Source organism: Phodopus roborovskii, unplaced genomic scaffold (genome assembly GCF_943737965.1).
Source record: "Phodopus roborovskii unplaced genomic scaffold, PHOROB, whole genome shotgun sequence".
Lineage (NCBI taxonomy): Eukaryota > Metazoa > Chordata > Mammalia > Rodentia > Cricetidae > Phodopus > Phodopus roborovskii.
The window spans coordinates 18,080,853-18,150,304 of record NW_026126485.1 but is presented as its reverse complement, the minus strand read 5'-3'; the positions used below and the strand labels follow the sequence as shown (position 1 = coordinate 18,150,304).

At 48.2% G+C, this 69,452-nt stretch overlaps 3 protein-coding genes across 10 annotated transcripts; 1 reads left to right on the top strand and 2 right to left on the bottom strand.

The window, feature by feature from the left end:
* Nucleotides 1-17,890: 17,890 nt before the first annotated feature.
* Dnajb1 (DnaJ heat shock protein family (Hsp40) member B1) lies at nucleotides 17,891-21,586 on the bottom strand. The gene is made up of 3 exons (XM_051194907.1): nucleotides 21,244-21,586; nucleotides 19,408-19,988; nucleotides 17,891-19,221 (listed from the first exon to the last, which is right to left on the bottom strand). The coding sequence occupies exons 1-3, from the start codon at nucleotides 21,452-21,454 to the stop codon at nucleotides 18,991-18,993; spliced, it is 1,023 nt and encodes a 340-aa protein (XP_051050864.1). The 5' UTR covers nucleotides 21,455-21,586; the 3' UTR covers nucleotides 17,891-18,990.
* A 14,828-nt stretch (nucleotides 21,587-36,414) lies between these two features.
* Nucleotides 36,415-63,771, top strand: Tecr (trans-2,3-enoyl-CoA reductase). 8 transcript variants are annotated; one of them, XM_051194902.1, is made up of 13 exons: nucleotides 36,415-36,580; nucleotides 61,134-61,184; nucleotides 61,695-61,746; nucleotides 62,048-62,092; nucleotides 62,169-62,272; nucleotides 62,347-62,462; nucleotides 62,536-62,641; nucleotides 62,719-62,791; nucleotides 62,878-62,921; nucleotides 63,017-63,074; nucleotides 63,148-63,236; nucleotides 63,413-63,458; nucleotides 63,536-63,771. In XM_051194902.1, exons 1-13 carry the CDS (start codon nucleotides 36,566-36,568, stop codon nucleotides 63,661-63,663), a joined length of 927 nt encoding a protein of 308 aa, XP_051050859.1. In that variant the 5' UTR covers nucleotides 36,415-36,565; the 3' UTR covers nucleotides 63,664-63,771. The 8 variants fall into 8 exon arrangements, with proteins under 8 accessions (XP_051050859.1, XP_051050858.1, XP_051050860.1 ...); XM_051194901.1 differs by having other exon boundaries at nucleotides 62,045-62,092; XM_051194903.1 differs by lacking the exon at nucleotides 62,048-62,092.
* Nucleotides 63,772-63,839: 68 nt separating this feature from the next.
* Ndufb7 (NADH:ubiquinone oxidoreductase subunit B7) lies at nucleotides 63,840-69,112 on the bottom strand. The gene is made up of 3 exons (XM_051194914.1): nucleotides 68,916-69,112; nucleotides 64,196-64,364; nucleotides 63,840-64,035 (listed from the first exon to the last, which is right to left on the bottom strand). The coding sequence occupies exons 1-3, from the start codon at nucleotides 69,025-69,027 to the stop codon at nucleotides 63,903-63,905; spliced, it is 414 nt and encodes a 137-aa protein (XP_051050871.1). The 5' UTR covers nucleotides 69,028-69,112; the 3' UTR covers nucleotides 63,840-63,902.
* Nucleotides 69,113-69,452: the final 340 nt, after the last annotated feature.

Genomic DNA, 69,452 nt, shown 5'->3' with positions numbered 1-69,452 from the left:
GGCATGGTGTGCATGTGGGCCTCAAAGAACAACTTTATAGGATCCACTCTCCCCTGTGGCCTTAACTAATGGGGTCTGAGGAAGGAACTTCAGCTCCAGGCTTGCACAGGAAGCACCTTTACCTTTACTTTCTCCACATGTGTGAGAAGAAACATGGTTTCAGTGCAGTACAACTCATGGATTCCCTGGTTTGTGCCACTGGGGTTGTAAGAATGTTTATGACAGGGGCTGGAGAGATGACTCAGTGGTTGAGAGCACTGACTGCTCTTTCAGAGGACCTGGGTTCAACTGCCAGCATCCACATTGGCAGCTCACAGCCCATCTGTAACTCCAGGTCCAGGAGACCTGACACTCTTGGCAAAGCACCGATGCATATAAAATAAAAATTAATTTAAAAAAGAATGCTTATGACTAGAGGGGCTAAGGGGCAGGCTTGAGCAGCAAAGCGCTCACCCTGTTAGCATGAGGTCATCAGTTTCATCCCTAGGACCCACATTAAAAATCCAGGCTTGATAGTGAGAGCTTGCAATCCCAGCACTGGGGCGGAAAAGGCAGGCAAAGCCCTGAGGCTTTCTGACCAGGTAGCTGATGAGGTGAGTTCCTAGCCAAAAAGAGCATGTCTCAACAAAACAAGGTGGATAAAGCGAGGGAAACAAATAACATAGACTTTAGAGTGGTTAAAAACAAAATGAATCTCAGCTGGGCATTGGTGGCACTCGGGAGGCAGAGGCAGGCAGATCTCTTGATGAACCAAAAATTAAAATTAATAAAAGTTTAAAAACTTGAGCCCTAAATCTATACAGAGAAAGGTAACTTCTAATGGTAAAGGAAACTTTAACCCCTTAAATCAGGAGTGCTATGGCTGGTGCCTGAGCCCCCTGTCAGAGAAAGGGAGGTGACTATGTCAAACATTCCTATGCTTGCTAATTGCTGGTCACAAAGGTCCCCTGATGGTTGTAAAGATCCCTCAGCCCAGGGGATAACTGACAGACTTTGTGACCCTGTAACCCTGCAACCCCATGCCCTGCCTTATCTTTCTCAAATGTATCTTGCTTAAAATATATAGTTAGTGCTTTTCTCTGTACTTTGTATGACCTTAAGTAACCACGGAAACTCTGGAATTTGTGGCCTTCAACCTAATGGTCTTCCCCTTTAAAAATTTCCCTTTATGGCTGGTTGGCATCTCATTCCCCTGTCATGGAGTGGGATCCAAGCTGGCCAGCTTGAATAAAGAGAAAGCTTTCATTTGCATCACAGTTTTCTGGCTCCTTGGGTTGGTCTGGGGCTCTATGAACCTGGCACAACACTCTGTGAGTTCAAGACCAGCCTGGTCTACAGAGTGAGTTGTAAGACAACCAGAACTACATGGTAAGACCCTGCCTCACACAAAAATAAAAGCAAAACCCAAACAAACAAACAGTGAAAGATCTGTTGCTCTTTTCTTGCCTCCTCAGACATCAGACAAGAAAGTAGCACACAGACATATGCAGCTAAAACATTCATATGTACAACACAAAAACACATACATTCATTTTCCTTTTGAAACAGGGTCTTACTATGTGGCTTGACTGACTTGAAGTTCACTCTGTAGACCAGGCTGGCTTCAGACTCACAGAGATTTGCCTGCCTCTGCTTCCTGACTGCCAGGATTAAAGGTGTGAGCCACCACACACCCAGAATAAATAAATCTTTAAAAAGTAAATAAAAAATGAACTGGGAGCCCTGCTCATGGCTCAATTGGTAGAGTGCTTGCCTAGTCTTCAGTCCCATCCTCAACACTGTGCAAAACAAATATAATAATGGTGCATGCCTATAATTCCCACCCTTGAGAGGTGGAGATAGGAGGATCAGAAACTCAAAGTCGTCATCAGCTATACAGTCAGTTCAAAGACGGCCTGGACTACGGCAGATCTTACGTGAAACACAGAGTGCATGCATGGCGTGCAGGAAGCCCAGAACTGCAACAATACTAGAAAAGCTCCAGCACCAGCATGGCCTAGTCTGTGTCTTGCCTGGCTATGATGCTGTCCTGGAGTCACTCATGGAAGAGTCCTGTCCTCTACCTCCAGCTCATCGATAGCAATGCTTTCCTTCCGTGGTTCAGGCCTCCAGCTTGAGCCTCCACATCTGGTTTCCTGCCACTCTAAATCTAATGCCACCAGCACATTCTGTCAACTCTTCATGGCTGTTTTGCAGGGCCAGGGACAGAGTGTGGCACTTTTCCATGCTACGCAAATGCTCTGACACTGAACCACAACTCCAGCCCTCTGCTTGCTTTCAAATTTTTTTGTGATTTTTAAATTTATTCTTTGGTAATTTAATACATATAGCCAAGTGGTGCATACCTTTAATGCCAGAGCTTGGGAGGCAGAGGTAGGCAAGAGTTCAAGGCCAGCCTGTTCTACAGAGCAAGTTACAGGACAGCACGCAAGAGAGAGAGAATTTCCACTCCTCACCCCCATTTCAACTCCTCCCAGGACTCCCCAGCACACATCCTCCTCAACTTCATGTCTCCTCCTCCAGCTTCTTCTTCTCAACTCATTGAGCAAAGTTGGCTGCAGGGTGGGGGGGTGGGGTGGGGGGAAGCAAGCTGAAAGGCACCAGACGGGACACCTACACCCCAGGGCCTGTGGATAAGGGCTGGGGTTTATAACCTGCCAAAGCCTCTTCAGCTAGGATTGGGGACTCGGGGGGCCCTCTTCTGTTCACTCCCAACTACTCAACAAGACTTAACGCATCCTTTCTTAGTCCTTAGTGCCCCCTCTATCCCTGCTGGACCATCGAGGTCACCTCCTCAGTGTCTTCCCGGCATCTATCTCCACCTAGGTCCTTCCCAGCTCGCACCCATCCAGAGCAGGTCTCTACCTGCCACCTTCTGCTCCTGCATGTCCCTGATGTAGCGGCGATCTTCCCGAGGTCAGAGCACCCAGTCCTAGCGCTGCCCATGCGGCAGTCACCAGCTCGGCAGGTAGCTGTGAGTCTCGTCCTTTGTCCAGGCCTGGCCATCCACCCACCTGTCAAAGACGCACCTCTTTGCTGCCTCTGTGCTCTTTATGTTCACAAGCCCTGAGGACTCTGCCTCTCTGCCTGAACACCTAGGCCTTTTCTCTCTAAGAAAGGGCTGAGGGGTCAGGCTTCTCATCAAAATAAAGGTGTGCCCACATCCCAAGGCCTGTGGGAAAGTTCTACACCAGTTCAAACCAGTTTAGACCGGTTCGATCCAGTTTAGAGCTGCTCAGACCGGTTTGATCCGGTCCAAACCAGTTTAGACCGATTCAAACCAGTTCAGACCGGTTCGATCCAGATCAAACCAGTTCGATACTGCTTAGACCAGTTCAGACCGGTTCAGACAGGTTTCATCCAGTTCAGACAAGTTTAGACTGGTTCAAACCATCTCAAACCAGTTCAGACCGGTTCAGACCAGTTTGATCCAGTTCAGACCGGTTCAGACCGATCCGATCCGGTTCAAACCAGTTTAGCCCAGACCGATCCGATCCGGTTCAAACCAGTTTAGCCCGGTTCGATCCAGTTTAGACCAGTTTAGACCAGTTCAAATTGGTTTAGACTGGTTCAAACCGGTTTAGACCGGGTTCGATCTGGTTCGAGCCTGTTCAGTCTGGGTCAGACCAGTTTGATCCAGTTCAAACCGGTTCGATACTGTTTAGACCGATTCAAACCAGTTCAGCCCGGTTCGATCCAGTTTAGACCAGTTCAAACTGGTTTAGACCGGCTCAAACCGGTTTAGACCAGTTCTATCTGGTTCAGACCGGTCCGATCCGGTTCTAGCCCAGTTCGATACCAGTTCAAACTGGTTCAGACCGGCTTAGACCAGATTCAAACCGGTTTAGACCGGTTCAAACCAGTTTAGACTGCCTCAAACCGGTTTAACCAGTTCTATCCAGTTCAGACCGGTCCAATCCGGTTCAAACCAGTTTAGACCAGTTCAAACCGGTTTAGACCTGGTTCAATCTGGTTCGAACCTGTTCAGTCTGGTTCAGACCAGTTTGATCCGGTTCAAACCGGTTCCGGCTCAAACCGGTTCTATCTGGTTCGGACGAGTCTGATCCGGTTCAAACCAGTTTAGCCCGGTTCGATCCAGTTTAGACCAGTTCAAACCGGTTTCGACCAGTTCTATCTGGTTCAGACCGGTCCGATCCGGTTCAAACCAGTTTAGCCCAGTTCGATCCAGTTTAGACCAGTTCAAACTGGTTCAGACTGGTTTAGACCAGATTCGAACCGGTTTAGACCGGTTCAAAACATTTTAGACTGGCTCAAACTGGTTTAGACCAATTCTATCCAGTTCAGACCGGTCCGATCCAGTTCAAACCAGTTTAGACCAGTTTAGCCGGTTCAGACCTGTTCGCTCCGGTTTAGACCGGCTTAAACCAGTTTAGACCAGTTTGATCCAGTTCTATCCAGTTTAGACCAGTATTATCCTGTTCAAGCCAGTTCAATCAGGTTCATACAGGTTTAATCACTATAGATTTGCTTACTGTTGAATTAACATCATGTTCAGATGGATACACTGACATATTTCAAATTATATGACACAATAATTCATTTTACAAATCAACAAATTAAGCCAGAGAAATAAATGATATACTGAGGCTCACATACAAATCAGTAAAGCACTGAAATATCAAATGTATTTCCCAGATGCCTGCATTTCCTTAAGCACACCATTTTTCTTTACTAAGTTATTCCACATGTTATTCCACATGTCGCATCCACAGGTTAAAAAACCAAAATCTCTTTAAAATAATAAGCTCCCTTTTCATGCTAATCTATTAACATACAATAGTCTTAACTCCTTTTTAGGGGTAAAGTAGAATAGACGTAGATAAAAATTAATGCAATTACAGGTAGAGAATATTTGAATATTAGTCTAAAGGTCTTTAGTCTAGAAGTCAGTGTCTCATATAGAGCAGCCTGGGAAGAATAGTTTCACCCACAGCAAGTGGACACCAGTGTCACAATGAGTCATGCCATGCCTACTACTGTTGGGGACCATCACCATCCTCACAACCTCAGGTCTCTCAGGCAGAAAATGACTGCCTCTTAAGGAAATAAACAGAATGCTCAGCAGAATATTCCAATGTACAGGCTTGTGGTCTCACAGCCAGTTAAAGAATAGCTCAGGGCTTTCTCTCCTACTGCAGTTTAACAGCCAGCTAAAGAGTAGCTAACCAGCTCAGGGCTACCTCTCCTGCTGCAATTTAACAGTTATAGGTTAGCTAAACAATTCAGGGCATTCCTTCTACTGACCTTCTCACTCTGCCTACGTGCCAGAGCCCATGCCCTGGCTACATGCAAACCCACATCCTGCCCACGGTCCTATATAAGCCTCCCCTGAGAAAATAAAATTTGTCAGCTTGATCAGAATACTGTCTTTCTTTCCTTCTTGGTATCCTTTGTTCCCCCATTCCCTCCTAGTTGTTCACCGGTTCATCGTTGACTGCCCTGCAGGTCAGGGCATAGTATATACAGCCAGGATGACAGGAGTATGTCCCCATATGTAGACAGCATGTTGCTCTGGGAGAACCCTGGAAATTTCTCCTATGGAGGCTGGCGGGGAGGGATGGGGTTAGTGTCTAAGCTGGAACATCCTGGGAGCTAGCTCAGGGACTTTGATGTTAAAGGCTTATTTGACTTCTTTGGAAAGTATATGCCCACTGATGGACTCAGTTGGCTGTCGGGGGCAGACAAGAGCAGTAAAGGTTTTCCCTCACAAACAGAATCATGCTTCACAAGGTTTCCGAGGAATGCTGAGTTTAGACTTTCATTTATCTGCTAGCAATCTTATTGTTTACGTGGCCAGAGTCTAGCCTGAGCTGAGCCCAGACTGTCACTAGGACACTGCCAGCAGCACAGCCATTTGGAGGGCTTGCTTTGGACCTAGCAACCGTGTCTCCATTATCAGAAGAGCCCTGTCTTTCCAACTCAAACCAAGGAATCTAACAAATCTCCTTTGTTTTTTCGTAAGAATGGGGAGCACTGAGTGAAGTAGTCATCGTGCATCCCCTACTCTCAGGTAATCAATGGAGCCCCATCACGAGCAGATTGCCACAGCTTCTGTCTCGGTGAGGACACAGGCATCAGCCCAAGGGGAAGTCTTCAGGGCACTAAATATGAGTTAAGACTTCACACAGAAACTTCGTGGCTTCCTTTCCTCACCTATATCCAGTGCTGAGGACTGAAGCCTTGTCCCCCTTGCAAATGCTAGAAAAGCACTCTACCCCTGAGTCATAGGGACAAAGGGTTCCCTCAGTGTTTTCACCCTCTTGCCTGAATGCTAGAATTACAGGTGTGTACCACCAAGACCTACTCTTTATAGAGGAGGCATTTACCAGGAGTTGGTTTCAAGATCTCTAGTGGGTTTGGGTTTTCTCTTTCTTTTGTTCATTCTTTCTTTCTTTCTTTTTTTAAGATTTATTTATATGTATGAGTGTTTTTTGTTTTGTTTTGAGACAGGGTATCTCTGTCTGTCAGCCTTGGCTGTCCTCGAACTCACTTGCAGACCAGGCTGGCCTCAAACTCACAGGGTGCTGGGTGCTGGGATTAAAAGCACATGCTGTCACCACCTCACCACTTGCTACTTCTTGCTGCCTTTAATATTGCATGTGTATCGCAAATGCTCAAGATAATATCATAGCTAACCCTCTTTTAACAACATGTTGACATTCAAAACAGTATGAAAATGCTGGCCTAAATGATAAACTGCTGTATCCATGAAGGCTCTCCCCTTTTTTTTTTTTTTTTTTTTTTTTTTTTTTTTTGACTTTATCTCTCCATGGGTTTCCAGAACCCCAGAACACCTACGACTGCCTCTCTTTCTGCCAAGTCTTTCCCCTCAACTCCACCCAATGAAACTGCCCAGCCCTGAAGCCTGTGTTCAAACTGCTTCTGGCTGGTTTATTTCTTCTTCCTCTAGCCCCTAGGGCTACATTTCAAACACCCATTAGTGTTTCTATATGCAATTTCCCGAAGACAGGATTTCCAAAACAGTGAGTAAAAATGCCTCCCATCCTCTTGTCCACTCAGTGACAATGTATTTCCTACAGACTGCCTGCCTAGACTAGACCAGCCACCATGACCCACCCCTCCCTGGCCCACCCCCTCCCCCCACTTCTCCACGCTGGACACATCCCCAGTTTGGTGAGATCAATGTCTCCAGCTCCAGGTGGACTTTTCTTTCCAGCCTGCCAGTTCACAAATAACTGACAAGGAGATTTAATATCAATTATGAATGCTCAGCCTATAGCTTACAACTTAACTCTTACAACTTAAATTAAGCCGTATTTCTTATCTGCCCTCTGCCACATGGTAGCACCTTCTTTCAGCACATGTTCATCTTGCTTCTCTCTGCATCTCCTCATGATTCCTCTGACTCTGCCCTTCTTCCCAGCATTCTCTCTGCCCCAAAAATCCTGCTTACCAATCAGCCAATAAGCTTTTTATTAATAATGAGAGCAACACATTTTAACAGTGAACAGAAGGATTATTTCACAGCATTTCCCCCTTCTTGTCTAATTACAAAAGGGTGTAACTTTAATATATTAAAATTACATACAATGAAAGCAGTTATCAAGTAAGAATTATAGTTACATATCCAGTCCATTTGTATTTGGCAAAATTAGAGAAAATATTATCTCTCTTATCTTTGTGAGTCTAAAGTTTTATGCCGAATTTACTTTTTATTATAACGAAGGAAAACTGAAAGTTTAATTATTTAGTCTTTAACTCCATCAAAAATTCAGAAGAGTGAAATGTTACATAATGACAAAGGCAGCTGGCTTCCTAGACAGTCACCTTAGGTTCTTCTGTAATGTTAGGTCATCTGACTTTAGCCTACGGCCTGGTATATCTGACAGACATTTTTGAGAAGCAGGGAATTTTGAATGATTGTCCTACCCTGTCTTGGCGAAATTTGACAATCTATTTCTTTTGCATCCTGCTGGTCCATTTTGGACTGAATACTGTCAGCACTTGAGGCAAGGGCAGTTTCTTTGCCCAAAATGACTATGTGTTGTACACAATTTAACGAAAGATGATATTTTTATTTTATGTTTGAGCAGGTAAAATATACATTATGAGCTTTGCATGCTTTTGGTTTTTTTTGTTTGTTTGTTTTTTAGATTTATTTCTTTATATTTATAGTCAGGATTTTCAGAGGGTCTTCCCTGATCAAACCTGTTTCATATCAATCTGGAATGAATCCACAGCCTCTCATTTCCTGTGGAAATAAGAACATAACCTCTCCCCCAAAGCAATATAACTTTTGACTTACATTTTGAAGTTAAGATATTTTTAAAATATATAGGTTGGTTTAATCTAACAATTTTTATAATCCAAAAAATTTAAATACAACACAATAACATACAGTATTCAGATTCTCTGTGTATTTCCCATCTTTATGTAACTTTTTTCTTTTATATTACTTTACTTTCTTTTTAAAGACTTTATTATTTTAAAACTATGTATTTCTTTTTATGACTGTTTATACCTTTTTTCTTTTTTCTCCCAAGTCTTGGTACATTTTTAAACACACTGTAACTCATCTAGAGTTGTGTTTTTGGTTTTGTTTGGTTTGTTGTTGTTGTTGTTTTTCCCAATCTGGATCTGTCTTTACTGTTTATCTATAATCTTTCTCTGACCCCATGAGCCTTCTGACCTCCACCTCTGCTTTGGTGGCTACTTGGTTCCCTAAGAGCTAGCTTTATGGCAAAGGTACCATCAAGAGCCATGTTCACCACCCCAACTCTGGGGAATTTTTGGGTCCATGCTGTCACTGAATAGTATGTCACCTGCTGCTCATAAACCCCATTTAAGTGTTAGGTAGCAGGGCCTCTTTAAAAAAAGCCACACCCATTCTTTGCTGCTTGCACTAAGCCAGCTGTCTCTTAAAGGAGCTGTGCCTCTGCTTGCCATTAGCCTACAGAGTCTCCCCCGAGAAAAGATGGTTACCAAGAAGCCACATTAACACCATTTATGTGTGTTTAGAATCCTTTTTAAAGCTTTGGCAGGTCTTATGTAGAAATTCCAGCCCCACATTGGAACACCATTTGTAGGCAGACTTTTCTTTTCTGCCCACCAGTTCCCCAGAGACTGACAAGGACATTTAATATTAATTATGAATGCTCAGCCTATAGCTTAGGCGTGTTACTAACTCTTACAACTTAAATTAAGCCACATTTCTTACCTACCCCTACAACATGGTGGCACCTTCTTTCAGTACATGTCCACCTTGCTTCTCTCTGTATCTCCTCATAACTCTTCTGACTCTGCCCTTCTCCTTCCCAGCATTCTCTCTGCCCCAAAAGTCCTGCTTAGCAATCAGCCAATCAGCTTTTTGTTAATAATGAGAGCACATATTTTCACAATGTACAGAAGGATTATTCCACAGCAAACTGTAACAAGGATGAGCCCCTGGGGAAATCAGCAATATGCTCTCCTTCTGCTCAGCTTTATAATTTGTAATTTAATTACCAAAATTCATTAGGAAATGTTCCCTTAAAACTTTATGGGAAGGCTGTTTGACATATTTAAGGACAACACTTTCCTGGGAGAGTATTTTTCATGTGAAACCTCTATAACCAACCTGTCAAGGACATAAATGACCACTCTAATCACTGGCTATGTATTAGAAGTGACTCATATTTCAATACATGTTTTTATTGGCTATCAGTGGATGGAACAAGATAGAAATGCAGTTCCCTACTTACTACAAGGGCAAGAGAAGAAAATCGAGAGGGAGTGAATTAATGTATATTGTAAACAGCTTGAAAGTCTTTCTTAGGGGCCATGACTGAACCTGGAATGAGAATTCTCACAGTAAGAATTTGAACACCTGGTCCAAACACAAGAAGCATTATGTTTATTGTCTTTTCTAAATCAATTTCTAAGAACAATGCTTCAAAGAAGCCTTACATATAGTACAAATTAAAAAGATTATAGAAATGTCCACATTATCCACACAATAAAGGAAGAGAGGGAGATGGAGAGAGAGAGGATTGCAAAGGTTCGCCACAGAAAAGAAGGAGGCTTGCTGATTTGGTTAACCTGGCTGGCCAGAGAGCCCTCAGGACCCTGTTGTCTCTGCCATTTTGGTGTTAGGATTCTAAGTGTGCCACAATGCACAAAAACCGTCATTAAACACTTTTTACTTGTAATTTACATATTTAAAAATAAATTTTAATTTTTTGTTTGTTTGTTTTGTGTTTTTCTTTGTAGCTTTGGAGCCTTTCCTGGAACTCACTTTGTAGACCAGGCTGGCCTTGAACTCACAGACATCCACCTACCTCTGCCTCCTGAGTGCTGGGATTAAAGGTGTTTTCCACCAATACCCAGCAAATTTTAACATTTATTCTGTTTTTTTTTTCTTTTATTTTTGAGACAGGGTCTCACTATGTAGTACTGGCTGGCTGGCCAAGAACTCATTCTAGACCAGGTTGGCCTTGAACTCAGAGATACGCCTGTTTCCGACTTGAGATGACTGAGATTAAGGGTGTTCAACCATACCTCTTTTTTTTTCTAACTTCCCTTTTTTATTTATTCTTTGCATTTTTCACATCATGCATCCTAACCCAACCATCTCCTGTCCCCTCCCATCTGCCCTTTGCCCCTGCAACCTCCTCCCCACAAAACAAAATTTAAGACTAAAAAAAGGGGGGGGGGGGCAGAAGGAAGAAAGGGAAAAATCTCATCATGTAGACTGCAGTGTGACACAGTGAGTCATGCAATAAACCCCTTTATCCATACATCTTTACACGCAGGAGGTCTTTGCAAAGAATTAATGGTTTGGTTTGAGGTCCCTGGTCTCTGCTACACTATTGACGCTGGGCCCTCACTGTGACTTCCTGGACATCCGCTTGCTGCCTTGTTTCATGGAGATCCTGTAGCCCTGGATCTGGAGGATCCCCTCGCCCCACTCCTCCTCCACACACCAGCAAATCACAGATGGAGTGGATGTTGGGGTGTGGCAACACTTAAACCTGGTTCTGGGCCTGGGTAGTTGCAGGGTTGGTCAGCCTGCCAGCTCTCCCCTATCTTTACCACCAGGGGGCACTCTCCAGCACTGCCTTGGCTAGTTCACCCCTTGACCAGATGAGCAAGGGTGGGAGAGCATTTCTCCCACATTCACACCCACAGGGAGGGTTCACCCACACCTATACCTTCAGGATCAGCTCCGCTGTGCTGTCCAGTCAAAGTGTAGGGGCCACTCCCCCAAGTGCTGCAGCTGATGAGAGGCAGGGACAGCTCTCCCACCTGAGGCCGGGGTGGGGGTGGGATTGGGGAGGGTCTCTCCCTGCCCTGCTGACACGTGACAGATGAGTAATGGGGACAGCCCTCTCTCCTGCTGAAGGTGTTGATGCGGGAGGCTCTCTCACCCATCCATGCCACTGCATGACAGTTAGTACTGGGGTATTAGCCTGGTTTTTAAATAAATTTTAAAAATTACATTTTATGAGGGCACGCAGATCTTAAGGGTCCCTTTTTTCCTTCTACCACATGGGTTCTGGGGATTGAACTCAGGCTGTCAGGCTTGGAAGCAATCACCTTTATGAACTGAGCCATTGTGATGGGTTGAATGAGTGGCTCCCATAGCTAGGTGGTGTGGCATGCACCTTTAATCCCAGCACTCAGGAGGCAGAGGCAGGTGGATCTCTGTGAGTTCAAGGCCAGCCTAGTCTACAGAGTGAGTTCCAGGATAGCCAGGGATACACAGAGAAACCCTGTCTGAAACAAACTAACAGAACCGTTCTTTAGGCTCATACATTTTAATTCTTGGTCCCTAATTGGTGAAACTGTTTGGGAAGGATTAGGAAGCACACCTTGATGGAGGAAGTATGGCCTTATTGGAGGACTGTGTCACTGGGGGTGAGCTTTGAGGTTTCAAAATCCCACACCAGGCCCAGTTTCTCTCTGCCTCCTACTTCTGTCTCAAGATGTGAGCTCACAGCTCCTGCTTCAACCTCATGCCCCTGACTGCTGCCATGCTTCCTGCCATGATGGACTCTAACCCTTGGGAACCATAAGCCCTAAATAAACTCTTCTACTAGTTGCCTTGGTCAAAGTGTCTCATCACGGCAGTAGGACAGTGACTAAGGGCTCTCTCTCCTAGCTGTTGTCATCTTTAGATTTACTTATTTTATGTGTATGACTGTCTTGCCTGCATGCATACGGGTACATGCATGCCTGGTGCCTGTGGAAGTCAGAAGAGGATTTTGGATCCCCTGAAACTGGAGTTATAGTTGTGAACCAACAGGAATTGAACTCAGGTCCTCCAGCAGCAAATGCTCTTAACTGCTGGCCCATCTCTCCATGAAGCATGGAATTGGTTGGTTCAGCCTCAGAAGTGTGGGCCTCAGGCTTGCCACACCTGGAAGCCTGGAAGCTAAGAAAACTGGTGGTACTTACTAATCCGCACTCTGCTATCTTGTGATTTCAAGGTTCTGATGACTTGTTTCAAGGGCCTGAAGTTAACGCTGCAATGAAACCGACAACCAATCAGACAGGCAGGGTGGCTCAGTGGGTAAAGGCGCCTTTGGCCAAGCATGAAGACCTGAGACCTATGTGCTGAGAAAGATAGAACTGGTTCCCAGAAGTTGTTCTCTGACCTTCACACGTATTTTAGCCATGCATCCCTTTAGCCCCGGCCACAAGCAAGGGGAACCTAAAACAATTCCAAACCTTAACCCAGTGAGCTACCTCCTCACGGGGCAAGCCTGAAGTTGTCCTGCGGCCCACTGGACTGTGCCATTTGCCTGCACCCTGTAAGCATCCCTCTTCTGTGCTCCCTCCCCATCCTCCTGCTTCAAGGCCTTTGCACAACTGGTCCCTCTGCCTGGGCGCTCTTCTCTATTCACAAAGCTCCTCTGCTCATCTCTGGTCTTTGCTTAAATGCCACCTTCTTGGCAAGGGATGTGCTGTTATTTAAAAATGTCCCCAACACCCTCCACCCACTGCTCCTCTAGCACCTTGGCTCTCGTTGATATCTGGCATATTGGATGCTTTATTTATATGTTCTTGCTGTCATCCACTCCCACCTGGCCATCAGCCCCACAAGGGTAGGGATTATTAATTTATTTTAGTGCTGGGAGTAGAACCTAGCGTCTCATGCATGCTAGAATGAGTTGTTCTCTCCCTTCCTTCCTTCCTTTCCCTGATGAGTCCGAAGCCCAGAGCTTCCTAGGTGCTAGGCAGACACTTCAGCGCCAGGGCCCAGCCCAAAGACAGAAGCTTACAAATTTCATCTTTAAATATTTTTTATTTACTTATTGTGCATTTATGTGCATGCCATGACACTCTGGTGGAGGCCCCATCGAACCCTCTACCATGAGGGTTATGGGTGTCAGACTCATGTTGACAGGCATGGACACAAGCAGTTTGACAAGGCTAACCATCTCACCATCTCAAAGACAGGTATCCCTGACAGTTTTGTTCACTCCTATTCCCAGCACCTAGCTCAGGACTGGAACACTGTGAGTGCTCAATAAACACTTACCAAAGGATGAGTGCTAACTGTGTGACAGTGACAGTCCTTAGCAACAGTGAGAACAGAAAACAACCTTCTGCTTAACCTTAGCAAATACCTCCTTTTTTCCTCTCACTGCCTGCGGGGACCATTGCCTCTTGTGTGCTAAGCACATGGCCCTTATTGACATTCAACTTGACCTAGGAGTCAGGTTATGTTTCATTTGGCAATGTAACAGACCCCCAGACCTTAGTACAACTGACTCAACGATAAAAATACCATTCAGATCATGGAACCAGCATGTAGGTGGCATGAGCTGCCAAAATGAGAACAAAGACCTAATCTGTCAAAGTCCATAGTCCTGGGAAAGTCTCTATATGGACTAACCTTGCCTTTTGGCTTCTGTAGTTCTGTTTCTGGCTAACTGCTCTTGTTAAGTGAGACATGTCAACCTAGGATGTGACTTTTGTGCTTAAAAGCTCATCCCAAGAAAGGTTCAGGGCTGCATCATGGTCTCAAACATCCAGTGTCGTTGCCAGGCAGCTAATAAAGACTGCCTATTGCCTTGAACCTGTGTCTGAGTAGTCTTTTCTGGGGGATACCTCGAAACAAGATGGCCTCATTATGTAACTAAGGGTGTTCTTCAATTCATGCCCTTTGTGCTCCAGCCTCTGAACATTTGTACTGTAGTTCTGGGGGTTTTCTCTTTTGCATGTATGTGGTGTGTGTGTTTGAATGTGTACGTGTATGTACCTGTGTGTGAGTGTGAAGGCCTCAAGCTGACAGTGTTTTCTCCACCAGGGTCTCTGGCTGAACCCACCACTCTGTTTTAGCTTGTGTTAGCAGCCAGTTTACCCTGTGTATCCACTGGGATTAGAAGCAGTCTGTCACATACCCCAAACTTTTATGTGAGAACTGGGTATCAGAACCCCAGTGCTCATGCTTGGGTGCCAAGCACTTTACTGGCTGAGCTAACTACCCAGACCTAGAGTTCAGCTTAATATTTAAAAGATTTTTATTATTTTATTTTCATGTGTAAGGGTGTAAGAAATAATAGAGGAGTCTTCTCTATCAAAGGTCTAGAGATTAAAATACTTTTATCTCGCCCACCTTGTAAATCTTTTGTGCAAATGTTTTAGTCCCCTCACCTGATTAAACCTTTGTTTATAAAAGGCAGCCTACTTCGTCCCAGGAATTTGATGGTTTGAAGGAATGTCCCCTTCCCCTTCATTTCCAGTCAGCTGAGTCTTCTCAGACTAGCTAGGCAGAGGGATAAAACTGTGAGGTTGGACCCCAACCAATGGGGAAAAGGTGCAGTCACACAGAGGGAGAATAAAACCAAGAGGCTTCCCCTCTCTTCTGAGCTGACCCTCTTGGTCAAGAAGTCTGTCTTGTCCAGTTATTGGAGTGATGGTTTCTTCCTTCGAGATCCTGAACTTTCTTACATTGGCTGTTTTGCTTGCCCATATGTCTGTGCACCATGTGCATGTCTGGTACCCACTGAGGCCAGAAGACATCAGATCCACCAGGCTTGTAACTAGTTACAGCTGTTGTGAGCTATCCCATTGGTGCTGAGAATCAAACCTGAATCCTCTGGAAGAACAGTCAGTGCTCTTAACCACTGAGCCTTCTCTCCAGCATTTCCTCACCTTTTTAAAAGAGGGTCTCACTATATTGCCCTGGCCAGCCTGGATATGCAGACTAAGCTAGCCTCAGCCTCCAGAGTGCTGGGATTCAGGAATCTGACATCATACCCAGCCATTTCTTAAAGATTACTGAGATGATAACAGAGGTGAAATTGCTTATTCAATAACACAAACGAGCTGTTTCTAGCTGGAGCTAGGGTTGTCCAGTCTTGGTGACTATTAAGGTGACAAGGGAGTAGGCCTACTTTGGTTGTGGCATGTGCTTCAGCAGACCTCTACTGAAGTCAGCGATACATATGGGTTTGGTGCCTGGGACTTGGCAACAGCACTAATCCAGGACAGATTTGTCTTTGGGAAGGTGTTATGGGCAGAGCTGGCATACAATACTGTTGTCAGTATCTGCCTGATGTATGTACCATTTACATAACTGGAAACCCTTACGCACCTAGAAGAGGGGTAGTTACATGATTTTATACCTTTGCAGTACAGGGAATGGAACTCAGGTCCTTGTGCACTCTGGGCAAGCACTCTATTGCTAAGCTACACACTCCACCTTTTCTTCCCCCTGGGGACCAGGTGTCTCACTATGTAGCTCTGGCGGCCCTGGAACTCACTTTGTAGGCTGCTGGCCTCAAACTCAAGAGATCCACCTGGTTCTGCCAAGTACTGGGATCAAAGGTGTGCACCACTATACCTAGCCCCTTTTTACTTTTTAAAGATTTTAAATTATCAGTGTGTTCTGTGTATATCTGTATGCGTTTACACACAGGTGCTCCTGGAGGCCAGAGAGGTCCTGGGATCCCCTTCGAGGTACCTGATCTGGGTGCTGGAATCCAGACTTGGGCTTTCTATAATTTTATGGCTTTTGACCCGAGACACCTTGACACTTTTCCAGGCTGACTTTAGTTTTTTTGAGACAGGGTCTAAAAACCAGTCATAGGCTGGTTTTTGACCTTGCAAGTAGCTTTTCGTAAGAAATCATGCTCAGAAAGAGGTCCTAGTATTATAGTACCCATTTCACAGTTGAAACATTGGCATAGTGTTTTCCTTGTTCAACATCATACAGCTTGAAAAAGGTCAAGCTGGACCTGGAAGCAAAAATTCAAGCTGGAGGCAAAGGTTGTCCATTAACTGGATCTTTACAACTCCCCATCCCAGTTAGAGATGCAGATGGAAGTATTTGGAAAGAAGCAACTCTTGCCCTGCTATTATGCCATAGGAAGTGGAAAGCAATGCTTAGAGATAGAGGCATTCTGTATAGCATCGCAGAGGCCCTGAGAAAACAGCACATCTGGTGTTGAGGGGTGGGGGTAAATAAGTTTCACTCTGAGTGCTTTCCAGTTTCATATCGTGCTAATGGCAGCCAAGAAAGGAAACTGGAAACTTACAAATTGTGCTTACATAGATAGTGCAGGCACATTCTTGTAAGGTCTTAGTTATTTGTTTAAGGATGCTTTGCCTGCATGGAGTATGTGTTTCATGACCATGTTTGATGCCTGAAGCAAGGAGAGCATGTCAGACCCCATGAAACTTGTTACATGTGGGTTGGTGGAACTGAGCCAGGGTCCTATACAAGAGCCAGTACTGCTAATGGAGCCTGCACAGGCACTTTCTTGAATGCACAAAAAACAGATTTAAACTTCTTTGGTGCCTTGGTGTAATAAGAAGAGAACCCCAGGCTCAGGGCAGGCCCTGCTCTCCTCTCAAGCCATGTCAAGGGGATACCAGCACTTTGTACTGCTGATCCGTGTGCCCTGGGTCCTAATAACGATCTGTTCCCCAAAGAATCTCCCACTCCCCAGGTTGCTGGCCACGCTGTTTGTGGGTTTCTAAGACAGTACGTCTGGGGACATAACACTTCCTACCAAGCTCACAGGGCATGCTGCAGAAGCTGATCACGTAACAGGTCATCTCTAGGTGTTATTCTTGGTGGAGAGTCTGCAACCACAGGCATGTGTGGTAGCTGAGCACCTGCTATGTGCTGGGTGACTGGAGGAGCTATTTTAATGTTAAACCATTCTGGAATCTCTCTGGTTAGTCTGACTGGGGCTAACCTATCTTGGTGGTGAGGGAAAGCCAGTTAGGTGGATTTGCATAGACTAGACCAATAGTCTATTATGGCTTTAGCCACATTTCCAAGCTGACTTTGAACCTTATTTCCTGGCTCAGACCTCTCAGAGCTGGCTTTACAGATGTATGACACTACACCTGGCTCTCAAGCTAACTTAGAATTTTTCCCCTTTTTTTTTTTTTAACAAGCTTTACTTTAGAACAGTCTGCAGCATAGCCAATGGCTGTAGTCAGCTTAAGAGGACAAAAACTTGGGTTCTGTTACCAATACCACCAAAACACAGCAACAACCCCAACATAATGCTTTAAGTCTCTGTCCTATTTGCTTTATAATCAACCTAGCCTTTAAAGAAAATTAAGTTCCTAGGATACCCACATAAATAAAGCTGGAGTGGGTTTTTTCTCACTTCCCATGAGGCAGAACAGACCCTGGGCCAGCTCCAAGCAGCTAGCCTAGCACCCTACCCTGATCTAGGGCAGGCCTTGTTGGTTGGCAGTAAGGATTTGGGCAGATGGTGCTTTAATCCTTAGTCCTGGTGGTTTAGGCCCCCAGATGTGGCCAGAAGCCTTGCAAGGCAGAAAAGGCATTCAGAACAATTTCTGGGAAGGCAACTTGTTTCCTTTTTTGGAGGACGAGGACTCTCACCACACCATCCCTCCCCCAGCAAAGCCCTCAAACAGAGTCGAATGACTGCTCCCCTGAGGTTTGCCATCAGTCTTTAATGCTGTCACACTGCAGAATGACAAGTCACACACTTTGGTCTCGTGTTGGTAGTGGCAACTTACAATGAGTCGAATGTCAGAGCACCGGGCTAGCTTCAAAGAACAGACCCCTTCACTCCCAAGGTCTGACTCCATCATAGCCCTGGACAGACGCAGTAGTTGACAGGGACTGCTTTCATCTGGGCGCACACCAGCTTTGAATGGAATTATAAAAACATATTTACAGACGTTCTACAGGGCTCCTTTCATCAGAAGCAAAGACCCTTTTATATAAAGGGATTATATCTAGGGCTGTGCAAAATTCAAAAGGATTATATCCTTTTGAGAGAGTTCAGAGTCTATTACACAAAAAAAAAAAGGGGGGGAAAAAATCACCCAGGCCTCTGAGAAGTCCCAGCTATGTATGGCCAAGGACTACCTTTGGACCAACAAATACTGTGACCATAAGTGAGCCACCTGATTTCAATAGAGTTAGAGGTCCAGGGGATCTCCTGGCTGTCCAGATCCCAAACCTGGAGGGAAGTGGCAGTGAGACTTGCTCACCTGAGGCTGGCCATGTGGTCCTGTAACCAGGTATTGCTTGTGATGCTGGCCTGATAGTCCTACTGAACTGGTCTTGATTTGAGATGGCCAAGACAAGACAGGATTCTTCCGGGGAGGAGGAACAAGGCATGGGACAAATACAGAGTAAAACAAGAACCTCTCACACAGTGGAGACTGACTAGTGCACAAGGTCTGGCAACTGAGATGGTGGTCACTGCCACACGACAGCCACAAACGAAAGGACAGCAACAGGGGTGAGTCCAGTTGCAGGCCTGCCTCACACCCTTGGGCAGGAGCTGGGGTGCAGAGGGTGGGTCCATTTCAGGAGGGCTGTTGTTCCCACCGCCTGCCTATCACTCAAAAAATCACTGTAGTCTAGTGCTCGACTTTGAAAGATTGTAATATATTCTGTGGAAAACATTCGGCAGAGCAAAAGCCCTCCCTGGGCCCTCCCGCAGTATGCAACCAGTGAATGGTCCGGAAATGTGCAGCTCTGGAAAAGTCCCTGGCTCAGTCCTTGGAGAATGCAGGCAGCTATATGGGAAGAATCTGCTCCAGGACGGTTCTGGATGTCAGGGGAATCCTTTCCGGGAAGATGACTTCAAATTCGATAACAAGGTCCCCACGCTTCTCAGGTGTTTTGGGGAGAGGGAGGCCTTCCCCAGGAACTTTCCGTCGCATGCCGGGCCTGATGACATCTTTGAATACAACAGGGATGGTTCTGCCGTCCAGAGTGGGGACATTTACAGTGCAACCACAGAGAGCCTAGGGAAGCAGAAGGACTGTGTTAGATGGAAGCTTGACTCCTCCGGGAGGGTCAGGTTCACCGGACACGTGCATCTAAGCCCCCACTCCACATTGACCCACACTGCTAGCATAGCAGAGCCCCAGGCAGTCTCCTCCACTGCTCTCAGAGCAATCACTTCCTCATTCTCCCACCCAGTGCCTTACCTCCCGAAGGCTAATCCTGGCTGGATAGATGACATCAGAACCATCTCTCTTGAAGATATTGTGTGGCTTGTCCTTTAAAACAAAGACGATGTCAGCTGGAATGTTGTTGGAAGTCTGGTCCCCTTCCTTGGGAAAGGTGATTTTGGTCCCTTCTTTCCAGCCCCTCTTAACTTCAATGGTTAGGATCTTATCTTCATTTCGAATGCTCTTTCCATCAGGGTTCAGCCGCTTGTGGGAGATTTTCATTTTTTTGGTACAGCCGCTGTAGATCTCTTCAAGGGAGACCCGGAGATCGTGGGTGACTGGGGGATCTTGCTTCTTTCGGGTGGGCTCTTGGGCAGGGCGGGCACGTCCAAAGTTCACATTGGTGAAGCCACCCATACCCATTGGAAAGCCAGAGAATGGGTCATCGATGTCCATGCCTTCTTCCCCGTTGCGCTGCCCAAAAAAGGTATCAAAGGGGTTTCTGCCACCAAAGAACTCAGCAAACATGGCATGAGGGTCTCCATGGAATGTGTAGCTGAAAGAGGTACCATTAGCACCGCCACTGCTACCGCCGCTGGGGCCACCACCCTTTAGGCCTGGACAACAAAATCAGATATCAGGGTTACTGTAGGAGAGTCAAGGCCCTTAGTTTCCATTTCTAGCACTGCAATAAATTAACACATTTATAAAACATAAAATCCTTAAAACAAAGAGCCTGACATGATGCTGAACTCCTGGAACCCCAGCATTCTGAAGACAAGCAGGTGGATTTCTACAAGTTTGAGACCAGTCAGGGCTCCACCACGAGGCCCTGGAGATGGCTCAGAGGTTAAGAGTACTTGCTCCTCTGGCAGAGGAACCATGTTCGATTACCAACTCCCACACAACAGAAGACAACTGTCTAACTCCAGTTCCAGGGGACTCACCACCCTCATCTCTTGTAGCATGAGGATGGTGAAATACATACTAGTAAAAATAAATTAAAACATAAATAAAAGGCTGAACTACATAGTGAGATCCTGTGACTGTCATGTTATATAGCACTTGAACTTGCTGAGTAGTCCAGGTTAGCCTTGAGGCAAACCTCCTGACTCAGACATACCAGACCAGGGATTGTCGCTACATCCTGTTCTTTTGGAAACAGGAGCTCATTCTGTAGCTCAGATCAGAAGCAAATTAACAATGCTTCAGCCTCCAAAGTGGGGGTGTGAGCTCCGGCACCTGGCTCAACAAGTTTTGCTTTTAATAAAGAAGCCCTGGGAACCGTAGTGGGAGGGCTGATATATATTTATTTTTAAAAGTTTGTCCCCGCTAGGTAAAAACGAATCTCAAGTCTTTAACTGCCAATGGGAGAAGGAGCAGGAAACAACACTCCCTTTTACTTCGTGACAACAATTCGGTAGTAAGGCCTTCCAGCTGCTGGTGCTACCAGTCCTACTTGACAGCTCTAACACCTTACAGAGCCGTTCCTACGCACTGCAACCAGAAAGGCTCAACTCTGGGTTAAGCGCTGAGCTAGAGGGCTAGCGGGGCCAGAGGAACAAAACACTCGGGCAATTTTCAAAATCTCACACCCTAGTGATCGCCACCGTCGCCCTCAGTCTGCAGCGTTCCGGCGCTGTGCAGGCTGCCGACCGGGAGGGGCTGCAGCAGACGTGCTAGAAGCTTCTGTGTGAGCGGCGCGCCCAAAGCTCCTCCTCCCGGCTGAGGCCGCCGATCAGAGGGCGGAGGCGGCCCGGCCGCCGGATCCCCGGGCCGTCTATTCGGGGCCGAGGCCTCAGAGAGGCCCCGAGTGCCTCGGTTTCCCCGCCTGTCAAACGGCGGGTCACCTGCGGCCGCGCGCACGCGTACCTTCCTCTCCGTAGCGGTCGAAAATCTCGCGCTTGCGCGGGTCGCTGAGCACATCGTAGGCCTCGGCGATCTCCTTGAACTTCTCCTCGGCGCCGGGCTCCTTGTTCTTGTCGGGGTGGTAGCGCAGCGCCTGGCGGCGGTAGGCTCGCTTGATCTCGTCGTCGGACGCGCCGCGGGCCAAGCCCAGCGTCTGATAATAGTCCTTGCCCATGGCCACCGCCGCCCAGCCGTAGCCGCCTCCGGCTCCGCAGCTGCCCCGTCCCGGACTCTATATACCCGTCCGGCGGAAGCTTCCAGATCCCGCCAGCCCTCCAGAACCTTCCGCCCCTCCCGGCGCGCCGCGCCACTCCGGCCAATCGCTGCCGCCCACTCCGTGACGCAGAACATCCGGGGTGGGACCCGGCTGCCAACGGCCTTCCGCGCGAGGCCACGCCCCTTCCCGCTCTACCCTGGTCAACGCCTCCCTGGGGCGCGCGCGCCCTTGGCTGAGGTCCCGCCTCCGCAGTGGAGACAGCCAATCGCAGCCCGCTCTCACTGCCGACCGATGACGACATGAGGGAGGGGCGGGGCTTCAGAGGCCGGTCTGTCCGGACTGCCGCGCCCTGTGCCTAGGTGATGACCGGTGGGCGGTCCTGCCCGGTCACTTGTAACTGCCTGACCCATACATTCAAGGTCCCTCTGCTATCACCCAGGGATAAAAGCCCGCACCCCGCCCTCTTCTGCCGATTGCTCGGTACAGGCCGTTACTGTAAAGCGAGGTGAGGCTGGTCTGGCGAGGGATCGCCCCAGTCCGGCTACTCAGGCTTTTCTTACGTCCTGCTGAGGAATTGGCTGAGTTCTTGGCGTTCCGGGTAGATACCACTTTCTTTGCTGTCTGAGTTTACCACCAGGGCAGAGATTGGATTTTGCTTCGTGGCTTTGCATCTTTTTCAAGACCCACTAGGTGCTTCGTAAATATTTCCGAATGCTTTGACGTGGGTGCTTTTTTGCTGTGGGGGGGGCACAGAGCACCTCTGTTACTTGACTCTTTGGGTTTGTAGGTCTGGCATGATGGCGGTCAAAGACACAGCTGAGTGAGTGCAGAAGAGGAGACAGCTTCTGAAACTGTCAGGCTTAGAGAAGCTGGGGTAGTCGGTTATGGTTCCTGCAGGGAGAGAAACTACCTGGGAGTCAGAGCATGAGTCTGACTCTGTAGCCAGAGAGAGTAGGCTTCCTTCCAAAACCTAGCGCTTCCTTCCTGTGTGACCTTGGGCTAGTAAAGTATCTGTTCTACCCTCAGTTGTGCTCATCTGTGAAATGGGAATGGCCGCTGTATATGGGAAGTGGACATTATTCAGCATCTGTGAAAGTTCTCAAGAAAGACCAGGGACAAAGGGATGACTAATCATCTTGTTTAGTGGGTGACGTTGACACTTCTCTGGCAGGTCCTGCAGCTTAAGAGCCTCTGATGATTATTGCCTTGGGCAGCCTGAGATCTGTGAGAAAGATGGCCTCCCTTGGTGATCGATCGAGGTGTCTGTTCAGGTTTTTCTGACCACATTGACCCCCAAGAGAACTGAAAAGGACTCTGTCTAAACACAGTTGAATCCCCACCCCCCAAAATGAATTGGGACTAGGGAATCCTTTACCTCAACAGAGGATGGCGTGAACTAGTCACTTGGAAATATTTAATGTTACATAGAGTAATAACAAGAGAGCAGATGCAGTGGAACATTCCTGTAATCCCAGCATCAGGAAGCTGTGACAGCAGGAGCCCTGTGTGAGGCCTCCCTGGTTTATAGAGTGAGAGCTTGCCTTGAAAAGGTGAATAGAAATAGAAAGTGCATAAAGAACAGTAGAGCTGTCCCCACGGGGAAAAGCACAGAGCATGAGGAATTCTTCAATGGAGACATGCAGGTGTGCCTCTGGAGGGCTTGTCTGGGTTTCACCAAGGTTTCTAGTCCACCGTATTTTACACAGGAAATGTGTTTGGGTATAACTTCAAGGCTGGAAATGTCCTGCTCTTTAAGTAATGATGGGGCATGGTTGTGAAGGTGTATTTTAGTTGCTACTGTGACTATTTTTTTTTTTTTTTTTTTTTTTTTTTTGTTTGTTTTTTTGTGACAGGGTTTCTCTGTGTTGCTTTGGAGCCTGTCCTGGAACTCACTCTGTAGACCAGGCTGGCCTTGAACTCAGAGATCTGCCAGCCTCTGCTTCTATTTTTTTTTTTTTTTTCTTTTTCTTTTTTTTAGGCAAGGTCTTACCCTCTAGCCCAGACTTGTCTTGGACTTAGGTAGCTGAGGCTGGCCGTGAACTTGTGATTTTCCTGCCTCAATCTTAGTGTTGAGCTGACAAGCACCTGCCATCTTGCTACCAGCAAGTTTCATTGATTTAAAAACAGATGTGGAAAACTAACACCACCTAGTGTCCGAGACACTAATTCCAGCACTGGGAGGCAGAGGCAGTCAGATGCCTGGGTACCAAGCCAGCCTTGTTTACATAGTGAGTTCCAGGACAACCATAGCTATATAGTGAGACCTTGCCTCAAAAAACAATCAAAAAAGACATAGGGCTAAATAATGGATTTTCGGCTCGGAGGGTGTCGGAAGCTGTCTTTGTGGGGCAGCAATCAGAACCAGCCGAGTGGCCCCAATCTGAGTGGGGGTGTGTGGATGAGGGAAAGGCTAGATATAGATGGTATAGAAAAGACAGAGACACAGAATAAAATCAGGAGGGCAGAGTCAGTCCATACTGATTGCCACGAGTTTAGTTTTCACTACTCTTATATACCTTAACCAAAAAGGGGAGCATGACATCATGTATACAGAACTAACATTCTTCCTTCTTACTCTAAGGGTTCAGTAACCATATCTAAGATTCAACTTCTCCTTCCCTAGCCTTAAGGGTCAGGAGTAGCCACACCTCAGATCAGGTCTGTCGTTATTTAGAGTAAGACAGACAAACACCCTACTGTAGCCACAACTTTGACCTTTAGGTCTTATGACTTGCTGAGGACAGTTTTGAACTCTCTGCCCTTGAGCTAAGATGGAGTGTAGCCATCTTTTTGGGCACTGACAGGAGGCGGTGGCAGGAGGATCTCCGAGTTCAAGGCCCTCCTCTTCTTCAGAGCAAGTCCTCGGGCAGCCAGGGCTACACAGAGAAACCCTGTCAAACAAACAAACAAAACCAAGGTGGGCTGCTGCTGAGGAAAGACTCCTTAAATCCTTTCGCCTTCATATACTTGTTCACATACGTTTGGGCACACACACACACCCATAACCTGCTCTCCTCTCCAGTGAACAGTTAATATGCATACACAGTATAAAATTGTTCTTACATTTATTGTGTGTGAACTTGGTGTGGTGTCTGTGTGGATGGAGATCAGAAAAGCTTTTGGGAGTCTGTGTAAGAGCCCTGACTACCCTGGAACTCACTCTGTAGACCAGAGTGGCCTCTGACTCACAGAGATCTGCCTGCCTCTGCCTCTTGAGTGCTGGGACTAAAGGTGTGCACAACCTCACCAGCCTCAAACCCTATAGTGTCTTCCTCAGTCAGGAGCTAGGCAGGTACATGTGGGCCCAGCAGTCTAACATCAAGGCCTGCATCCTGGGGAGTAGGTCTATACAGTATAAAGTGGAGATAGTAGATTTTACTATTGCGGTTAAATAAGGATCAGGATAAACAAATAGGCCGAATAGATGTTTATTCAGGAAGAAATAACTTACAACCTAGACAGATGAACACCAGGAAATTCCACCGATGCTCTCCTGTCCGAGTCCCGCCAGCAAGAGAGCTTTTCCCGGCTCTTCCTCCGACCTCCTTCCACATTTTACCTTGTATTGTTGCCATGTGGGTGGTGCTCAGAGGACTAGCTCAGCTGCCTCAGGTAAGGCAGAGTCACTGTGAAAATGTATTACTCTCATAGTTCATAAAAAGCTGGTTGGCCATTGGCTAGGCAGGATTTTCAGGGTAGAGAGAATGCTGGGAAGAAGATGGGTGGAGTCTCAGGAGTCAGGAAGAGATGCTAAGAGACTCAGAGGAGCAGGATTGGAGGAAGTATGTAGATGAGGTAAAGAGCCTCAGAGCAGCACATAGATGAATAGAAATGGGTTAGTTTAAGTTATAAGAGCTAGCCCAGGCCACACAGTAAAGCATTGATGAGCTGGCTGTATTGAGTCCTTACTGGGGCACTGGTGTATGATATGGCTCAAATGTTGGTAAAACCTTAAAGAATTTTGCTATTGCTGGGTGGTGGGACACACATTTAATCCCAGCATTCAGGAGGCAGAGGCAAGCAGATCTGAGTCTGAGGCCAGCCTGGTCTACAAAGTGAATGCTAGGACCTCCAAGCTATACAGGGAAACCCTGTCTAGAAAAACAAAACAAACAAAAACAAATACAGGACAAAACAAAAAGAAAAAGAATTTTACTGTTGCTCTTCTCACCTCCTTCCCTGTCCATCAAAGACGTCTAAAAACGTGGCAGTTCCATTAGCCACTATTGCCATTCCTAGGGGGAGTCTGTGTGCAATAAAAAGCTATGTTCAAACTGGGCATGGTGGCACATGGCTTTGATTTCAGCACTAAAGAGGCTGAAGCAGGAGGATCTCTAATTCTAGGGTAGCCTGGGATGTATAACAAAGTACTGTGTCAAAAAATATAAAAAAGGTCAAGGAAGATAGTCGATGTTCAAAGACTACCAGGACAGCTCAGCAGGTGAGGACTTCTGCCAAGAAGCCTGGAGGATCTGAGCTTGATCCTTTGGACACACATGACCTGGCAGAAGGAGAGAACTGACTCCCGGAAGTTGTTCTCTTATTCACTTGCAAACTGTGACATGTGCACCCTCCTACGCGCACACAAAGTAAGTATAATTTTATATTTTCGGTTGTGAGCCTAGCCTTTAACGGCTGAGCCATCTTTCCAGCCCAAGTAAGTATAATTTTAAAAAGTTAAATAAACTTAAGTTTATGTAACAAACAGTATTTTATTTTTACTGAGGCTTTATGAATAATTACCAACAGCTACTAGAACTTGAATGTTTTCAGTGGTTGAGTGTCCACACAATGGAATATTTTTCAGCCATAAAAAGAAAAGAGCCGTGAATACAGGAAGCAAGGCCAGCACACTTCACATGCATTATGTCAGTGAAAGAAGTCAGGCTCAAAAGGCTGTATGCGTCTATTCTCTGTGACCTTCTAGAAAACACAAAAGTATGTGAGTAGATCAGCAGTTGCTAGGGACAGGGGAACTGCCACAAACTGGTACATAGGGATTCTTGAGGATGAAAGAAATTGTTTTTAAAGATTAAAAAACCAAAATCTTTTTGTCTTGTTATGTTTCCAGACAGGGGTTCTCTGTGTAGCCATAGCTGTCTTGGAACTCACCCTATAGACTAGGCTGGCTTTGAACTCACAGACATACACCTGCCTGTGCCTCCTGAGTGCTGGGATTAAAAGCATGTGCCACGACCACCCAGCTTTTCTTTTCTGTCTTTGTTTCTATCTCTCCCTGGCTCTCTGTCTCTGACTCTCTCTCCTATAAAGCCTAAGCTGGTTTTGAATTTATAATCTTATTGTTTCAGTCTCATGACAACTTGGAATTACTGGTGGGTGGGATGGGTGGGACTAGGGAATCTGAGAGCTCTTGACACAGCAGAAAGTGGCTAACGAGCTCTAGCATGTCTAAACCTGGGTTCACAGCCTCCCTTAGCTCTGTGCCAGGATCACATACTCTGAAACAATCTGGGGCAGACCCAGGAAGATCACCTTTCTTCGAGGTCTGTTCTATTGAAGTCAGACCCTTGCCATCGAGTTCTCCAAAACTCAGGGTAGAAGAGTCACTGACCCAGCATCTCGGCAGCTCCTGCTGCTTTGCCTTTTCAGTCAGTCAGCATGTGATCATGGGTGTGCCCACCATCATTAGGAATGAATCAGCCTCTGCTGGGTGTGCTAGGGCACAGTTGTTAACTCTGTCTCCAAACAGGCCCTGACAAAGATGCCTCACAGTGAGAGGTCTTGAACAGAGTGACCATTCTCCATTCAGGGCTGGAGCTATTGTCAGCTGGTGGCCTGGTTATGGGAAGCCAAGTGAGGATTCCCAGCACAGCAACACTCATCCAAAGCAGGAAGCCAGGCCCGAGCTTCATTCCTGCCAATCTAGCTACTTAGGAGGCTGAGGCTGGAGGATCATAAGTTTAAGATTATTTTGAGGAGCCCAAACTGGGAGCTGGAGAGACGGCTCAGTGGTTAGCAGCACTTACTTTTCTCAGCCCTCCTGCAGGATGGCTCACAAGCACTGACACACCTTGGTCCCGCCCTGCTCCTTGCCTTAAGGACTTAACCCTCTACCTCTGAAACAGGAGATGAGAGAGCCATCCTGTTTCTGTTTGCTCCCTGCTTCTGCTGAGCTAGTTCCCTCTGCCTCAAGCTTGTGGGGCCAGAAATCAAAACCAATGCTTTTCACTGGAAGGATTCTGCCCCTGATTTTCTTTGGTTTTTTTTTTTCCTTTTGGGGGTCCTATGATCTGGGTGCATAGCCCAGGTTGGCCTTGAACTTATGACTTTCTGTTTCAGCCTCATGACTATTTGGAATTACAGGCCGGTGTTTTGGTTGTGCTTGTGTGTAAGCATGCACTTGTGAGTAGAAATCAAAGGTCAGCCTCAGGTGCTCTGGAACTGTCCACCTCTTTTCTTTTTTCTTTTTTCATTCTTTTCTTTCTTTCTTTCTTTCTTTTTTTTTCCCAAATTAAGGTACAGGAACAGGGGCCTGGAAAGATGTTTTAAGTGTTAAGAGCACTTGCTGGTCATCAATATTGGCCACCATCAGAAGCTTCTTAGGCACAGGAGCAGAGACAATGTCAGTGCCTCTGGGGGCAGGGATGAGACACACCAACACAGAGACAGTGGTTCTACCTCCTTGGAGCACTTAACACCAAAACCAGCAGGACCATTGTCATCCCCGATAGTGACACAAACATTGTACCTGGTCTCCTGGCCAGCAGTCTGCTTCTGCACTGGCATGACCTTTAGATGTCATCCTTTAAGGGTTTGCCAGGAAAAAGTCAATAATCTTGGGCCCTGTAAGATTCCACACTAGGGTGTCTTTTGGTGATGTCATTATTTAAATCTTATTTATTACTGAGTGTATTATGGGTGTATCTTCCCTGCCATTTCCCAGAATACACAATCACACAACAGACTTCCTGGTCCTCTGGCTCTTACAATCTTTTCATCATCTCTTCCTTGATGTGTTTTAGATCTATCTACTGGGTCTAGGCATCCCAGGATCAATTACTCTGCATTTTGACCACTTTTGGCTTATTTATTTATTGATTTTTCGAGACGGGGGTTTGTCTGTGTAGCTTTGGAGCCTGTTGTGGAACTAGCTCTTTTAGACCAGTCTGGCCTTGAACTCACAAAGATCCGCCTGCCTCTGCCTAAAGGCATGCTTGCCACCACTGCCAGGCAAGAATCAGCTTCTTTGATGAGAAGTGAGAGCTACACTTGTCTGTGGTATAAAGATAAATATCTAGAATGCAGTTAGGAATTATGTAGGTTCTACTTTGAGATCCATGACCTCATTAGTTACCTGGAGTCAGCTAGTTTTGTAGTTCCAGATGTGATTTTCCCTTTTGCTGAGCAGGCTTTAAATCCAATTAGACAGCTGTTGTTATTGCTAAGCTATAAGTGCCCCTTTAGGGATGTGCTGGTCATTGTGCTTTATAAGCTTCACAGCTGGGTAATGTTAAGGTTCAAACCCAGAGAAATGGCCGAGGTGTCTATTTATCTTATCAAAGCGTACCTGGCCTCTAGGTCCTCCCAGCATCCTTCAGTCCCTACCTGTTACAGGGTATGGCTGGCATACCCCACCCTCTACCTGAACTCTACAGCCTGGGCTGTCTTTCCCCCAGAGGCTCTTCCCTATATAACCCAGACATTTTGGTTACCCACTCCTCTTTGTACTTTTGGCCTCCCTGCTGCACCTGGTTCTACAATAAACGTTCTCCTCCACCATACCTTCCTTTCTTTCTTTCTCTGTATTTGAGCTGGAATATTGGTTGCTCCCCTCCGTTGGCAGCTTGTGTAGCGCCTTCTGTTACTGTGAAAGCGCATCCTCAGGGAAGAGGCTTCCAGATCCAATTTAGCTCATAGATCTAAGTCCTGTGTATGAACTGCATGGTGTTTTCAGCATCTCTAACATCTGGGGAGTAACCAAGGGCAGCAACAATCGTCTATATTGTTTTGGGAATCTTGAAAAAGGGTTTCTCATGCCTGGCACTGAGTTTTCTGCAGATAGCATAGCTGTTGGGATCTTGGTGCATTAGTTCCCCAACTGGCACAACTTCATTGAAACTATATGTACTCTCATCTGTGTTATATGTAATTTTAAGTAAGCCTAAAACAATATGATCCACTGTGACTTTTTCAAGCATCCTTAGTGTTATTCCTTCCTCTTCCTCCCTCTCATTCTGTATTGACAATCCTTCTATTCTGAAATTGAAGCCATTCCCATATTCTCCATTTCTTCATGTCACTTGTACCCTGTTATTCCCTCTCTAGCACTCCTCCTGCCATGATCCTTTCTAACTTTCCTGGTTTTTGCAATTCTGGCTATGGACTCAAATGTAAAGATTCGGAGCTAGGAGCCTCAGTTTGGGAGAACATGTGGTATTTGTCTTTCTGGGTCTGAGTTATTTCACTCAGAAATAACTAGTTCCCTTCTTTTGCCTGCAAAGTGATTTCATTCTTCTTTACAGCAGAATAGTTGCATAGAGTATATATATACCACCTTTTCATTAGCCAAGCATTGGTGGAAGGACATTCAAGTTGTTTGCATTTCCTACCTGTTGTGAATAGGGTGACAGCAAACATGGCTGAACAAGTCTCCGAGGAGTCCTTTGGTTGTGTGCCGAGGAACAGTACAGCAGTATAGCTGGGTTATATGGTAGGGTTTTTTTTTTTTCCTTTTTTTGAGAGTTCTCATAGTGACTTCCAGTGTGGCTGCACCAGTTTGAGTTTACAGTTAAATGAGGGTTCACCTTTCCCCACATTGTCTCCAGAATTGTTGATGGTTCCTTTTTTGATTTTAGCCATTCTGACTGAGGTGAAATGAAACCTCAAAGTTACTTAACTTCTATCCTCTAACTCTAAAGGATGATGAATACCTTGAGATATACCTCAGCTGTTTTCTTCTTCTGAAAACTCTTCTGTTTATATCCATAGTCTGTTTTTTAATTGGGTGATTTTTTTTCCTGACTTTTTTTTTTTTTTTTGCATTCTTTGTATTTTCTGGATATTAATCCTGTTAGATGTATAGCTAGCAAAGATTCTCCCCCACTCTGTGGGCTTTCTCTTCACTTGTTTACTTAGTTGTACTGAATCATTTAGTTTATGAGGTACCACTTGTCAATTGTTGGCCTTGTAGAAAATAAGTTAGCAGAGGAAAACAGCAAGACCTCAAAACCGTGAGAGAAGACTTGTGTTGCTTTGAGAGTTTGGTGCCTTCAAACTGTGCAGTTTGGTATCCGAGGATGTGGGAGAACAGTTTTTATAGTGTGTGTGTGGTGGTGGTGGGTGAAGCCAGGCTCAGAAACTGCTTTTCTGGATAAACTGTTTTGAAACTGCAGGGTGGGGGGAAAGTCAGTTGTTACTCCAGCACTCCAGGATTTCTTAGGTGGGTTGGCTGCTTTCTAAATTTCATGGGTGGCGGTTTCTCGAAGCTTTGGGATTGTTTCATGGTCTTGCTTTTGGGGAGGGGTTCTCCTTTAGGCTGTAATTTCTGGGTAACTGGAACCCATCCAGGAAGTCCTTTCCTATGCCTACATCACTTAGGGCCTGCCTCTGCTTTCTTCTAGCAGTTGCGGTGTTTCAGGGTTCATTCACATTTAGGTCTTTGGTCATGTTGAAGTTAATTTTTATGACAGGTGACAGGTTTGGGTCTAAGTTCATTTTTCTAGTGTATGTTTTTGGCATGTTTTCCAGCTATTAGACGGCTGTGATCCCTGTTTGGGTCTTCTATTTTGTCTCACTGGGCTGCATGTCTGCTTTTTGTGCCAGAGCCATGCTGTCGTTACTATTACTCTGTATATTGAAATCTGGAATGATCTTTCTGATTCTGCTGCTTTAGTGGTTTAAAGTTTCATTATGGAAGTCTTCCATTTCCTTGGTTAGGTTTATTCCTAATTATTTTATTTTCTTTGATGCTATTGTGAATGAGGGAGTGTACATATCTCTTTTTCAGTGAGTGTGTTTATTGTCGTGCAAAGAAAGGCTGCTGATTTTTATAAGTCGATTTTGTGTATTGCCCCTTATTCTAGTTAGGGCTTATATTGCTATGATGAAACACCGTGTCTTAGTCATTGTTCTACTACTCTGGAGAGACACCATGATAAAGACAACTCTTATAAAAGATAGCATTTAAATGGGGCTGACTTATAGTTTCAGAGATTTATATTGTCCTCATGGTGGGGAACATGTCCTACATAGGCAAATATGGCAGCTGAGAGCTTTACATCTGGATCTTCAGGCAGGAGGAAGAGAGAACACTGAGTCTGGCTTGGGCCCTTAAAACCTCAGAGCCCACCCCCAGTGACACTACCCCAACAAGGCCACACTTCTTAATCCTTTTAAACAGTGTCACTCGTTGGTGACCTAGCATTCATAGGAGTCAATCTTATTCAAATCATCCAGGTGGAAAGGGCCACCTTGCCCCAAATAAACACACAGATGCTATATTAATTATAAAATTGTTGGCTTATGGCTAGGGCTTCTTATTGGCTAGTTCTGTCTTAATTATTAACCCATTTCTATTAGTCTATATATTGCCATGGGCCTGTGGCTTACTCGAAATCCAGCTGTTACTCCTTCGGCAGCATGGGGTCTCCCTTGAGGCTTCTCTCTGCCTCCCTCCCCAGAATTCTCCTAATCTCATAGCCCCACCTAAACTTCTGCCTCACTCACTACTGGCCAATCAGTGTTTTATTCATCAACCAATAGGAGAAACATATACACAGAAGGACATCCTCCATCAAGGACTACCACTTTGTAGTCCACCACTGAAGAAGGGACAGGAATTTAAAAACAGCAGGAACCTGGAGGCAGGAGTTAATGCAGAGGCCATGGAGGGGTGCTGCTTACTGGCTTGCTCACAATGGTTTACTCAGCCTGCTTTCCTTCCTTCCTTCCTTCCTTCCTTCCTTCCTTCTTTTTTTTTTTTTTTCTCAAAATAGTTTCTTTGTGTAGCCTTGGCTATCCAGGAACTAGCGTTGTAGACCAGGCTGGCTCTGTAGACCAGGCTGGCCTCAAACTCAGAGATCCTCCTGCCTCTGCCTCCTAAGTGTTGGCATTAAAGGTGTGCCCCACCGTCACCCTGTTGGCCTGCTTCTTATAGAATCCAGGATCTCCAGCCCAGGGTGGTACCACTCACAATGAGCTGGGCCCTCCCCATCAGTTACTACTTAAGAAAATGTCCTATAGGCTTGCCTCCAGCCCAGTTTTACGGAGACATTGTCTCTGTTGATGTTCCCTCCTAGAGGACTATAGTTTATGTCAAGTTGACATAAAACCAATCACTATACCTCGTTCTGAGATTGTGGATTTTTTCTAAAGGTTTTCTGGTGAAATATTTGGGATCTCTACTGTATAACATGTCACCTACAAATAGGGATAGTTGGACTTCTTTCCTGTTTGTGTCCCTTTGATTTCTTTGTCATACTGCTCCAGCTAGTGCTCTAGCTCAACAGTGAAAAGGAGTGGGCATAGTAGACAGCGGTGTTTCTTTCCTGACTTCAGTGAGATTCTTTCCTGACTTCAGCGAGATCACCTCAAGCTTTTCTCCATTTGGGATGATGTTGGGTTTGTCATACAGCCTTTACTTTGTTGAGGCATGTTCCCTCCAGACCAGTCCTCTTTAAGAACGTCTGTCATGAAGGCATGTTGAATTTTTGTCAAATGATTTTTCTACACCAATTCAAATGGTCATATGATTTTTGTCTTCAAGTTCTGTCTTAGTGCTTCTGTTGCTGTGATAAAACACCATGACTAAAAGCAACTTGGGGAGGAAAGGGTTTATTTTACCTTCAACTCTCAGGCCACCCTCTATCACTGAGGGAAATCAGGCAGGAACTAATGCAAATGCCATGGAGGAACACTGGAAGACAGCTAGACTGCTCTCTGCTTTTGCAGTCAGCTTAGCTGATCTGTCCTTTTCAGGTAGCACCAATAGTCAGGGATAATTCTCAGCTGTCCTTATTGCTTATGTATGATGGGGAGGGAGAGGGCTACAGAATCTGGCCACTTTTAGGGACTTTCTGAAGCTACCATGTTACTTCCCGAGTTTCAGGAGCTTCTCTGAAGGATGAAATATTTCACCTCCTTTTTTAGCAATCTGTGCCTTTAGGGCTAGGGAGATGGAGCTGATGCTCTCTTCTGGCTTCCATCCTCCACTTCTGGCCTCTGTGGCAGCAGGCACATGTATACATTGCAGGCAAGACACTCATGCATACAGAATTTTAAAAATTAATTTCTTAAAACATTTTGTCTTTTTTTTTTTTTTGAGACAAATTTCTCTGTGTAGCCCTTGCTGTCTTGGAATTCTGTAGACCAAGCTGGCCTCAAAGTCACAGAGATCTGCCTGCCTCTGTCCTGAGTGCTGGGGTGAAAGGTTTGTACCACCACTGCCCAGCTATTTTCTTCTTAGCATACACCTTGTGGTGTGGTCCTGAGGATGCAAGCTGGGCAAGCACTGTATCAAATGACATCCTCAGCCCTGAACTTTATACTCTTTATTTATTGATTTTTATTTGTTTGGCTTTTTAATTGATTCTTTGGGAATTTCACATTGTATACACATTCACATGTATCCCAGTCCTACTCATTTCCCAGTTCCTCTGAATCTGCCCTTCACCCTTGTATTGTCCCCCTGCCAAAGGAAAACTAAAAAAATAATAAAACTAAGATAAAATGAAAAATAAAAAAGCAAACAAGAGTGTTAATTCAAAACAAACTAAAAACTAAATAAAGCAAATAGGAAAACACACTTCACTCCTCCGTCTTTCCCACCTCTCCATCACTTCTTCATTGGTCTTGGTGGTTGTGGGAGCCGCTGTGTATCATGCACTCTACCCTTGTCCACAGCTTTACTTGCAAATGTTCTTTGTGTAATGTGTTGTTGGTCATGTTCAAGGCCTTTGGCTGCTGGTACACCATCATTGCTGGACCCTCACCCAGACTCCTCTCAGATACCCTGTAGTTGTCCCGAGTCATGGAGACCCTGTGGCTATGGTTCCATGGACTGTCCTTTGCTCTGGCAGGTTGTGTGCCTGGATGGTGACTGGGTTGTTCTGACCCTGGTCAGGTGAGCGGCAGAGCCAGCTTTCCCAAATGTGGGGTGGGGGTGGGATAGCAGGTGGGAGGGCTCCAGCACTCCTGCTAGGGAGCAAGGCCAGCTTTGCCCTGCCAGGGTCGTGGGGGTCTGTTATCCCAGGACCCTCGAGGGTTGGGATGAGCACTCAGGTGAGGTGGGGCTGGCTGTCCCCATGCCAATGAGGGACAGGATAAGCTCAGCATGGCCCTTGTGCTTCAACACATGGTTCAACACATGCACAGTTCACATGGGTCACAGTGGTAACAGGGGCAATCAATGGACATCAACACAGACCCTAGCTGCAGCAGGAGCATGGACCCAGACATGGCCCTTGGCAGTCGCTTGGGCCCAGTCTATACAATGGCCCTGGGTAGCAGGGCAGACCACTCAGATCAGCAGCACACTGGCTGTTGGGTGATCCTTGGCAGGGCCCAGCAGCCATATGACCGTCAATGGTAACAGGTGCTATGGATATCAACACAGATTGCGCCTGTGGCAGGGACCATGGACCCAGACATCTCCCTGAGTGGTAAGCAGGCCTCCCTTATCATCCTGTTCCTCACTGCCTTCACATCTTCAGATGTTCTGTTCTACACAGGACAGGAACCATTCCTCCCCCCCCCCAATACCCTACTATGTGTTTGTACCAGAATGGCACCTGACACCTGGCACCTCAAGGCAAAAATGGCTCTGGGCTTGCATGAGTGCATATGTGCATGTGTGTCTGTGACCACCTCCATCCATTCAGTTCCCATGGTGCTGAGCAGGCTCCTGGATTCTTTCCCATTTTTTCTTTTTTCATTTTTTTTTTTTTTGAGATAGAACATAGACTTAAATATGGTTGTTATGTACATCAAGCTGGTTGGAACTGGAGAGATTTGCCTGCCCCTACCTCCTGAGAACTGGAATTAACGCTGTGTGTCATCACATTTGGCTGCACTTTGCTTTAAAAAAAAAAAAATACATTTATAGTTGGGAGGCATTTGGGAGGCAGAGGCAGGTGGATCTGTGTGAGTTTGAGGCCAGCCTGATCAAGACCCAGGACAGCCAGGGCTGTTACACAGAGAAACTCTTGTCTTGAAAAACAATTATATTTATTAGTGCGTATATTTGTGTGTGTACCTGTGCCATGGTGTCTGTTGGAAGTCAGACGATAATTTACCAGAATCTGTTCTGGCCTTACATTTTGTGGGTCCCTGAGATTGAGTTTAGTTCATTAGGCTTGGCAGCAAGTGCCTTTATCAGCTAAAGCCATGCCATCCTCCTCTGCACTGTTCTCTGATGTCATGAATTTTAGATGGGCAGCACCTGTCATTTTGTCAGTATATTTCAAGGGCTCAATAGCGTGTGGCCGGTAGTAACTAACCATGCTGTGTGCTTTCACACAGGCAGAGACAAACGTGGGTTTGCTTATAGGACCAGCTCTCCTAGGAAGGGGCAGTGACGACAATGAAGATCATGATGCAGGCTTTCTTTTCTTTCCTTCACTCATGGGACATGGAGTCCTTTCAAGAGTCCTGGGAATGACATGACGTCTCTTAGGCGGCTTAACCTCTACGCACATTAGCATTCACCCCGGAGTCTCAGCCCTCCAGCCACTCAGCGCTTTGCGCAGATTCTGGTGCATTGACCTGGCTTCTCTGGATTTCCACAGCCGCACTGCAAGGGGCGGGGCCAGCGGACCCGCTGCGCCGCGGCTCCCTTTTGATTGGTAGGTGGCCTATTTTAATCTTGCCTGCCTAGACAGGGGGTAGAGGGGGTTCACCGCCCCCTTCGAATCTCGAACGCTGATTGGTTCGTTGTGTGGCGCGAGCGGTGGGTGCACCTCACGCTGATTGGCCGGAGGGACGCGCTCGCAAGGAGGGGCGGAGCCGGAGTTGGTGAAGCGCTGCTGCGGTCGTGTGTGTTCCCGGGCAGTGTTTCGTGCGGCAGGGCGGCAACCGAGCTGCAGCGGAGCGGCGCCATCCTGTGGAGGAGCCATGAAGCACTACGAGGTGAGCGGCGCGGGGCTCGGGCCGTGGCTGCCGCAGGCCGCACGGTCCCCTTTCAGGGCCTCGGGACCCTCTTTCATGGTCCAGCTCTCCGTCGATGGCGCAGGCGCAGGCGCAGTATGTTCGGGGCCTGCTTGCAAATCCTATTGCGCATGTGCAGGGAGGTATTTATGCTACCCAGGTCTTTTGGGGGTACCTTTTCTTAGGGTCTTGTAGGGCTTGAGAGAAGCTTGCACGTTTTTTGCAGCATTCTCGGTGACCCGAGTGGCAGGTATTCAGGAGGCGTGCAGTGCGGTGCACTTGTTCTTGGTGCGAGCGACTGGTTCTCTTGCACAATCCCTGCACAGTGTCAGCGCCTTGGGCTCAGGAAGGGGCTCTGCGACTGGCCTACCTCTTCCGACCTTCGCACCCACTCCTTGCTCTGAATGCCTGGGCGGCGAGGGAGTTGATTCCACGGTCATGCGAATCGGTGACTGCAAGAGAAAAAAACCTGAGTGCGAAAGATCGTTCTGGAAGCTTAAGTCTTCTGACTCAATCTCGGGTCCCTTTTCATTTTAAAACGAAGTCTTGTGATGCTCATTTCGACCAAACTGATATTAGTTTGTTATTGCCGACTTTTAAGTAACGATCATAAAACAGTAACCGATTGCTCACATTCATAGTAAGAATGCTTTAGGAATCTTGGCTGACCACCGTTTTACTGAAATTCTGTTATCTTGTCCTCGAATTCAGGGTCCTGCTGAGATGGAATGCTTATTGATGATGTAGGTGAAAGTCAGAGATGTCAAGTGCATTGTCGAAAGGCCCCAGCTAGTATCTGCAGAACAGAGAGAGGGAATGAAGATTTCAAAGGCATAGTTCCTAACCACTAGCGATGCAGTTCTGTAAATGAAAGCTGGCAAATTGAAAGATTGCTTTTATTTCTCCTCAGATTTTAAAATTGTGATGAAACTTACCAAAATTTTCCACGGTAGCCATTTTCATGTACAATAGTTTAGCATTATTAAGTCTATTCATATTGAAATTTCACCACTGTCCATCCCTTTTACCTTTTTTTTTTTTTTTGTTAAAGACTAGAGTGAGGTTAGGTGTTGTCTGTGTGTCCTCCTCTGCACCCTCCCCCCCCAAACTGCTCTTCTCTACTTGTAGTGCTAGGGATGGAGCTCAGGGCCTTGCACCTACTAGTCCAGCCTCTTATATTCTCCTTCATCTTGTAAAACTGAAACTCTATACCCATTATACAGTATCTCCCTATTTCCCATTTCCGCAGTCCTTGGCAGCAACCACTTGTCTCTGAAATTGGAATTACTTTAGGAATCTTCAATACATGGGAGATGATTTTATCTTTATAACAAGTAGAATACCACTATTTCTAGTCATTCTGTAGTTTGATTATTTTTATATGTAATAAGTATAATGATATAAAATTATAAAAATAATTATTAATTTCCCCAGGTCCTTTGAAATCTTTAATCTGGAAATCCTTTTTTTTTTTTTTTTTTTTTTTTTTTTGAGACAGGGTTTCTCAAGGTTTTGGAGGCTGCCTGGAACTAGCTCTTGTAGATCAGGCTGGTCTTGAATTCACAGAGATCTGCCTGCCTCTGCCTCCTGAGTTCTGGGATCAAAGGCATGTGCCACAGCTGCCCAGCACTCCTCTGCCTTTTTTAAAGGTAAAGTGACAAGAACCAGGAGGGAGGAGTCTAACCCTTTGCAGGGGGAGGGGGAGCCATGGTTCAGTTTGAAAAGCACAGGTAGAAGATGGAATTTACAATCAGTCATTTTAATTTGCTATTGAAAGTCAGGCCAGGTAGGCTCTTGATGACAATGACGGGGTGGGTACTTTGGTTTTAGGAACTTGAACACAACGTAAGGCTCATGGTTTGCTGGAAAGCATGCTCTAATGTGCTCCAGTCTTCTCTGCCTTACTTCTCAGAGTGCTCTTGATGGGCTGGTGGTAGTTCCCTTGTCAGAGCACCTGTTTAGCGTGCATGCATGAGGCTCTGTGTTCCATATCAGCATTGCACAACAAAGGCAGATAAGAACCAAACTGGGGAATAGGGATTCAGTTCATTTGGTAGAGTACTTTGCTAATGTGCTTGAAGCCCTGGGTTGGATTCCTGGCACTGAATAAAACCAAGCAAGCTGACACATGCCTTTAGTTCTTCTAGCTCTTGGGAGATGGAGGCAGAAGGATCAGGAGTTTAAGGTTATCTTCAACTACATAGTGATTTTGATGCTAACCTGGGCTAGAGATCCTTTCTCAAAAATCCAAACCAAATGAAATAGACAGAAAAAATAAAAACAGAAAGCCAAAGTGACCTTGGAGGGGAAAAAACATTATTTCCTAGTGTTCTGTTGTTCTCTGTTGACATTTGTCTAGTACCCACTGAGGCCATCATTTTGGCATGGGGGCACCTGCTATCTTCTAGCCTGGTTTGCAGAACTGTCGGTGCAGACCAATAAAAATGGAAGAGATCCTTTCACAGTCAAGATCTTGGGAAAAGCGTCAGTTATCCACATTAAAGCACAGGTTTCTGGAGTGTTTGATTAGCACTCAGGCGGCCCTGGGCTCCATTCCCAGCACTGCAGAAAACAGGCATGCTAGCTCATGTGTGTGCTTCCAGGAATTGAAGGGGAAGGTGGCGGGATTAGAAGTTGGCTACACAGTGAGTTTCAGGCCTCCCTGGTAAGATGGCTCAGTGACCCAACTTCCATAATTTATCCTCTGACTTCCACATACCACATCATAGTTGTAGCACCAGTGTGCATGTAGTACGATAAACAAAAAAAAAATTTTTTTTTTTTTTTTTTTTTTTTTTTTTTTGAGACAGGGTTTCTTTGTAGTCAGACCTAGCTGTCCTGGAACTTGCTCTGTAGACCAGGCTAGCCTCTAACTCAGAGATCTGTCTGCCTGTTTTCCCAAGAGCTGGGTTTAAAGGCATGTACCACCATGCCTGGCTAAAAATGTAACTTAAAAAAGCAAAATAATAGATACCTCTGAAGGACTGAGTCCATCCTTTGTCTCCCCCCCCCCCAGGCAACCTTCAGCCCACCAGAAGGCGCCGTTCCCTCAAAAGGCTTTCTTAGAGACAGTGAGATAGCTCATCTGGTAGAGGCAAAGTTTTGAAGGCCCACTTGAGTTTGCTTCCTAGACCCCACAAGGTGGCAGGAGAGGACTAATTTTCTAGAATTAAAAAAGGAAAGACTTTTTTGCATAGACAGACACCTTGGGGTACTGTGATGCACAACTACTGTTCCTAGACTCTGTGGTACTGAGACGGAATCCAGGTTCTTGCACATGCTCATCAAGCTCTGCCACTGAGCAGTACCTCCAGCCATAGGGCAGTTGATGTGATAGACACACTTGGTGCTCAGGGGCTGGAAAAATGGGTCAGAGGTTAAGAACTCTTCCAGAAGGTCCAGGTTCAATTTCCAACACCCACGTGTGTCTAACGTATCTGTAATACCAGTTCTAGGGGCTCCAACACCCTCTTCTGTCCTCTGGTCTCTGTTTAAACTAGGTACACATAATATACATGCAGGTCAATAATCCTTAAAAAAAAAGTCATGCTTAGAAAATTTCATGTCCTCCTCATTGTCACAGGGTCAGTTAATGTCACAGGGCACAGCAAACAGTATTTTACCTGGTGGAGAGATTGTGGTTTTTTTTTTTTTGGTAAGTTTCATATGAGCTCGGTTCATAGTTTAGCAGGAAAGAAAACCCTTTCCATGGCCTAGGCCTTATTGAACAGTTGGTTGTGGGCTTGGTGTAAATCGTCAGGGTTAGTATGAGAGCTCCTTGTCCTAGGCTCAGGTCTTTTTTATTAGTGTTTTGCCACTGGAGGTGACATTGGAGATGATCCCTGTAGTAGCTGGATAGCCTTGTAAATCTGCTTATGAATCTCACAAGAGTCTGTTCTGTTGTATAGAGAGATCTCCTGTAGCCCCAGGCTGACCTCTAGCTTATGAAATGGTGTGAGCCACCAAACAGGCTATAAAGGTGGATACCCATCTTGCAGATTATTCTAGACCAATTTATTACTTTACTTCAGGCAAGGTCCTGCTTGGCTGGCTCCCTCCAGGGATTTAATATGAAAATTCTAAAAGTAGAATTTTGGTCAAGAGGCATTTAAGAAAATTATTATTTTTAATGTTAGACACTGAAACCCAAGGCCTTTATTACATGCTCTGAACAGGTGCTCTACCACCGAGCTGCATCCCTGGCCCTTGATTTAAAAGTTAAAACAATTATTATTATCATCGTTATTACCTTATGTTTGGGATATGTCACAGCTGTATGTGCACAGACCTATGCAGAAGCCAGAAGGAAGGTGTTGGTACACTTTATTATTGATGGCCTCAGTTTTGAAGCAGGGTCGTTTCCCGAACCTGCAGCTAGGAGAGCAATACCCAGGACTGCTTCCCTGTCCATCACAACTTGGGGTACAGGTGTGTGGTAGGTTCTTTGATCTCAACTCAGCAAATGCCTGTAATCCATGTGCTGTCATTCTAGCATCTGTGTGGCTCTGGCTGACCTGGAACTTGCTGCTTAGATCAGGCTAACTTCAAATTCAGAGCTCCACCTGCCTTTGCCTCTAGAGTGCTGGGATTAAAGGCATGTGTTACCATGTTCAGCTTTCCCTTGGATTCTTGAAAGGGTTTCATTAGGTAACCTAGGACTACTTGAATTTATGTTCCTTCTGCCTCGGCTATGATTATTAGCATTACAGGCATGTGTCATCATGCTTGGTGCTCTGATGCAATTGTTTAGGGGCAGAAAACTGGTAGGAGATAGGTAAGGAGAAAGTAGACCTGTGTGCAAGTGCTGAGACAGGCCTGAGGCTGAATTCTGGCATGGCCCTTTGATGAAATGGTGGTTTGACTCGGGAGAATTGGCTAACTGATCAGCTTGTCTTTACTTGCTCCTTGAAACAAAACCTGCTTGATTGTGAAAGGACTATGAATATTTGCACATTATGCTGAGGCTGGAAATAATACCATCAAAGTTGTGCATGCAGGAGGTGTGTGATGCATTTAGGTTTTTTTTTTTTTTGAGATACTGATTTTAGGCATCCCTGTCGTGGAACTCACAAGAGATCTGCTTGCTCCTGCCTTTCAAGTACTAGGATTAAAGTCATGAACCTCTATGCCTGGCAGACTTCTTTTTAGATTTATTTTCTATGCTAGTGCAGGTGTGTGCTGTTGAGGGTCCAGCTGCTGTGAGCATTACACACCTTTTCTGGCTTAGCATGCTTCAGACCATGATCACAGATGTGGCTTATGCCTTGGTCAGGGAGTGGCTCAGTTTACACATCTGCCCTGCAGAATCCTTAGGCTATTCCCCTGCTCAGCATATTGGGGCAGGTGATGGCAGCATTAACCACTACACTGTACAGGTAGGAACTGACCCAGGGCAGGCTTCCCCTGGGCCAGTCCCAGACTTGGGTTAGCTGTATTTGTGCCCATTCTCTATCCTGGGAAGACAGTAAGACTTTCAGGCTTTGCAGCAGAGCTGGATTGAGATCCTTCTCTCCCTCTGGGCACATTCTTTTATTTTTATTTTGTGTGTATAGGTATGGGTTTTTTTGTTTTTGTTTTTGTTTTGTTTTTTTGCCTGCATGCATGTATCTGAGCACTACATGCATGTCTGATGCCATTGGAAGCCAAAAGAGGGAATCAGATTCCCTGGAGTTGGAGTTAGAGACAGTTGTCAGCTGACACGTGGGTGTTGGGAGTTGAACTTAGATCCTCTGCAAGAGCAGCTGGTGCTGTGAACTGACCTAACTCTCTAGCTAGCCCTCACAGGCATTTTTTTTTTTTTTTTTAACTTCTCTAGCCTTTGCATCCTGAAATGACATAATGGGTTTTGAAGAATGTGTATTACTCTTACTGCATTTTCAGGGACATCAGGCTGGCAGCTTAATTGTCCACTCTGGGGCTGTTCGTGTCCTGAAAAGGGACGGGTGCTGCAGCCTGCTCCCTACTCCCTTGCCTGCCCTGATTGCACATTGCTGAGTCCCAGGGATAACCTCCTTTACTTCCAATGGCAGCCCCTTACTAGTGCTCTGGTGAGCATTTGGTGCGCAGTGTCTGCTTAGCTCAGTGCTGGGCACTGCACAACAGCTGGCGCAGGTGCAGTGCGACATCCACAGCTCAAGGCTTTGGTGTCAGGCAGAGCAGAAAAGACTTGAAGAGAAGGTGAATCTGTGTGGAGGAGGCTGAGTCACAGTGGAGGAGGTAGGAGACCGAAGGACCCTGGGAGGAGCTGAGCTGATGGCTGTGATGTGCACTAGTTAGCTCAGTTAAGCAGTGGGCAGCTTAGAGGCCCGCAGAGCTCAGCAGAGCCTTGCTTCACAGATTCCTGAGTAGAGAGAGAGGAGCAAGTGGCCTGGACACACTGGCTGCTGCATAGAGCTGGTCCAGAAGAGACTTGCAGTTCTGATAACATTGTTGGCTTTGGTTGGGAGTCCTGCTGTTTGACAGGCAGGTCTGGCTGGGTGGGAAAGCTGGTTGGTCAAGTTCAGGTCTTAACACCTCTTGGTGCTATTACTAGTGACAGATCAGAGCGTTTTAACACCTGGGAATCCTTACCCCAGCTGTGAGTGTGCAGCCAGCCATCATAAGTATAATAAAGCTGTCTAACTAACATGGTACATGTGCTCATTGCCTTTAGTCTCTCTTTTGTACCACCCCCCCCCCTTTTTTTTTTTTAATAGAAAGGTCTCACTTATGCAGTCCTAGCTATCTGGAACTCATTGTATAGCCCCAGGCTGGCCTTGAACTCAGAGCTCTCTCTGCCTCCTGAGTTCTGGGATTAAAGACTTACACAGCTGCATGTGATTTATCTTTTTCTGTTTTGGTACTAGGGAGGAGCCCAGGGGTTGGAACATTTTTCGCTCCAGTTCTGCTCATACTCTGGTCTAGCCTTATCATATATGTGGTTCTTATCCATATGGGGAAACTAAGGCACAGAACAGCGAAACTTCATGTCCATACCGTCATGTGGTAGAGTTCAGGTCAGCTTTGGAGGTGATATGTGAGGAAGGAGTGGGCATATGATTGTAAAGGACATGGTCTTTGGGGGCACCTGGCCTGTTTGCAAGGCAGTTATTTTACCTTGACGATTCTTAGGTAGGAGGCCAAGATAAGGATACCAGTGTCTGGGCCTGAGGGAGGCTGAGGTACTGGGCACTATTCCTGGCTGCAGCTAAGTTCCCCGTTATCAGTCATTAGGTGAAGGCAAATTTGTGTCCCTGTGTGCTGTCTGAAGTGCCACTCTCAGGGCCTGGAAGGAGCAGCCATGAAGGTTCTGCCATTCAGCTGCCCCGCCCCCTCTGTTACACAGAGACAGGGTTTCTCTGTGTAACAGTTCTGGTTGACTTGGAACTCACTTTGTAGACCAGGCTGGCCTTGCACTCAAGAGATGCACCTGCCTCTGCCTCCTGCTTATTTATTTTATGTTTATGAGTGTTTTGCCTGCATGTCTGTATGTGCACCACGTGTGTGTCTGGTGTCTGGAGGCCAGAAGAGGGGGTTGGATCATCTGGGATTATAGTTACAGGTGGTTGTGAGCCACCATGTGGGTGCTGGGAATTGAACCTGGGTTCTTCGAAAGAGCAGCAAGTGTTTTTAACAGCTGAGTCATTTTTTCATCTGCCTCCTTATTTTTTAAACATATTAATTAATTATTATATTTATGTAAGTGCGTGTGTGTGTGTGTGTGTGTGTGTGTGTGTGTGTGTGTGTGTGTGTGTATGTGAGATGGCTCACATGCCGCAGTCAGAGGACAAATTTCATAAATTGTTTTTTTTTCCTTCCATTATGGGATCCTAAGAGTGAACTAAGGTCACCAGGTCTGCATGGAAGTCTTTTACTCTGGGTCATTTTGCTAACCCTGTTTTGTCTTTTTTTGGAGGAGGGGGGTTGGTTTCAAGATGGTTTCTCTTTGTAGCCCTGGCTGTCCTGGAACTTGCACTGTAGTAGACCAGGCTGGCCTCAAACTCACAGAAATTACCTACCTCTGTCTTCTGAGTGCTGGGACTAAAAGTATGTGCTACCATGTAACAGTTTTCTTAAAACAAAACACAAAACCCAGCTTACTTGATTATGTGTGTCTGTGTGCATGTGTGTGGGTGCCAGAAGAGGCCATCAGGTCTCTTGGAGCTGGAGTTACAGGTGTTTGGTTTGTGAGCTTTCTAACATGGATGTTAGGATGCAAATCAACTGTTGACTAAGTGGCATGATCACACAGCAGCTGCTCTCAGTCACTGAGTGTCATCTCTCCAGTTGCTTGGTCATCATATCATCGTGTGTTATGGTCCCCTACCCCCCACCCCCCACCCCCGGGTTTTCTTTTTTTTAAAGACAGGCTGTCACTATAGCCTTGGCCTGCTTGGAATTCACTGTGTAGACCAGGTAAGCATTGAACTCACAGAAATCCCCCTTGTCTCTACCTTCAGAGTGCTGGGATTAAAGGTATGGCCACCACATCTGTATTTGTTTGTTTGTTTGTTTATTTTTTGGTGAGCCTGGGTTTCACTGAAGCCCTCACTGGCTCAAAATTCCTGCCTCCTCCTGTCCCTGTGTGCTGAACACTGGGGTTAAAGGTGTGAGCACCAAGTCTGGCCTATTTTCATTTTATTTTTCTTGGCCATTTGTACTTCTTTTGAGAAATTGCCTTTTATTTCCTTTTATTGATTAGATGACTACTGATTTTAGAGTTTGAGCTCTTTATATCCTGTTGAGTATTACTGCCAGATAGGTGGCTGCTGGCCAGCATCCTGCAGTACTCTGGCTACAGGTTTGGGGTTGTCCTTATCCTTAGCTTGAACTGTGGTCCCAGTCCTTACTTTGAACTCTGCTGAGACAGCAGCCACTGCCTAGGGCCCAGCCTTCCTTGTGGAAATCCTATGTTGGAAGGTTGGCTGGGCAGGGCTTGGTTTTGTAGCTTCCCTAGGGACCTGTGGAATTTATGCCAGGAATGATGAAACTCTTTTACCTGTTGATTTGCTTAGGCAAATTACACACATTAGTGTGTAATTATCTGTTTATTTTTAAGTCCTTGGGGGCCCTCACATAATCATTATATCAGAAAGGTATAGGGCCATTGTTCCTTATTTTCAACTTCTCCCAGCCTCTTTTGCAAGAGAGAAAGGTACTGGACATAGCTCCGAAGCTGTACATAGCTTTTGGTTGATGCAAGGGGAGCTTATGTCCTCTTTCAGGCAGCCCTGGGAAATGACTTCTGAATCCTCTTGCACCTGGAAGGGTATAGAAGCTTGGGCTGGGGTGTAGGAGTCTTGTCAAGTCAGGACAAGGGAAGGAAGTATGCATTGGAATCAGGCAGCCTCTGGAGCCAGATGACCCAAGTGTGCATGTATGTGTGCACACATGTGTGCAGGTGGAGGCTGGGTGGAGGTCGGGTCAGGAGCAGGTTGGGAAAGGTCACTTTTGGGGATGCTTTCAGAACACAGTATCAGAATCTTTAGGGCTAGGTATAACAGAAGCATTACTTTGTCACTTGGTATGCTGGGGGATTGGTCCAAGCACCCCTGAAGATGAAGAAAAACAAGCACTCTCAAATCCCTTGTAAAGTTGGTGTTGTCCTAGCTTAGGGAGTTTGCAGGTCTTCTGTAATGTCAAGAAAAATGTGTCCATGTTCACTGTAGATTTTTATTTTATTTTTTGAAGTCAGGATATTGCCTGTTCATGCTCTTGAACTTGTGATGATCCTGCCATGGGCTCCTGAGTATTGAGATTGTGACTGTTACATACACATGCCTTTTGACATAGACTTTTCTTATAGCCCAGGCTGGCTTTGAACCCATTCAGTAGCTGAGAATGACTTTGACTTGTGACTCTCCTCCTGGTACCTCTGTGCCACCATGCAGTGTTTATTTGGTGCTGAAGATGGAGCCCTGGGTATTGTGCTAGGCAAGCACTCTGCCAAGCCACATTCCCAACTTAAGTGGTATATTGTGTGTGTGTGTGAGAGAGAGACAGAGACGGAAACAGAGAGACAGAGAGACTGACTGTCTCTGTGTGTGTTTTGCCTCCCTCCTAGTTCCCAGATGAGCTCAGAGCTTGTGGATCTCCTGATGATGCAAGTCTGTTTCTGGCCACTGACCCACAGAGCACAAGGGCAAGCTCTGTTGGTGGCCACATGATTCATCTCTCTAGAAGCCCACCAGAAAGGAGAACGCACCATCTTCTGGCCTCAGAGGGAGTGGCCCAGGGTTGGGGTGTGTGGCAGATTTCACCTTGAGTATGAGGCCTGCACTCATCATAATCTATGTGGGCTGCCCTCTCTGTAAAGACAGTTAAGCCTTGATTTAGGAGTTCGCTATTTCTCCCCTTTTCTTTCTCTTTTCCTTTTTTCCTTTTATTTTTTTCTGTGTTAGAGCTGGCCAGAAGGGGGCATTGGTTCCTTTGGGGTTAGACTACAGGACATTGTGAGCTGCCATTGGACACTAGGACTGGAACTCTACAGAGATAGCAAGCACTCTTGTTTTTTGATATAGGGTTTTTCTGTGCAGCTCTGGCTGTCCTGGAACTCATAGGGTTTTTCTGTGCAGCTCTGGCTGTCCTGGAACTCACTCTGTAGACCAGGCTGGCCTCAAACTCAAGAGATCCACCTGCCTCCCGAGGGCTGGGATCAAGGGTGTGCACCACCACCGGCTTGCAGCAAAAGTTTTAGTGTTAAGTTGGGAAGCATCTTATAATCAATTTAACATTCCTGTTGATGAGGCTTTCCTGGAACTTAGGTGTCTCAGTATAGCCTTGAACTCATGCTGATCCGCTGTCCAGTGTCCTGAGGGCTAGGATGAGAGATATACTTCATTTTGCTTATATCTGTCATACACACTTTGTTTTCCTTGAAAACTGGTGGCATGTACTAGTTAGTGGTGCCTGGGAGCCAGACAAAGGTACCCTTTCCCTGACTCCTGCCTCTGTACCTTTCTTAGTCCTAATCCCCTCCCTGATCCTGTCACACTATCTTTGCAGCCACCTTTGCTCCACAGTTGTCCCCAGTACTCAGAAGGCTCCTAAGACCCAAACCCACCCAGGCACTAACTACAGTGGCTTGCTCCATATAGTCTCAGACTGCAGTGCTCCCAGCTGCCTGAGTCCTGTGCTTCCCCAGGGAGCCTTCTCTGGGCCCTCATGGTACGGAGCTCACGTTTGCTTCCCTAACCCTGTGGCCTTCTGGTTTTCTGTGCTTTCTGGTCTGCTCTCTTCCCCTGCTGAGGGAAGGGTCTAGGCTTCTGGGGCTATGGGGGTTCTCATCTAGACTTGTCCTGAGGAGCATTGAAACTAAGTCACTGTGAAGAGGCCACTGCAGTCAGCCTTAGGCAGAGCTGAGTGGTGCAGTCCCAAAGCTGCCTTGATGGCCTGGCTGATCCTGCAGCTGCCATGGGGCTGGGGTTAGAACTGGACTGGGACCCAGATTGCCTGCTATGGCTGAGTGATGTCATATCCCCCCTGCCCCCAGTCTCTCAAGTCTTGCTGTATAGCCCAGGCTAGCCTCATTATCATGACAATCCTGCCTATATCTTCTCAGTGCTGGGATTAAACTCCTGGCTTTTTTCACTGTAGGTTCTTGAGTCAAACTCAGGTCCTTGTGCTTGCCAGCCTCTTATGTTAGTTCTTTTGATAGGGTCTCACTGCGTAGCCTAGGCTGACCTGGTAGCCCTCCTGCTTCAGCCTGCCAGGTGTTGGGATGGCAGGTGTACACCGTGTGGACATCTCCCATCGTAGATGAAGCAGGCATTCCTCAGACTACTCAGGAGTCTGGTCTGAGGAACTGGTGGAGTTTACTTCAGCTGCTTTCTTTCCTCCCCCTCGATATTATGTCTATGAGCACAGCTAGTGTTTATGTTAAGAAAGAGAAGAGTCTGCTGTGGTAACATCCTGTCATCTCAGCACAGCTGAGGCAGGGGATCAAGTGTTAGAGCAAGCCTAACTTACAGCGGACCTGCCTCACACTCAGCCTCCATCTGAGCAGACACGAACAGCCTGTGACATGCTGCACAGGTGCTGCAGGGTGCTGAGGAGCAGAGAGCCCAGCCTTAAGGCAGATGGCAGCAGCTTCTCTAGAAGCCATTGATGCTGCTGCCTCAACCCATTCCTGGCTTGATTTTGTTCTTTTTTTTTCGAGACAGGGCTTCTCTGTAGCCTGGCTGTCCTGGAATTCACTTTGTAGACCAGGCTGGCCTTGAACTCACAGAGATCTGCCTGCCTCTGCCTCTGCCTCCTGAGTACTGGGATTAAAGGCAATGACATTTGGCATTAACTTACTGTACAGTAGTCTAGAAATAAAGTTGCATATTAACTTTAAATGTTGTTGGTGGTAGGGGCTGGAGAGATGGCTCAGAGAACTTGTTGCTTTCACAGAGGACCCGAGTTTGGTGCTCACAACCATCTGTAATTCTAGTTCCAGGAGATATGACACCCTCTTCTGACCTCCGGGGGCATCAGGAGCACACATTTTGCACATACATACACACAGGCAAAACACTCATACACATAAAATAAATAAACACAAGAAAAGGTGGTAGGAGGGGGCTGCCAAGGTTGCTTAGCAGTAAAGGTGTTTGTCATCCAGCCTGAGAACCTGCGCTCCATCCCCTAGACCCCCAAGTAAAGATGGGAGGAGAAAAACACACACATGCTCCCCAACAAATGAGTGAATGAATGAACAAAGAGACATATCCTTGGGATTGTTGGGGTCAGTGAGCTGTAGGCCTATGGAAGGCCCACATCAGAAGAACAAGGTGGAGTAACAACCAAGCTTGTCTTCTGGCATCTATAAACATATGTGACAGCCATACAAACATACCCATGGGTAGTCACTCATTGCTCAAGCAGGAGATAGTGATAATAAATAGTAAAATATACTTTTTTTTTTTTTGGTGCTGTGGATGGGATCTGGGAACCTTGTGTCTTGTTGGCAAGAACCCTACCACTTCGAGCCACACCAGAGTCCCATCCAGATAGATCCAAGTGTATTCTTTTTTTATTTTTGGGATAAGGTTCTGCCATGTAGCCCAGGCTGGCTTGAACTTGAGGCCCTCTTGCTTCAGCTTCCCACTGCTGGGTGCCTAACTTTCAGGTGGGTTTAATAGGTGCTCGAGTGAGCGCACACACGCACGCACGCACGCACGCACGCGCACACACACACACACACACACACACACACACACACACACACACACGCACGCACGCACGCCCCCAAACTAACAAAACAAAATAGTATGTTCAAACTTGAGTCCTACCTTCAACTTTCCTCCCAACCCCAGTGGTCAGGGTCCTGCCCGCCTCCCCACTTCACTTCAATGGCAGGCGGTGCCTGCCTCTCCTCAGCTACCCTAACTGTCTCTGTTCTTATCAACTGTGAGCATGTCCCCTCCCGGAGCTCCCACACCACCATGGTAGGCTAAACCAGGCTGCCATGCTTGATGTGAGGAGGGCCAGGGTCAGTCTGCTAGGCTTTTTGGGCCTGGCCCTTCCTCAGTTGCCCCCCCCCCCAGGTGCAAGAGCAGCTGGGGGTCAGCTACAGGCTTGGTGGGGTTCCAGAAGTTTGTATGTGGACCTGAATGTCGGAATTCCACTTGCATACGTGTGTCTTAAAGACAGCTGTTTTGATTTTTGTTCCCCAAATCAATTAAAAATGTAAAAGCCAAGCCGGGCAGTGGTGGGGCACGCCTGTAATCCCAGCACTCGGGAGGCAGAGGCAGAGGGATGTCTGTGAGTTCGAGGCCAGCCTGGTCTCCAGAGCGAGTGCCAGGACAGCTGGGGCCACACAGATAAACAGTTTCTAAAAACAAACAAATAATGTGAGTCACTCCTGACTTTATAAAATGTGCCATGGGACCAGGTGCGAACAAGCCTCATCCCCAGCACTCTAGGCTGAGGCAGAAGGGATGAAAATTCAGGGCTGGACTGGGCTGTATAGTTTGAATTTTTTTTTTTGGGTCACAAAAACAAAAGTGACAGTGAAACCCCAATAATGGCCAGAGTTGGCCTTTTGGCCAGAGCTAGCCAATTTCCTTATCTAAGCCATCATCACCCCCTCAACTGAGAAGTTTTTGTTTGTTTTTTTAAGCTTGGCTTGGTTAGTTGGTTTTTAATTTTATTTTTGTTTGTTTGTTTGTTTTTGTTTGTTTTTCTTGTTTCTGGGGCTAGTAACCAGAGCCTTATGCAGGCTAAGCATGTGTCTTATTTTTGAGCTACATTCTCAAGCTCCAAAGCAATTTCAATATCACACATTCATAGGCCTTGGGTGGAAATATAGTATAAGAGTCTTTGAGATGTGCTCTGAATCTGAACCTCCCAGTGCTGGGGTTACTTGTATGTACTGCCATGCCTAGCATCATTGTAATTTTGATGGGATTTTATTTTCCCAGCCTTGAGCTGGGCTCTGACCCCCCACTCACTACAAGCTTGGTGTATAGAGTGAGGTCCAGGTCAGACAGGGTTATACCATGAGACCGTGTGTCAAAATCAAAACATGCAAAATCAAACTCAAGCTTTCCCTCTTCTGCCCGACTCTCTATAGCTCCCGCTCACAGTAGAAGCCTTGGGACCATCTGCCCTGTCACCTCGTGTCACCTCTTGTTTACACCCCTCCATTCTCTCATGCATGTGACTCCAGGCCACACTCTGGGCCCTGCTGCTTTTCATTTCAGGGCCTTTGCACAGCTGTTCTCCTCTTGAGGACGGGACGGCTGCCTTTCTGCTCTCTATTCCTCCAGGACGTGGTTGAAGGTCCCCTTCAGGGACTGCCATCCTCACCCTCCCACCCCAACAGAATTTCACTGCACTGTAGCCTGGCTGGCCAGGCTAGCCTCAAACCCACAGAGATCCACCGGCCTTTGACCTCTTCAGTACGTATAGCAAGGGAGGCATTTACTTGACCACTTTATCTAAAAAACCCAACCAACCAACCAAAAAAATAACAACAAAAAACTGCACCTGCCTCACGCGCACACCACTCTCCTTTCCATGCATTGGTTTTTGATGTCATGTTACCTTCTAGTATTATTATATAGAACTATTTATTATATTCATTCTCTTTCTGTCTCTTATATACTGGGGGTTGAAACTAGACATTACATAAACTCAAAAAGCTCTCTTTCCGTGGCCGAGTATGCAGAGACCTGAATGTGCCTTGGCTTTTCACATACAAAAAGGGATCACTAGTAAAGGAGAACTCTTTCTTCAAGAATGAGTTGTGAATGAGGACCCTTGAGGGCTGTTTGGCAAGCTGAGCTCATGGGCAGACTCACCTGCCTGCTGGCTTGTTGGAGTCAGGTGGACACAGTGGACAGTGGCCGATGAGTGACTCTCGTTAGACCATCCTCCTGCTTCAGCTTCTCTAGCTTCCTAAGTTTCCTGGCCTGCCAGACTCTTCCTGTCCAGAAGTGGAGAGAGGCCTGTATTAGATCACCGGTTGCAAGAGGGTAATAGGTGTGAGGGCCTGGGAATAGGACATGTCCTGCTCTGGAGGAGGGCAGAGGGTACCCAGGCTGCAGATCCCACAGCCAGGGCTCATCCATACTAACCCCTAGTTAGCCCCTAGTGAGCAGCCCTTAGGGTGAGGCCCAGCCTTCTGAGCTCTTAGCCTTGTCCTGGGGCTGGAGACCTGTGCTGCCCAGCTGCAGTGTCTTGTCAGTAGGGTGACAGTCTCACACTGGCAGCCCTGTGAGAACAGTGGGGCGGATGTGCTTACTGCCTGGCCATACCCTTGAGGGGAAGGGAAGGAGAGCAAGGGAGTGACTAGGCTTGGTGAGGACTTCTGGGTGGGCCATGTCAGGATGATGGGGTGTGTGCCCCATCTGGCCCTGGGAAGAGTTTTCTTTTTTTGCTGAGGATAAAATCCCTGGCCTTGTACTCCACTACACAACTAAATACCTGCTGTCCACTGAGATATAGCCCAGCCACCAGGAAGAATTTTTTTTTTGGTACTAGGAATTGAGCTCAAGACCTACTGCATGTATGTCTAGGCCTCATCCCTTTCCATGAGAGTTCTGGAGCTAGGCAACTGTTAAGACTTTCTGATGCTGGCAACTAGGGCAGTGTTCTTCCAGCCAGTCCACTGGGTGGTGCTATAGCAGTCTTTTTGTTTTTAATTTTATTTGCAACAGTATTTTGCTAAGTGGCCCAGGTTAGCTTTGAATGCAGCGTCTTCTGCTCCAGTGCTGGGAGTCTAGTTATGCACCATCATGCTAGCCCACAACAGTCATTGTGAATTCCCATGCAGCCCCACCAGACAGTTAGAACATTCTCCCATGAACGTTCCTGTTTGCCTGTCTGACCTTACTTAGTGTTGGAGACACCCTTGCTTTCCCAGGCTGGAGGGTGGCCTTTGCCTGCCACAGGAAAACATGGAGTTGTTGCTCCATCCTTTCTCTGGCTTCTCTGGTTTTAGGAGGTGGCCTGGGTATAGTCCCATGTAGATGATACATTCTGCGTGCCTTTGAAAGCAGAGTCTGGCCCTTTAAGGTAATGTGTGCTGTAGTGTGTGCGCTATGCCTGCCACTCCCCCACCACCCATCCCCCATCCCTTTGTGTGTTACCATCTGAGTTGCCCTCTGGATAATTGTATCTTGGCTGTCCCTTTCTTCCTGCCTCTCTGCCATGCTGAGGACGTAACCTAAGAGCCTTGCGTATACTAGTCAAATGCTCTATCCACACCTCAGTTTTGTGTATTTTTATTTCTTTCTTCATTTGTGCTGCTGGAGGTCAGTGCAGCTTTTGTTGCATTTGAGACAGGATCTCACTATGTGGCTCTGGCTGGCCTGGAGCTCACTCTAGATCAGGCTGGCCTCAAACTCACAGAGATCTATCTTCCTCTGCCTTCAGAATACTGGGTTTAAAGGTATACACCACCACACCAAGCACAAAGTAACTTTAGAAGCAGAGGGAGGTAGATCTCTGAGTTCAAGACCAGCCGGGTCTACCTGACCGCCAGGAATGCATAGTGCGATCCTGCCTCAGAAACAAAACAAACAGAAATCCTCAACAGAAAAGTGTGTGCGTGTGCCTGTGTGCAAGCATGTGGAAAGTAAGGGTAGCTCACAGCAGTCTGTTCTCTCCTTTCACCGAGTGAATCCTGGGGGATAGAACCTTGTCATCAGGCTTGGTGGCAAGCATCTACCTGCTAAGCTATCTCTCTAGCCCAGCCTTTCCCCCTCCCCACCCCTTCTCCCCCACACTTCACTGCTGTGGTCTCTGCACTCGGTGCCAGTCCTGAGTTGAGAACCTGTGGACATGGTGTTCAGACCCTGGCTCTTATCACGTTGCCACAGGGCTGGAGACCAAGGCCTGATCACAGGCCAAGTATAGGTGGCCAGTGTCTCTGCTGTTCCTGCCCTGAGCAACCTCTTCCCATCACTGGCCTCATAGAGAGGATGGTAGTGAAGGACCTGCTCCCTTGCTCCTTGCGTACCCTGGAGAAATAAAGTCAAATGCCAAGACCACTGGGAAGGGCGAGTTTGGGATAGAGCAGGTGCAGTCTGCTGGCTTCCTGGCAGCTGTGTCCCAGTCATCAGCTATCACAACTTTATTAGGGTTACTGGGTATTTCTGGAAAGTAAAAGGGAATGGAAGCCAAAAGCATTGAGCTGGAGTCTCAGGTGAACATGGGGAAGCTGTCTGTCTAACTGGTAAGCTGCCTGCACCGTGCTTAGGCCAATGGTTGGGCCCAGTCTCTACCCTAAAAAGAATGCACACACGCTTGTACCTCGTGAGTGCTTGAAACAGCTGGCTGGAGGACCAGCAGCTCTGTGAATCTTTAGCCGGGTTTCCTGGTAGCGGTGAGCAGAGAGAGCATGCTACCCTGCCACATGGAGGCATTGCCTTTGTGTCTGGGTTGTCTTGCTCTCTCCATCACTGAACTCATGGCCAGCTTTGAAATTGTATGTGGCTGACATCCTGGTTCAGGCATTCACACCTGGTTGTGACCTGGTTGTGCTTCTCAGCTTGTGGACCTTGTGGACCTTGCTTGCTCATCGGGGATGTGACTGTGAAGCCTGCTGTGGTTGGTTGAATGATGGTGGCCCACACAGACTTATATATTTAATACTTGGTCCCTAGTTGGTAGAACTGTTTGGGAAGGATTAGGAGGTGTGGCCTTATCACTGGGCGTGGGCTTTGAGGATTCAAAAGTCCCCGGCATTTCCAGTTAGTGTTCTCTTCCTCGTGTTTATGTTTCCAGATGTGAGCTCTTAGGCATTGGTGGCACACGCCTTTAATCCCAGCACTAGGGAGGCAGAGGTAGGCAGATCTCTGTGAGCCCAGCCTGGTCTACAGAGTTCCAGGACAGCCAGGGCTCAAAAAACAAAACAAAGCAAACAAAGAAAAGATGCAAGCGCTCAGCCACTGCTCCAGTGCCATGCTTGTCTGCCGTGATGGCCGTGGACTCTAACCCTCTGCAACCATGAGCTCCAAATGAAATGTTTTCTAAGAAAGTCTGGGGCATGGTCTTGGCATTGGTACAGCAGTAGAAAAATGACCAAGCCAGTTCCTGCTTCCTCAGGTATGGGCCACGAAAGGAGAGGCATTTGTGAAGCTGCTGTGTCTGGGCAGGGTTGGAACTGTTTGCCAGTGTGCCACCTAGAGTCACCGAGCAGGCCCCAGAGTTCTAAGTGTGTAAGTTGGGGTTGACCTGGAAGGTTGGGTGGCGGCACCAAGCTGTCCTGTCACATGAGCTCTGCAGCCATGGTCTTGCTTATAGGCAGAGAATCTTGGGGCAGCAGGGCCCCCACATTTGTGAAGAGGGGCATGCACCTCGAGTTTTTGTGGCAGGTAGACATTGCAGACCCCACTCTTCCAGCCTGGCTTTCACAGGGCTGACCCTTCCTACTGGGCTCGGGAGGCCACACTCCCTTCATCCCCACTTTGAGGCCATCTTAGAGTCTTTTGCTTCCGCTGTTCACCTGTCTAGAATTCAGCCGTTGTTCGCGCTCTCCCCTCCCTCACTCTCCGAGTCCCTGAGCCTTTGCCTCATCCCTCAGAATGTTCCACCCGCGCTGGTAACTCTGACCTCTGAACACTTGAAAGAAACTTGTGTGCCTTCTCTGCTCACACACTCTCTGAGTCCCATCAACCCAGGTGGAGGCCAAGGTCCTCCCCACGGCCACCAGGCCTTGTGCAGATGGCTCTCCCTGCTCTCTCTGGCCTCCTCCCTGCTCCTCAGGCATGCTGGCACAGTGCAGCCTTAGGGCCATTGCCTTTGCTCTTGCTTCTGCCTTGAACTTCTTTACCTAGCAGAGTGGATGGCTGTGTCCTCCCCGCAGGGGCCTTTGCTCACATACTTTCTCAGGGAGGTCTTAACAGCCTTTTCATTCCTTTACCTTATTTTTAGCTTTATTAATTATTATTTTTGAGATAGGGTCTTTCTGACCAGCCTGGAACTATGTAGACCTGACTGGCCTTGAACTCTGGGTGGTCTTCCTGCCACTGCTTCCTGAGGGTTAAGATTACTGGCATGTGCTACCATGCCCAGTGGCCACCCTGTCCATGTTCTCTATATCCCCCATCTTGGTTTCCCTCAACTCTGGTGACAATACAAGTTGCTGTGGTTTGTCCTTCCCTTTGACCCTTCTGTCTTGACAGAGGCTAGAAGTGAGAGGGGGGCTTGGTAGTGTTTGTCCCCATGTCCCGAGGCCCGCCTGGGGAGAGAAGGGAGGCAGGTGGTGGCTCCCCGAGGTCCCTGTGGTGTAAGTGGAAGGGTAAGCTCAGGGCTTTCTGGTCCCACCCTGCACCCAGCTGTTTACTTGATCACAATGGTTAGGGCTGTGCTGGCTACCCTTCCGCCTGCTGGCACAAGGGGCAGTGGAAAGTATTGCAGCTTCTACTGGCTGCCTCCTACCCCCACATGGCCCCTTGTTGCTTGTGTTCAGGCTCAGTGCCACCAGCTGGGTGGGGCATAAGTCTGTCAGCCCTCTGACCTTGGGTTGCAGGACAAGGGGCCTGAGCTCCTAACCTGTGCCTGGCTGGCTCCCATATACATCTGCCACTGCTCCTCTGCTACAGTCTGCCCAGTTATATGACATTCTGTGTGCTTCCCTTTTTTCTGTGACAAAATCTTGGCATGTAATAGCCAAGGTTGGCCTCCCATTCTCTGATCCTCCTGTCTTTACCTCCTCGTGCCACCGTGCCTGGCCCAGTGTTCACTCTTGGTAGCATTTATTCTAGATGGGAGATGTTTAAATGTTCCTGTGCTTTTCTTTCCTTTTTTGTTATATCCAGTTCCTACACTAACTGTGGGAAGTGGCAGTTGGAAAGATCCCCCCTTGAAGCTAAGGAAGTGAACGGTTTGTCTAGGGCCATATCGATGGGAAGTGGTCTTTTTTAAAGCGTAGTGTCCACGAAATGTGTTACCACCTCTAGGTCATTCAGAGCCTACCAGCTCTTGGGTCCATTGAGGGATACCCCAGTTTCTGTGGGGGCTGGAGCCCGGTAAGCTGATCCGTGCTCAGGGTGGGGTGCCTCAGAACCAGCGGTGTGAGGCCTGGTAGCCAGAGCACTGTGCAGGCTTAAAAGCACCCAGGGAGCAGGTGCCTCACACCACATGGCTGCCTTTGATGTGGTCTGGGGCAGAACACGGCGCCTGGAGAGGCGAAGTAGCAGACAGACAGTGGCGAGAGCTGTGAGAGGCCCTCAGGCCTGACCCTGGCGCCCTTTCCCCTACCGTTATTCTAGCTGTGCTCTACCTGGAACCACCCTGGGTGTAGAAAACAGCCAGGCCCAGGGCAGGTAGAAGGAAGGGTTCCTAGGTCTTTTTCAAGCAATAGTTTATTGAATACACTGCCAGGGGCAGTGGACCAGGTTGTAACTAGAGTACTACTTGCAGCCAAACATTTTTTTTTTTTTTTTTTTTTAAGAGAAGGTCTCACTTAGTTCAGGCTGGCTTCAAACTTGGTATGTTGCTAGGGTTGTCTCTGAACACCTGATCCTGAGTCCATCTGCTGAGTGCTAGGGTCACAAGCATGTGCCAGTGTTGCTGTTTTAAAATTGGTGGATGAAATGTTCCCGGTAGCCAGAGGAGGAAGGCAGGAGCCCTGTAACAGTGATGCATGACTTGCTTCTGTCGTTGGGCTCCCTGCCTGGCTGGGACACCCTGTGTGTTACCTCCCAGTCTCAGACAGGAACAGGCAAATCTCTGCTGCACCAGCCTTGATCTTGCCAGCCCCCTCCACCCCATCCTTCTTTAGGGTGGGCTTCTTCTTGCCTCCCAGTCTGCTTTGCTGTCCTTGACCTTGGGCTAGCAGAAGTTGCTGTTGGCTGGGCCTGGCCTTGTTATCTTAGTCCCTGGGTGAGAAGTCTTCACAGACTAGTGGAACTGTCATCGCAGAACTAGTATGGGTGCCCGGTGCCAGGGCTCCTGCCCTTGTCTTTGACCCTGTCCATTGTGCTCTCAGCCGCAGGGGCCCCCCCATCCCCCAGGCTGGGAACTCAGGTTACCCTCCTGGGCCACCCTCATCTGTAGGAGGATTCCCTTCCTTAGCTCAGCTGTGCTGCTTTCTCCCTGCAGCAGGAGGGGCCAGAGGTTGCTGGTTGCCTGCCCCTGGCTAGGGTACCTTTCAGCACCCTGCTGTGCTCCCTGACCCTAGGCCTGGGTGCTCCTCAGTGTTGTACTTTAGGCTGACTTGTGTGTGTGTGTGTGTCTCTGTGTGTGTGTATCTGTGTGTCTCTGTGTGTGTGTGTGTGTGTCTCTCTGTGTGTGTATCTGTGTGTCTCTGTGTGTGTGTCTCTCTCTCTCTCTGTGTGTATCTGCGTGTCTCTGTGTGTATGTATGTGTCTGTGTCTCTGTCTCTGTGTGTGTGTATCTGTGTGTCTCTGTGTGTGTGTGTGTTTGGGACAGGTACAGGGTAGGGGTGGAGGTGTCAGTGGTTGAGTGCAGTGAGGACCAAGGTCTAAGAGGTACATGTAGATTTTCCTCAGTCTCCTTAGTGTGGAGAGGGGAGACCCTGCCTGTTCCCTGGAGCTGTGTTGTCTTTTCTTTTTGTTGGACACTTTGCTTGTCTGTTGCCTGTGGGGGCTGGAGTGTAACTCAGTGGTATTGTACCCACCTCACAATGCGAGAGCCCCTACATACAGTCCCAGAGCTTTTGGAGTGTGGTTGTGACTCTAAGTATAAGTGCACAGTTGAAGTGGGTATGGTAGACAACTAATCCCTCAGCACTTGGGAAGGCGAGACAGTGTTAAAGAGTCAGACCCTGCTTTCTCACCTCTAAGTACCACCCCTACTCCCAAAGGATACAATCAGTGACATTCAGCACATTTCATTGTGCAGCCCACCTCTGTGACACCTTTGCATCATCCACAAAGAGTCGGGTGTCCCTTAGTATCTCCCTCTGCTGCCGCCCCCGTAGCCCGTGGGGGGCATCAGCAGGCTGCTGTCTGCCCTGGTCTGGTCCTGGCCACTCCTGTTGTGAAAGTCTGGCATCTTTCACCCAGCCAACCCCCTTGCTACACTTAACATAACTTTTATCTTGCTTTTGATTTTGAAATAATCCTAGAGGCTTAGGGAGTTGCAAAAATCACAGCAAGAATGGCCTCTGACCCACTGGGAGAAGATGGCTGTGAGGATCTGGGGCTTGGGCAGGACGTGGGTGGCCCCTCACTCACCTGGTTCAGGCTCCTTGTGGCTTGGGGATTGCTGTTCAGTGTAGCCCCTTCTCCATGCTGTTTTCCTGCCACCCACTTGCAGCCAGTTGGTGCACCAGGGTTCCTGGCCTTGTTGCAGAGCCCCGGCTGGGGGAGAGGGTAGGGTTTCAGCCCTCCCCGGCAGCTGGCCCAGTAGGGAGAGGGGCTGGTTGTATTTTAAGCTGTTGAGTGGTTCAGCAGGAACTCCGTGGCCGCCTCTCCCAGTGGACATTGTGCTGCCTTCCTGTGATTCCATGGCCTCTGAGCATGTGCACAGTGCTCATGGATCCAGCAACTACTAATATATCTACAGCCCAGAGCCCCCCTACCTAGCCCCTTCTAGCACATTCCTCATGTACTCATTCCCTCTCATTTCTGGTCTGATACTGTCCTTGTGGGGTTCAGGCCACAGGGTGAGGCTGAGTTTGCAGTGGATAGCAGGTGATCTCTGTGTTCCCTCCTGGGCTGTGTCCTTGATGTAGGCTCTGGCATAGATGGGCAAGCAGGCCTGGGTGCCACTGGCTGGTATAGGAGCCTTGCTCTGAATTCAGGCCAAGGCCCTGCAGGGCTGCCCTCCTTGTGTAGGGCCACCTCCATGGGGCCTCCCTACCTAGTCACCAGATAGTCACTCTTGTGAGCCCTCCCTACATACACATGCACGTATACACACATGCACATACTTCCCTCATGCCAGCACCGTGTTGGTCCATGCACATCCTCTCAGGGACCCTTAGCAGGCCAGGCCTGGGGGCAGACCCTAGGATTCTACCTTAGCCTGTGCTCTGGGAGCATGCAGATGGCTGTGGCTAGTTTCTCTGGTCTGTGATGTCCCCTCTGTCAGGATAGACCCCCATAGGATCCTCAGGCCTCTCCCAGCCAGAATGCCAGCAGCCTTCTCTGACCTTCTGGGGAAGATGCCTCAGATCCCTTGAGCTGTCTCCTTACTCTGTTCCTATGCACCACTGTCTGGCTCTAGCCTGAGTATTTCTCCTTTGGAGACTAGACCCCAGGGGTACAGGCAGGCCTGGGTTGTGTGTTGAAGGCTTTGGAGCAAGACTCACCCATGGGTGAGCACGTTGATGTAGGCCTGCTGCGGTAGACTGCCATGCAGGTGCTTTTGAACCAGGTGTGGGTGGAACTGTTGAAGAATGAGGAGTAGATGGAAAGAGGGGTGGAGGGCCTTGCTCACTCTTTCCTCTCCATACTAAGAAAAGGTACTGTGCACCAATAACTCTGGCATTTGTCACCTCCCTGGGAACACAAATGCACAAGGGAAATAATCCGGTGTTCCTTACAGCTTAGAAGTGGAAATGGATGAGCTGTCTCTCAGATTCTCCAGATAGCTGGCATTTCCCCAGGCCCAGTGACCTGTCAGCCAGAGCTGGGCACTTGGGCTGGGCTTGTCAACCCCTGCCACTGGCTGTGGGTTTTTTCCCTTCTCTGGGAGATCTTCTTGTTCCTGACACTTTTGAGGCCCAGTGTCCACTCAGCCGCCTCTATGAGGGTAGCCCCCAGGGGAGGACTGTGCTGTGCCTCTTCTGGGGGACTCGGCTGGGATGGTTTTATATTTAGCTGTTGCCGGGCCCTGGTGCCACTCCGGTTACATCTGGCATTGAAGCTGGCTGGGCCTGGTCAGACACAGGCTCCCTTCCAGCCCGGAGACAGAATTTGATCATGCTGCCCAGCCCAGCTCAGAGCAGCTTTGTGAGGGGAGGTCGGAGGTGGGGGCTGGCGGCTGGCAGTGGGCACCACAGCCCGGTAGGCAGAGCAGTAGGGCCGGCAGTGGAATGGATATCAGCTTGAGCATGGTGGCCAAGGAGGCCCACCAAGGCCTCGATGGTCTTCCCATGCCCGTGCCCCACAAGATAGCCAAGAAGCATAAAAAGGCGGTTCTCTTCTTTGAGGTGGAGATTCTGGATGCGAAGACAAGGGAGAAGCTGTGCTTCCTGGACAAGGTAGGACTGTGACCCTGGTGGTGAAGCTGTAGGGCTGAGCAGACATTGGTGGCCCCCTTGTCCTTCAGAGGGCACACAAGGGGTATTGCTTTCATCTAGAGCAGCAGTTCTCAACTTGTGGTCTTGACCCCTGTGGGCCTGCGTATCAGATATTTACATTGTGATTCATAACAATGCAAAATTACAGTTATGAAGTAGCAGTGAAATACTCTTATGTTGGGGTCACCACAACACGAGGAACTGTATTAAAGGGTCACAGCATTAGGAGCTTGAGAACCACTGAGCTAGAGTGAGTAGCCCTGGCCCCTACGTGGGGCTGGGAGCTGGCTGCCTGGTAGGGGAAGGGTTAAGGCAGCCTGGAGGGACCCTATGTCTCTCTCTGTAAAGGAGGTGGAAGACAGAATCATCTGCTGAAGCCAGCGGGTGTGATCCTGACCGCCTGTGCCTGGCACCCTTGCCCCAGAACCTGGGTCTAGGCTCCCTTGGGGCTGACACCCTGTTCTTTTTCAGGTGGAGCCTCAGGCCACCATTGCTGAAATCAAGAACCTCTTCACCAAGACGCGTGAGTCCAGGCCCCACACTTCTATCCCCACTCCTGTCACCCCTCTGGATGAGACCTGGGCTTGTCAGCACACTGGAGTAGTGAGTGGGGCCCATCTGACTGGGCAGGCTGCCCCCGTGTGGCCACCTGCAGGAATGCTTTTATGTGTTATCCAAAGGACAAAATCCTCTAACTGTTTGGGTGTGTCGGGAGGAGCCAGGGGTCCCAGAGTTCTGGGAACCTCGAGAGGCAGGCTGAGTTAGGATGGGCAGGCTGAACCCAGCCAGACTGGGTGCTGCAACCCCTCACCTTCTCCTAGCAGACCCGCAGTGGTACCCTGCCCGCCAGTCCCTCCGCCTGGACCCCAGTGAGTACAGACTTTCCCTTGGGCTCTCGGGGTGAGAAATCCAGGGCAGTACCTGAATACTGACTGATCTCTGTAGAGGGGAAGTCCCTGAAGGATGAAGATGTGTTGCAGAAGCTTCCTGTGGGCACCACGGCCACACTCTTCTTCCGGGACCTGGGGGCGCAGATCAGCTGGGTGACGGTAAGCCCTGACCGCTTCCCTGGCCCCTGCCTTTAGCCACCTGGGGTTACTTACCTTGTGTCTGGCACTCCCAGGTCTTCCTGACCGAGTACGCTGGGCCCCTTTTCATCTACTTGCTCTTCTACTTCCGAGTGCCCTTCATTTATGGCCACAAATATGACTTCACGTCCAGTCGGCACACAGTGGTGCAGTGAGTGGGGCCCGCGGGGGGTGGGGGAGGGCGGAGGGCGGAGCAGCCCCAGCTGAATCACCTACCCCACTAGCCTCGCCTGCATCTGCCACTCGTTCCACTACATCAAGCGTCTGCTGGAGACTCTCTTCGTGCACCGCTTCTCTCACGGAACCATGCCTCTGCGAAACATCTTCAAAGTGAGCACCTTTCTCCTTCCGCTCTGCCCCCCAGCAGCACCCGCCCTCCCGAGGCTAACTCGTCTGCTCTCTTTCAGAACTGCACCTACTATTGGGGCTTTGCTGCATGGATGGCCTATTACATCAACCACCCTCTCTACACGCCCCCCAGTAAGTGGGCCCAGACAGTGCCCTCACCCTGTGACCCCATCACCAGCCTTCTCCTAATGGGTCTCTTCTTCCTGCCTTTTCTGCAGCCTACGGAACCCAGCAGGTTAAGTTGGCGCTGACCATCTTTGTGGTAAAGAGGCCGCGATAGCAACCAAGTGTGGTGAGGTGAGGTGGTTGGGTGGGCTGAGGCTAGGGCCTCTGGACTGATCCCGTTCTCCTTGATAGATCTGCCAGATTGGCAACTTCTCCATCCACATGGCTCTTCGGGACCTTCGGCCAGCCGGTGAGTGGGCTGCTGGGGCTAGGGCTGGGCGAGCTGGGTGAGGTATCAGACTTACTCTTGTCCTGCATGCCAGGGTCCAAAACCAGGAAGATCCCGTATCCCACCAAGAACCCGTTCACCTGGCTATTTCTGTTGGTGTCCTGTCCCAACTACACTTACGAGGTGAGAGACTGCCTCCTTCCTCTCAGGTTTGAGGTCCTATATGAGGTAAAGTGTAGGGATGGGTTGTGGGGGAGCATTTAAGCTTGAATTTGGGGAGACTGCTGCCTGCCTTCCCCAGGGGGACCTGTGATGCTGGGCTTCCCTCTGTGCCCTCACCCTGCTTGTGCTGCCCACAGGTGGGGTCCTGGATTGGCTTTGCCATCATGACGCAGTGTGTTCCAGGTGAGTCCCTTGTTCCTGTGCGGTGCCCTTCCCTTCTGGCTGGGCATCCCTATTCTGATAACCCGTTCTGCCCACAGTGGCCCTCTTCTCCTTGGTGGGCTTCACCCAGATGACTATCTGGGCCAAGGGCAAGCATCGCAGCTACCTGAAGGAGTTCCGTGACTACCCACCCCTGCGCATGCCCATTATCCCTTTCCTGCTCTGAGCAGCTCCCCATGGGCTCAGCCGAGTAGCACTCTCTACCCACTGCCCCACTGTCCTGGGGTGACCGTGGCTCTCTGGCAGCAACAATAAACCTGCTTACCCAGTTGGACTTGGGCTTTGTGTTCTTTAGGGGTACAGGGCCCACGCCGCTCCTTCCCACCCCTGAGGCAGTGCAGATTGTTGGACAGTTGACTCAAAGCTTTTATTTCATTGACAGGTCCACAAGCGGGTGGGTTACCCCTAGAGGGCCACCTCAGGGCCCACCTCTCCTTCTCCCTGGCCCAGGGCTACCCGTTTCGCCTTCTCTTCCCTCCGTTTCTTCCTCTGGAGCAGTCGCCGCTCACGTTCAAACTCCTTCATTCGCTTCACGTAGCTGTGGGCAGAGCAGACAGAGTGTCAGTGCCATAGGCCCTGACCCGATCCCATTCCCAGCCACCAGGGAACCCTGTAGGGTGAGGCCTCCTGGTGGCTCCACTCTTCCCCACGCCCACGTGTGGGGGCCCGTGGGGTGGGTCGGTGCAGGGCAGGCTCACTCCAGGTGCTCGCAGTAGTCCCAGTCGTGCCGCTCATGCTTGCAAGCCAGGAAGTTGGGGAAGCTGTCCCGTCTGCACTTGAGCAGCCGGATGAGATAGTGGGCGCAGTAGTCACGCTGCTGCAGTACCAGCTGGGCGTCGTTCATCTCCTGTTGCGTGGCCACCATTACTGTGGGGAGTAGCAGGGCTCAGCGTCAGAGCCAACCCCCAACTCCACAACCCCAGGATGTCCCTCACTGGCTTAGCAGAACCCATTCGGACTATGGCCACGTCCTGACTGAAGGAAGGGTGACACTGTTCCCTTTGGGTGTGGAAACAGTACAGAGAGCCTCAGATCCCTTCCTCTAACGATGCTGTTGTCTAAAAAGTCAAGGTGAAGCTTAGTGCTCACCTTCCAGCTCAGCTTCCCCACTACAAAAATAGCCAGGTCCAGCACCGATGCTGTCAAGCTCTCAGCTAAGCCAACAGAGCTGTGGTAACCAGAAGTGACCCAGGAATGCATTGTTAGGTGGTGCCAGTGTAACCCGCATAGTGCGTACTTACACAGATAAGACAGGTTTATCACTAGCTCACAGGACTTCAGAACTGTCCTGATGTTGACATAAATGCTACCATCTATGTGTGTATGTTAAGTGCTCATGTATGAGCCTTGGGAAGATGATCTAGCTCTGAGCTGGCATGTTCCATCACTGGGTTAGGAACATAGCCTGTACCCATTGTGCCCCACAATCCTACACCTTATCAGTCCATCAGGACCCGATTTGCCGGGTCTGCAGGCCTACCTCCTCTACCTGTGCCTTGGTCCTACACCCATTTTATTGCATTAAATGTATTCCCACAGAAGGCCTGGTGGCTCAAGGCTTGTCACTTTCAGCTACTTAGGAGGCTGAGGAGATCACAAGTTTAAGACCTGCCTGGGCTACAGAGTGGGTTTATAGCCAATGTGTGCAACTTAGGAGAAAGACCCTAATGCTGAAACACTATACAGACGTTGGCAAGCTGGCTGGAGAGATGAATCAGTGGGTGAGAGCATCATTGTTCTTGCAGAGAACTGGAGTTTTGTTCCCCGAGCTCATAACCCTGCCTTTAACTTCAGCTCTGGGAGACCTAATGCCTTTTTTGGCCTTGTCTGGCACCTACATTCTTAAGTGCAAATCTCTATACGGACACATACTCAAAATAAAAATAAACTGAAGTCAGTGGAAGAGTGCTTGCCTAACGTGTGAGGACTTGGAAAATCCTCATCGCCACACAGATACCACCACACTCCTACCATATCCTCTTTCTCATATGGGCTCAGGTCCTTGTGCCCTTTTTGAGCTTCTAACCTGGTATCCAGATGTGGCTCAGGGTTATCTGTCACCAGAATAGGCTTTCTCTACCTTTGTTGCACTCTGCCTGTACTCCTCCCAAATCTAACCCAAGTAGTAACCACCTTCTCTATAACCATCACAGGGTCTAACCCACACCTCTCCAACCATCACAGTGTCTAGTGCACACCTCTGATTGCTATCCTAGTTGGCTGATGAAGCCAGCTTGGTTTCTGTATGTTATACCTCTGCACTCCAGGCCCAGGGGCTCACCTTGCAGGCAGGCAGGCTCTTGTTGGAGCCACTCAATCTGGAGTTCAGGTTAGCAACCCAAGGTCCTGCCTCATCTCCAGTTCATAAAGCTACTGCCTGCTAAGTTAAGGAATACAGCAGGGAGGCAGGGAGGTAGATGGTATCCATCTTCAGAGGGAGACAAAGTAGGCAAAATATACTCATTGTCTGACAGCCTTATTGACTGGGGAGAAAAACCAAAAAAACAAAACAACCCCTCAAAACCAAAGAGGGGGGCACGAGAAGGTGAGGTGCGAGTTAGACAGATAGATGCCTATGGCATCTAGGTTTAACAGGCCAACGGGACTGGGCTTCCTCACCTCCTGGATTTTGGCTTGAGCACAAGGAAGGCGGAGCTGTCCTCTATAGTGGTAGGAAGTGAGGTCAGAAGGCTGAAGGGGAAGGCAGAGTGGTATATACCAGTAATCTCAGCACTCAGGAGGCTGAGGTAAGAGGATTTTAAATTTGAGGCTAGCCTGTGCTACACAGCAAGATCTTGTCTCTCATATAATCTCAGCACTTGTGAGCCTGCGGGGGTGGGGGTGGGGTCTGGAATTTGAGGCCAGCCTGTGCTATAGAATGAACTCTGTCTTAAAAAATTAAGGTGGCAGCAAAGCGTGGTGGTTGGTGGTTCCGGGGAGAGAGAAGGTGGAGAGTGGTCTGAGGAAGACACTGTCAGTCGACTTCTGTCCAACATACATGCGTGCATACACTCATGCATACAACTAACATAGCACTAACACAGACAACAAAAAACAAAACAGAAACATGAAAGCCAGCAATGTCATTCCTAAGTTGAAGGTTAAGGCTTCTGTTGGAGATAAACTTGGCAGTATTGCTGCACACAAGGCCGTTGCAAGCTGTCTCTAGGACAGGACAGACAGAGGCCTTGGCTTTAAGGCATCCAACAGGGAGTTGAGGAAGAATGAGTAATAGTCCAGGGAGATGGAGGTGATCAAGGTACAACTGAGGAATGACGATGGGACTTAGTGATTTGGCTGGGGAACTTTGGAAAGAACCCTTCAGTGAGGGGGGAAGCTGGAGACCGTAGGGCCTGAATGGGACTTTACACTACCGTCCATGCACCACTGTGTCTGGGTTTGGGAGGTAGTGTAATGGCTTGCTGACAGGAGACTGATAACAGATTCCTGAGCAGAACCCTCATGTTGTGGATGGAGGACATAAGGGGTTCACTTGAAATGGGGGCTCTGCCAGGCCATGGACAGGTCATTTGGAATTATAGGTGAGGAGGAATTTGAGGGTGCATGGGAGTGGGAAGGGGCAGCTGTTCCTGCTCTCCCACAGGAGCATGCCTAAGACGGAGGATAAGGCAATGAAGAGCCATGGAAGTAATCCGAAGGCTAGCATCACTGAGCACACTGGGCCTGTGAGCTCAGTGCTCCAGAGGCCAAAGGGAAAGGACTGTGAGTTAGACCAGTCTGACTCCACAGCAAGAAGGGGTCCAAGGAGGAAGCCACCTGGATACCGGGGCCACAGGGTTTTACCAAGTTTTGGGTTAGCCAAGCCAGAGGAGTGCTGGTCATATTCAAAGCGGACTATGGGCAAAGCAGGGTGTCAGGTGGATAAATGAGCTGCAGGCTCAGTTAGGGCTGAAGGACTTCCCCAGAGTCAGGGCACAACCTCCCAGCATACCCAGATTCGTATCTGTGGACTCCAATCCTTGGAGAACTCCACCCCTGTCTACAAGTCATCACTCTCCAAGCGGTCACTAAGACCTGGGTGAGTAGACCAAAAGACAGAGTCCAGTTATTCATCCACCGTATTTTATGAGACAAGTTCTCACAGAGCTTAGAGCTCACTTACTGGCTAAACTGACCGGCCAGTGAGGCCCCTGGATCCACCTCTATCCTCTCTGCACTGGGAGCACAGGCATAGCTAGCTCCGCCAGCCTTTTACATATGTGATAGTTTTCCTCCTACACAAAGCCTGCTTTTTCTTCTTCTTTTGCCCCCAAGTCAGGGTTTCTCTGTTTAGCCCTGACTGGCCTTGAACTCAGAGATCTGCCTGCCTCTGTCTCCTGACCGTCAGGGTTAAAGGCATATACCACGCCCTGCAAGGAGAGCTCCTTAAACTGGAAGCAAACAACAGCTTCAGGAAGCCTTGAAGCCAACCAGATTCACTAGGCCATTCCTTCCCCAAGCTTGTCTAGGCTCTAAAGTCTGCCCAGAGACCAGCTCATCTCAACCAAGCTCCCTGGGGGAAGCAGATTAAAGGGGCTGTCTGTCATTCATGCTGGGGTGGGCTTTTGGTGGGGGCCACTGTCTGTCATTTCTGCTCATGTAATGCAGTAGGGCTCACTGGCTCACCAAGTTGAACTTCAGTGCTGCTATTCTTACCTTGTTCTGCCAAAGGTTCCCTCCCTGGGGTGAGAAGACAGACTTCTGTTCATGTTTCCACAGGGGATAGCATGGCAATCACTTTAGCGACTGAGCCATTGCCCAGCCTACACCACAAACCTTTTGGCAACACAAATTTGTGTCTTTCCTCTGCTGACTAGTGAGGGCTCCATCCGAGGGCTCCTCGGAACCAGCTTCATCGGTTCCAGATACATGCCTCATTTAGCCTTTGCTTCTACCGCCTGTCACGAAGCCTGCTTCCACACTTCAAGTTTTGCTTCTTGGATCTGCTTGCCCAGTGGGATCCCTAAAGGCAGTGCCACGGTTTCTCTGCTACCATGAGGCATCCCAAATGTCAAAATGGGACTTTGTCCAGAGCTCTCACTCTGTAAGCCTGCGATTTTCCCACACAGGAAGAACGAGAACCCATCCCCAGCATCATCACACCAGATAGGCCAGATGTACCGCATGATCGCCCCGCCCCCGACCTTGTATCCTTGTATGTAGCTAAGTAAGTTAGCGTGCACCTGTATGGAGATGCAAAGAACGCGTCCCTAGGCTCCGCGCTGTGCCCAGGACGAAGAGCACCGGAGCAGCCTCGTTTTCCCGCTCTCAGCTGTCTTCTAGCCCTTTGCTCCAGCCCTGCCCGCACTGTCTCCACGTTCAAGGAGGTGGATGAGGCGCCCTCCCGACCCGACCCTGTGCACACAGGCAGCACCAAGATCCGCGGGGTCCGCGGTCGCGCCTGCGCTCTGAGCTCACCGCGCTCTTTCCGCTCCGGGAAGCCGTAGTTCGGCGCGAAGCTGGGCATCTGCAGGGGGTCAGGCTCCACCGAGGCATCCCCCACATAGCGCCGGGCCAAGTGCGCCCCCATAGCTGCTTTGCTTCACTCTCCTTTGGCAGCCGGGGTCACCTCGCTCCCACCTGGAAGCACTGCTCCTTTGAGGCCCACGGCTTCCGGGTCAGCTAGCCGGCGGTGTGGGTCATGGAGAAGAACCGGGGAAGTCCTCCTGGCCTGCTGGCTCCCCCTAGCGGTCTGGAGGAGACAGGCAGGTACGGCGGACGCCAGTTGGCTAGACTGCCTTGGCTGTCCCGGGAGCTCCAGGAATGGCCTGCCTGCCTGTGCTCTCTCTGCGCAGTGTTACGATTACAGATGTGTGCCACCAAGCCTGCAGTTTACATGGATATTGTGGACATCTGGTCCACATGCTTGCATAGACAGAACTATCTCCCAAGCTCATTCTATTTTTAAATTTAAGAGTAAGTTGAAATGCACCACCACTTCCAACCTCCCAACCT

Bases quoted from the DNA above. Each gene is read 5' to 3' on its own strand.
- Dnajb1 (XM_051194907.1), bottom strand. From the start codon at position 21,454: ATGGGCAAGGACTATTATCAGACGCTGGGCTTGGCCCGCGGCGCGTCC. The intron at 19,989-21,243 runs GTACGCGTGCGC...TTTGTTGTCCAG, and splicing joins CGACCGCTACGGAGAGGAAG to GCCTAAAGGGTGGTGGCCCC. The intron at 19,222-19,407 runs GTAAGGCACTGG...CTGCTTCCCTAG, and splicing joins CCAGGATTAGCCTTCGGGAG to GCTCTCTGTGGTTGCACTGT.
- Tecr (XM_051194899.1), top strand. From the start codon at position 61,017: ATGGATATCAGCTTGAGCATGGTGGCCAAGGAGGCCCACCAAGGCCTC. The intron at 62,792-62,877 runs GTAAGTGGGCCC...CCTTTTCTGCAG, and splicing joins CCCTCTCTACACGCCCCCCA to CCTACGGAACCCAGCAGGTT. The intron at 63,075-63,147 runs GTGAGTGGGCTG...CCTGCATGCCAG, and splicing joins TCGGGACCTTCGGCCAGCCG to GGTCCAAAACCAGGAAGATC.
- Ndufb7 (XM_051194914.1), bottom strand. From the start codon at position 69,027: ATGGGGGCGCACTTGGCCCGGCGCTATGTGGGGGATGCCTCGGTGGAG. The intron at 64,365-68,915 runs GTGAGCTCAGAG...TACTCCCCACAG, and splicing joins CCCGGAGCGGAAAGAGCGCG to TAATGGTGGCCACGCAACAG. The intron at 64,036-64,195 runs GTGAGCCTGCCC...CTCTGCCCACAG, and splicing joins GACTACTGCGAGCACCTGGA to CTACGTGAAGCGAATGAAGG.